At 40.5% G+C, this 72,089-nt stretch overlaps 1 protein-coding gene and 1 long non-coding RNA gene across 3 annotated transcripts; one reads left to right on the forward strand and one right to left on the reverse strand.

The window, feature by feature from the left end:
- Positions 1 to 5,516: 5,516 nt before the first annotated feature.
- LOC149787315 (uncharacterized) lies at positions 5,517 to 34,803 on the reverse strand. Its single transcript, XR_016425149.1, has 3 exons — positions 34,608 to 34,803; positions 8,953 to 9,234; positions 5,517 to 7,191 (listed from the first exon to the last, which is right to left on the reverse strand). It is a non-coding gene; the product is annotated as an uncharacterized LOC149787315 (long non-coding RNA).
- LOC149787316 (uncharacterized) lies at positions 34,066 to 57,838 on the forward strand. 2 transcript variants are annotated; one of them, XM_089977847.1, is made up of 2 exons: positions 34,066 to 34,222; positions 56,643 to 57,838. In XM_089977847.1, the coding sequence occupies exon 2, from the start codon at positions 56,649 to 56,651 to the stop codon at positions 57,612 to 57,614; it is 966 nt and encodes a 321-aa protein (XP_089833973.1). In that variant the 5' UTR covers positions 34,066 to 34,222; positions 56,643 to 56,648; the 3' UTR covers positions 57,615 to 57,838. The 2 variants fall into 2 exon arrangements, with proteins under 2 accessions (XP_089833973.1, XP_089833974.1); XM_089977848.1 differs by lacking the exon at positions 34,066 to 34,222 and adding an exon at positions 56,372 to 56,392.
- The last annotated feature ends 14,251 nt before the right edge of the window (positions 57,839 to 72,089 follow it).

The following is a 72,089-nucleotide window of genomic DNA, read 5'->3' on the forward strand; positions in this document are numbered from 1 at the left end:
TAATAATCAGAAAGCTGTACTAATGGTTATGAAGTCATGTTCTGCGCATTTCATCAGTATGAGGAGTCTATTGTTGTTGCATTTGCAAAAGCCTGGTGAGCTGTGCCAAAGTGTCCTTTTCTGCCTTTGATACTTATGCAATAAGAGACTCCAAGTCTTCATAAACTTTGTATGCCTCTTTCCAGACACCTGGAGTCTCATTTGCATTAGTCTTCTTGAGACTAGCTATTGATAGCAAACCCAACATCAGTCTGAAGTGGATCTTCTTTACTTCCGATTACTTGAACAAAATGTAGTCAACCCTTATTTCGGAGAGTTGCCCTTAACCGGTTATGCGAGTTTCAGTCAGAACGGCTCCCTGAATGTTGAACCTGGTCTGTTTTCTATAAGCTAGAGGTGTTATCATATCTGGTGCATCTGCTGATGCACTATCCATTAGTGTGCGCACATTACAAGCACCAATGTTGCATTGAATCACCTTTATCTTCTTATTAAATATTTAATCACTAAGGCGGGATGCCACAGTATGATGACCAGGGTTATGTGAAGCAGGCAATATTTATGACACTTTTCTAACACTTTCCCCATGCTACATAGGTCAACGGTGTGATCGGAAAAAGTGCCGATTTTCATTACTACTTCTGTCCAGTGAAAAGTTATCATATGTCCTGAGCCACTTGTGTACAAATCTGCAGCGTCGTGTCTCAGTGTATCCAATATGCTGTTTCGCCGCTCCCAATTCTCCACAGGCCATGAAGGTATCTGGTTGGGGGAGGGGAATAATAGAGGATTTTCCAGAGAAAGCCAGATGTAGCTGTCCACTCTGGGTCAGTAGCCCACCTGCCTATCATGTATTAATGCTGTAATGGAAGGTAGTGTAAACATATTTCATACGTTTATACAATTTGTTTTAGTCTGTTTTATTTTATGTGATTATAAGTGATTAGTGAATTATTAGGTAACTTTTGTGATTGAGTCTGAAGTACCGAAAATTCACTATAACCTAGTCATTTTTATATTCTTTCATTTAAATTGGTAGCATCTCTAGAGCTGTGGCTAAAGCTCTCTTGTTTTGGTATTTAAGTTAATTTAATATTTTAATTTAAAAAATTAATGATTGACTTTAGTGCAACTCAAGGGCTCTTCATTTTAATATAAATTAGTCATTGCCTTAAATTGTTTTTTAAAGTAATTTTAAGAGTTATAAATATCTTAAGTTTATCCTTTTAAATAGTATGTTCTTCTTATTTTTTTTGTGTGTATGAGTTTGTACTATCTAGCCTAACTGAGTATTAACCAATCTCTTATCTTTTCAAAGAACTCTCATTTTTACTGTTCTTAGAAAAATATACCTATATTTTACATATAGTGAGGCAAAGTACAAATTAACCATAAAAGCGGCAGTGAATAACATTTTTGTGAGTTAGGGGTTTTGAGAAGAAAAAAAGGAAGTTTCAAAATGGTTGGTGATCAAATCATCATCAAATAGTAGTCTTCAAAAATGTTGAAAGCATGTTTAAAGTGTTTCAGAGAGTTGTTGTTGTAGGGTTTAACGCCATTTTTCAGCACACGATAGGCTATACATGGCGGCCAGTATCAATGGTGGAGGAAGAACCCAGGAAAACCCCGGAAAGAACCACCGACCCACGAGAAGCTACTGGCAAGCTTTCTCACATACCCACATTGGCCGAATCCGAGACTCGAACCCACGCAGTCAGAGGTGAGATGGCAGTGATCCGTAACGGACAGCGCTTTAGACCACTCGGCCACTCGGGGCCCCTATTGTTTCAGAGAGTATGTATGTACATAGAAGGATTTAATTTTTCCGTATATGCAAATATAATCAAACCGTGTTGTCTCCATCACAGGATTCGTATCTTTCGATTACTGAGGTATGTAATAATCATATATTTTCATCTTTCTGTTTATCATCTGTGTTTGACAGAGTGGTTTACTTCTTTAGATGATTATTTTATTACCTTTCTATTATGTTAGTAAAATTTCATATAGAACACTGCCGTTAGGTTTAATGGTAATCCGAATGACATGATGGCATGAATTATGAATGCTGTATGTTCTTCTTGATGGGAAATTTTACAGTCTCTGTTAGTTGTATGCAATTTATTCTTGATGGAAACTGATTTCATATGTGTTGAATGGGCTACATGTAGCCATTCTGCTAGAACAGCATATAACCTCTCACTACTTCCCCTGAATTGTTGTTGTTGTTCGTATAGAAATATCTAGTGACTGCTCATGGCATCATTCGAGTACCAATCTTTAGTGCCCGGACATGCCATCATTTGAGTACCAATTTCTAGTACCTGCACAGGCCATCATTCGACTACCCATCTTTAGTGCCTGCTCATGCCATCATGCGAGCACCAATCTCTAGTACCTGCAGAGGCCATCATTCGACTATCCATCTTTTGTGCCTTCACAGGCCATCATTCGGATACCAATCTCTAGTACCTGTACAGGCCATCATTTGGGTAACAATCTCTAGTACCTGCACAGACCATCATTTGGGTAACAATCTCTAGTACATGCACAGGCCTTCATTTGGGTAACAAAATCTAGTACCTGCACAGGCCATCATTATAGTATCAATCTCTAGTGTCTACACGGGCCATCATTCGAGTACCAATCTCTAGTACCTGCGCATGCCATCATTAGAGTATCAATCTCTAATGCGTGCATAGGCCATCATTCGAGTACCAATCTCTGGTAACTGCTCATGCCATCATTCGATTACCGATCTCTAGTACCTACACATGCCATCATTCGAGTACAAATCTCTAGTACCTGCACAGGCCATCATTCGAGTACAAATCTCTAGTACCTGCACAGGCCATCATTCGAGTACTAATCTCTAGTGCCTGCACAGGCCATCATTCGAGTACCAATCTCTAGCACCTACACATGCCATCATTAGAGTACCAATCTATTATACCTGTGCAGGCCATCATTTGGGTAACAATCTCTAGTACATGCACAGGCCTTCATTTGGGTAACAAAATCTAGTACCTGCACAGGCCATCATTATAGTATCAGTCTCTAGTGTCTACACAGGCCATCATTCGAGTACCAATCTATTGTACCTGCACATGCCATCATTCGAGTACCAATCTCTAGTACCTGCAAAGACCATCACTAAGTATCAATCTCAGTGTCTGCATATGCCATCATTCGGGTAGCATTCTCTAGTGATTGCAAATGCCATCATTCGTGTACCATATATGATGACATCTACACCAGTAACTATATGCAGAACCAAGCATGAAACAGCTCCTAAAGTCTTTGACCTAAGTGACTCCGGCAATAAAATTAACACCCCTCCAGAGTGTCGGGCAATTACACGCTCCATAAATCATGACCAGAGCAGTGATGGCTTCACGGCAGTGATGGCTTAAACCATAATGATTTTTCCATGTGTGTACATCAAAAAACAATTAGGACCACGGAGGCCCAAATTGAAGAATTAAAACTACAGCTACTTGCTACTAAGTCAGCACAGGGAAGGATTAATGAGCAAGTAACCTCATGTAACATAGAAATTCAGACAGACTCTCAAATAGCAACAGTGTCAGATGCTCAGACACAGACAATCCCAATACCAGCCAAGAGAAAATGTAAAATGACCATGCAAATAAAACCTGATACCCAAAGTAATCATGCATTGCAAACAACAGTACCCCCTCTCAGTCATGTGTCAACAGCAATACGTGTACACCCATGGCCCTCAGTTCAGACACGTATGTTGCCTGCAGCAACAACTGCATTTCCCAGTGCTCAAACTAATGTGTCAATATGAGCTCGAGTAGTTCACACAACTGGAACACCTATTTTAACACCCCTTCCTCCAAGATATGTGTCTGAAATACAATCCAGAGTCCAACACATGAAATCACAAGCCAGAAAAGATAGGACTCTATTAATTGGCTCCTCAATATTGAAAAGTATAATACCAAGGAGACTTTTTAAAACAGATGTACAGACTCTAAGAGGTGCACAAATTGACAACATCACGGACAGAATAATAAAGTGACCTAACCAAATACAGCCAAATTATTATTTTAGTAGGTGGAAGTGATGCATGTGAGGGAAGGTCACTAAATCAAATCAGAACAGATTTTGAAGGTTTACTGTATGCTGCAAGGTATTGCAGCCCAAATACATGTAAAAAAAAATTATATCACGACAACCTCCTCGTGTGGAAACAAAAGGCGAAAGAAATCAATGATCTGTTAATTGACCTATATGAAGACTTCAACCGACAGTACATTCCACAATACATATCTTTCTTTCTTCAGACCCAGGATGACAACCTAGTCTCTACCAAAGAGACAAAATTCATTTAAGCAGAAAAGGAACCTCTCAACTACTGTAAAATATTAACATATATGCCCACATTTTCAGGCACTATAAGGAAGAGTACTGCCTCTACTGTGGAGAAACTGGGCACATGACACATGAATGCCATCATGGCAAACAGACTGAGTGATTCAGATGCCATAAATATGGACACAAACAAAGACTTTGTCCATCAATGTATTATACATATTAGGAAGCTGGCAAAGAGGAGAATGCGAATGCTTCATTTACAATAAATCTAAATGTACCTAGTGAGACTCTTGACTCTAACTATTCAATGGACACTATTGTAAATGCAAACGTTATCGGATTTTCATGGTTTGTATGTGACTTTGAAGATGATAATATATCTGAACATTTAAATATAGAAATAGGATGTCAGAATGATAAAAGTATTATGGAGACAATAGAGTACCCAATTGCATGATGAGATACACATAACTGATATGAAACTAAATACAAAAGGTTTTAACATAGGTCACTTAAATGTGCAAGGTATAGTAGAAAAAATAGACCAGATTAAGTTAATGTTGTCTTCCAAGGAAAATAATATACAAGTTTTAGGACCTACTGAAACCAAATTAAATGCTAACCACAATGATGATCTATTTCACTATCAAGGCTACAATAGACCATTACGCAGGGACAGAGAGACAGCAGGGGGATGTGTTGTTGTATACATTAGGGAAGATGTAAATACAGAAAGGCGACTTGACTTGGAGTCAAATGAAATTGAGAGTATCTGTGTGGAAATGTTTAAAAATAATGCAAAATCATCCCCAGTTTGTTTCATTTATAGGTCACCTTCCTCCAAAGAAATTTGGAATGATAATTTTTTGAAACAAAAGGAAAATGTTCTGGCACAGAAGAAGGAAACATATGTACTCGGAGATATAAATAAGGACCTTCTCAATACTTAAATAAGGAACAACTGGATGGAATTTATTGAATCATTAGACCTAGAGCAGCTGGTAAATGAGCCTACAAGGTTAACAGAAAAATCGAGCACTCTTATTGATCACATTTGTACCAACCTACCAGACAATGTGGCTTGTGTTTATGTACTGAATGTTGGTCTTAGTGACCACTATCCTACTTTTTTGACAAGAAAGGTTAAATACAAGAAATAAAAGAAAAATACACACTAAACGATCACTTACAGATCATTCAAATTTTTTAATGAAGAACAATTTCTCAATGACCTATATAAAGTTCCATGGAATATGATCCAAACTTTGGATGACATAGATGAAACTCTGAGGGCGTGGACTGACTTATTCATGGATGTAGTCTCTAAGCATGCACCACTGAACGTACATCGAGAAAAGACTTAAATTCAACCAAGCTGTCTTACTACTGAAATCCTAGATGCTATGAAAAAGCGAGACCAGTTCAAGGCTATGAGAAACCATGCACAATATATAGTATGGAGAAATATAATAAAAATTATGATTAAAAAAGCTTTAAAAAACTTACTCTCAATCATTGCTTGAAAACAAAAAGAGCAACACAAACTTCATTTGAAAAGTCTTCAATGAACTCACTGGAGGAACACATAAAGAGCAGACAAATAAAATTCACTCACTTGTCGTAAATGATACCATAGTCACTGATGACACTGACATTACAAATGTTTTCAATGATTTTTTTCACCAACATTACCACAAAGTTAAAAGAACCAGTGATAGAAAACAACTTTAATAAACTGAAAATGTTCTGCAGCAGCAAAATCTCTAAAGAGGTATTTTTGTCTATCCCACCTGTATAAAAAAACTTTGTTTAAAAATGTCTCAGTGAACTTGATACCAAGAAAGCTGCATGACTTGATCAGATTGGTCGACGACTAATTAAATTTTCTGCCTCTGCTATTGTAGATAGCATAACATTCATAATCAATTTAAGTATTGCAACCTCATCTGTTCCCAAAATATGGAAAACTGCAAAAGTATCTCATATTCACAAATCTGGTTATAAGGATGACGCTGATAACTACCGACCAATCTCAATACTACCAAACGTGTCAAAATTGATTGAAAAGCATGTCCATGACTCATTCATGTCATATTTACCCAAATACTTGCTGTTACACCCTAATCAATCAGGCTTTAGACAGAACCATTCCTGTGAGACTGCCTTGATCTCCCTAACTGATAAATGGCTTCAAGCACTTGACCAATAATAGGATATATATTTGTAGATTTCAGGAAAGCTTTTGACATGGTGGATTATGAAATCCTTTTGAAGAAACTGAAAATCTACCAATGTGATGAAAGAACAATTAGGTGGTTTACTTCTTACTTAAGTGAGAGAACACAACATGTTTACATAAATAATGTTCTGACTGAACCTGGAACAATTAGAAATGGAGTACCACAAGGCTCAATTCTAGGTCCATTACTATTTATTTTATTTATTAATGACCTACCACTTTTAGTAAGGGACTCAGTATCATCTACAGATCTCTATGCAGATGACACAACATTGTCAGACATCCAAAACACAAAGCATAAGCTCGAAATTTCTTTACATAATGCCCTAAACAAACTGGAAAACTGACGCACATGAAATAGCATGGTGGTAAATACTTGTAAAACTAAAATATTACTTATCTCAACGCGGTAAGAAATGGACAAATCTTGATAGTGATGACCTATGTCTGACATGGAAGGATACAAATTTGCAAATGGTCTGTCATGATAGATTACTTGGTGTTCTGGTAGATAATAACCTATCATGGACTCAACATATCAAACATATCAGTAAAAAAAATAGTCAATTCAAGTGTATGGCTTCTCAGTAGGATAAGACGTTATCTCCCTGAAAGGCAAAAGAAAACTATTTTATGACAGTTACATACAACCCTATTTAGACTACTGTAATACCGTATGGGGTAATTCAAATGATAAAAACTTAGCAAAGCTGGCACGTCTTCAAAAAAGAGCATTAGGGCTAATATCAATCCAGAAAGAAAGCAAGGAAATTATTTAACTGGTAAGTTAAAAATATTAACTATTAAAGACCGAATCTGTTTGAGAAAAGCCAAATTAATGTGCATGATATCCCATAATAGTGCTCCTGAATATTTACAATCACTATTCCAGTATAGGCTACCTGGTAATACTCCCCACCTGCGATCCATGTCTGCGAAACAGTATAAAATTCCCAAACCAAATAAGGAGTTATTTTCAAAAAAGTTTACAGTACTCTGGAACTCTGCTCTGAAATAGTATTCCAGTTGAGATTAGAAATGCCTACTCTATTTCCTTCTTCCAAATCAAATATATCCAGTGGCTTCAGAGATGCAGCGAAAATAAATAAATTCCTTCGTATGAGGGCGTCAAGGTAGATTAGTTCTTAGCTAACTGTGTTACCCCCTTTAAATAAAGGTCATTTATTATTATTATTATTACCAATCTCTAGTACCTGCACAGGCCATCATTCGACCACCTATCTCTAGTGCAGGCAGAGGCCATCATTCGACTACAAATCTTCAGTGCCTGCACAGGCCATCATTCGGGTAGCAATAGGAGTTAGTTCATGCATAGGCCATTAAGAGAAAATGTTTTGTCCAGTTAAACTGGGTAGCATGATCAAAATTTCATCTTAATGAATCCCATTTTGTAGGTATATACTATTTTGATAATGGATATTTGTCGCCTGTACTGATGAATAGACCCCATCCATGCTCTGGTTGTAATCGCAATAATCAGGAATTTACAGCAAACTTTGAATTTTTGGCAGGTTTTCTGCCAAGAAATTTTCTACGTCATTAGATTGCGTTTTCTGCCACGAATTTTAAAAAAATATGTGTGCCTTGTCCAAATTAAAATCTTTTCAAGAAGCACTGATACGCAGGGTAATTAGACTGAAGACGAATAAGAAGAAGCAGAAGATGGTAAAATTATAAATCGATCTGCTTTATTCGTTTGTATCGCATTTACTGAGCAGAGAGCGCACACACGTTGTATAATTTTGTGACAAGTTCAGTACAGTGTCTTTTGGTCCTGCTTCTCTACCTTGACCACTGAGCCACATCTGATAGATACGCACATATAATTGATTTGTTATGGGCAATTCATGTGTGATTTTTTTTATTCGATAATATGGCGTTTTTTGATACCATAAATATTACGCTTTCATGAAAAGAGATTTTTTGCGAGATAACACAAGAAAACAAGAATAAGAGGTCATAAAGATGCATGGACAAACATTTACCAATCCCATCTGTGGAATTCTGTTGCTGTATAATTTTCGCAAGATGTATGTGACACTGAAAGCAATGGCAAATTAACCGGATGACTGAACAATGCTACTGTGAACTGCACATTACATATATAGTAAATATTCCCTATGTTGGAACTAGCATTGCGTGGTTCAATCTGTAGATTATTGACTAATGCGTCTCAATGATCTGAAGAGCATTAATCAAGGTATGAGGTGTTTGATATACACTTCTGTGAATAAACCAACATCAAACTTATCATGGCCATAGCCTCGGAACAATAGATCCCAGAATCTATAGGTTTTGTAAAAGATGTGTGTGTGTGTGTGTGATTTAAATTTCTAACGTAGCTTTACCAATTTTCCAGTCTGTCGCTACGATGTCTGCAGTGTGGCAGTTTAAAGTGATGTCTAGCACTGGGGCATCGTGCCTCAGACATATAGCATGATGTCCCACCCAGTCACAATATCCTGACACCAGGCCGACCAGTTCAAACAATAGCCTGTTAATGCTGAGTACCAAGTCAGGCAGCTGTTAGTACCACTTTCAGAAGTATTTGGTATGACTCGGCCGGGGTTCGAACCCACGACCTCCCGCTTCTGGGGCGGACGCTCTGACCACTAGGCCACCGGAGCAGTCTGTAAAAGATGAAAACAAAACTATAAAAACATCATTCAAGCTGCTTGCAAATGTCATCATATCATCTACATATGGACAGAAATATGCCTCTCAATTTGAATTTGTCAACGTCAAGTTGAATTTAGATAAATATGTTAAAACGCTTCCTGGGACGGAGGGACAGATCTATAGATGGAAATGGGACAAATCGTGATGTCCCCGCTGCAAGCAACCGGAGAATTGGGGATAAAAAGGATGACTATCATCTAAATCAATCAATTATCTCTCCAATAAAGTCACAAAATATTTATATTAAAAACCAAATAAAAGTATCGCAATACCAAGAGAAACAAAAATGTGTATGTAAAATATATATGCCCATACTGCAAACACAAATATAGAATTAAAGAAATTAAAAATCTGATTAAGTTAAAAATCATATGACTAGAAACATGGCATCCAAATTTAATTTGTCTGGCTTGTTATTGTAACGAGTTTAAGTGCTACAAGTAGCAGACAAACAAGATCAACTATAAACAAATCCAGAATTTATAGTGAACTCTACAATGTCATAGGGGCCCCGAGTGGTCGAGTGGTCTAAAATGCTCTCCGTTACGGATCACTTCCATCTCACCTCTGTCTGCGTGGGTTCGAGTCTCGGATTCAGCCTATGTGGGTATGTGAGAAAGCTTGCCAGTAGCTTCTCGTGGGTCAGTGGTTCTTTCCGGGGTTTTCCCGGGTTCTTCCTCCACCATTAATACTGGCCACCATGTATAGCCTATCGTGTGCTGAAAAATGGCGTTAAACCCAACAACAACAACAACAACAACAGTGTCATAATTCCTTTCCCAAAACATTTATAAGCTTTGGATATTGTGGTTTATTCGTATTTACTTGATAACCCAAGGGTTGGCAACCTACAGCTCTTGCCACAAAGTGGAACGCGAAGAGGTTTTGTGAGGCACGCGAAGGGCACCCAAAAGTCTCTATTTTAACAGTGTTACCCTCTTATTGTTGGCACGCGCTCGTTCATTTTATAATTAATTGGGAAAAAGTGGCACGTTTTGTAAAATAGGTTGCCGACCCATGGGATAACCTATTCATGAAAACCTTGTGCGATGAAAACATGTCTCTGCTCACTAAATTTGCCCCTCGGGCTTGGTTGACCTCTGTTCCTCAACAATTGCATAACCAAAATTCCAATGGACCGGTAACCAATACAATTTAAAACTAAACACAAGCTTAGATAACCAAGTCATTTTATCTCACCTTATGCGCGGGATTCAAATGGTTTGAGCAATTGACTCGATAAGCGTAATCTTCTTACAAAATGTAGGAGTACCATCTGTTCTTTTAAGGAAGCTGACTATCATGTTCAATTCATTTGTCATTAATGTCTGCGAATGGGTATTGTATATGTGTTTCCTTACATTTTCTGTAACCAGCTTGATTTTTGGAAGTTTCATTACAGTAACGTGTATTTCGTTTGATGTTTCATTCATGTATGTTTATTTCTTTTGACATTTGTCTATTTCTCTTGTGCCTCGTTTTTATTTGAGAATCGATACTATTGTCTAAGCTTTACTATTAGCATTTTATAAACACGCTTGTTTTATTTGTTGTTCTTGGCTTTTTACTGTTACTTATTTTGTTTAATTTCATAACTTAAAATGTATATTGATCGACACTTCATCTGGAATGAATAGATCGACCACATATGTGCAACGGTCGTCAAAATAATAACTTATAAAATTATTGTCAAAATTTCTATCTGCCCAGTTCCTTGAACTTACTTTTCGGGATATCTACTATCTCTGATAGACTTCTACTATACCATATGGGGAAGCAGATCCAATTATAGTCTATCCAGAATTGACAAACTCCAGAAACTGTTTAATCGATAGAAACATACTAATTTCAACGGTAAGTGCCGAAGTAAAATTGTCATCAAGAATCCGTGAGAACTTCCTCAGGTACACATAAACCTGCTGAATATGTCCACAAGCGCTTATCTGGTAATGATACGGCTTCTGCGTATCTCGCTGTGTAATCGACTAGTATGTGGATATATCAGATCTTCGGTCTGTGACAGGAAATATGGATCCCATAATATCCATGGCCACTCTTTCAAATGGGGTATCTATCAAAGGCATTTTGCCAAACGGTAATCTGCTTATTCTTCCCTTCGACGCCGTCTTCAGGCATAAGTCACAAATGGACCGAATCGAGCAATGTCGCTATTTATGCCAGACCAATACAATTCAATTCATCCAACACCCACATTGTCTACCTAAGTGTTATGTATGTATGTATGTATGATGGTAGCAAGGTAGGTAAGTAGATATGTAGGTAGGTAGGTAGGTATGAATAACGTTAACATTTGTTATATAAACCGCTTTCTTTTTTTAAAATGTCTAAGATATTTCTCTGATAGTATATATGTTTCTCCGCCCGCACCTGTGAACTAATTTCTACGGGTTGTATAACGTGAAAACGAAAACCTGACGTGGCTGGGATTCGGTGACCCTCAACATTTCCAATTGATAAGTCATATATAGGATTATCCAGACATAGCGCTTCGACGGTTTTGGTCAGGAAAGGCGTCTTCAATTCTATTCTAGCGACTAGAACGCGACCAATCGTTTGTTCTAGGAACATATACGGAGATTTTCATCCAAGCAACTAACCAAGCAGTTCATTATCTCTAACAAGACTCCGCTTTACCACGACACCTGACCAACCGGAGTCTTGTAAGAAACAACTTCTTGACCGCTGACGGTACGACTAGCCGTCTGTACCCTCGCCTCGGCGAAAACAACGTGCCGATCGAATGAATAACATTTCGACCGATCTGTGCACCGTGGAATCGTAAAACGTAACGTACTAGAGTCATTCGCTCCCTGATTATCATGCGGAGGGTCATCATTCTTTTAGTCTTCTGACCACCGTCTGCTTTCAGTAGCAACCACTAGTATTAGCACAAACCCCGTTCGTTTTGGTCAATCGTACGAAATGTGACCCACTCTCCACATGTATAGCATTATTTATCCTTGCTATGACCGTCCTTTATAGACTGAATAATTACATCATTGTTTGCATTATTTGAGGGTGGGAGGGTCTGTGAGTGTCTAGTCTTTAGGCTTATTACCTGACTTGTTGTCGATCGAGACCACATTCTGAGCTTCGGCTAAATAGTCTGTTTGGGTAGCCATGTCAACGATATTCGTGAAGTACGTTTCTGTCATAAAAAGGTACAACTCCCTTCTACACGTGGTTAATTGGTCTCCGATAAGATGGTCAGACCTTCGAACGTTTCCCCCTCCCCTCCTTACCTTTCCTACAGACGAACTAGGTGAATGATACTTCCCTTCACTCATAGTTACTATATTTAAACTTCTTCAGGAATCACTTAATCATTTAGTTATAATCTCTCTCAGACAGTCAGAATCTACTGCATCCGTTAGTAACGCGCTGCGATGAAGCGACCAAACACCCAACGCACTACGATGGAGCGACCAAACACCCTTTCTCCACTTCTGGACAGAGGCATATCATTCGGTATAGCTATTCGTTTAATCCTTACTCTCTTTATACGGGGGTAAATTGGTTATCCGAGTTATAATCTTGACTTCCCCACCCCCAATAGCATATAATAATTCAAGTTTCCCTTTCGCTCCCTCTCCATATTAGTGTTAATTCTAACCATTTTCTCATTTTCCAACTTCCCTTTCTTTAATACAATATTTTCCTTTCCTAAACGTTTCTTTCCTTCTCTATAAGCTTTTCTAACACTATCTTCGCCTTCTTCAAAGGAATATTTCTTTTCTCAGCTTACTTCTCTTATTTTCATTTTTCGCTTTCTATCTCCCTCTCTTTTAATCTCGAATCACTCTCCCGAACCGGCTCCTCCAAAACAAATTTTTCATGGGACTTCCCCCATAACCAAACTGCATTCTCGTCTCCACAAAGTCTTTGAGGAAGATGTCCAATCCCATAGAAAACTACAGCGCAAAACGTACAACTATGAGAACAACACGCAAATTAACCGCATCTTTCATCTATGACGGCAACAAAAACCAAACAACGAACGATGTATAAAGAAGTAATAATATAAGCGAAAGATTTGCCCACTGACCTTCGTTATCCCTATTTCGATCTCAATTACGCGGAATTCTTGTAATTTGCCTGTCTTGTATAATATGTAACTAGTTTAGAGAAATGGAAGTAGACTTTTATATCATTGATTTTACAACTTGCTAGTTAATAATCCATCATTTTCATTAAGCTCAAATAGATCTTGAAACGTTTAATCTTTTCTTGTACCCATTCTCTTTGTTATTATACTTAAGATGAAACAAGTTGTATACGTAATACATCAAAATAATCTCCTACACTGGAAACTCTAATCGCCTATATTTGCTGTTTGGACTAATCATATAGGCCAGCTTATCTTGTTGAATGGGGATGAAAAAACTGAGGTAAGATAGAAAGATTGCGTGTTAATGCTGATTGTATCTCCTGCAGGAACGAGGTTAAGATTATTCCTAAAGAATTTGGAAATTTCTGTTTTCAAGATATTTGGTCCAACAAACTTGTCGACACTGTGTGCGTGCGTGTTTATGTGCTCATGAATGCAACATTGCCAACCATTGCCAGGACTATTGAACATTGCAACGGCAACGACACAGACAGGTGATATATGACTTAGGTATCCACTTCAATTGTCAAAAACCTTTGCATTAACAAAGTAAACACTTTACGTCCCAATTTTTCCCTGCCTATGGTCGTGTTCCGGATTCGTATTTTGGTAGACCTAATGGAATAATAGTTGTTATTTTAGACTAAACTGGCTAATATCCATCTTATCTCCGGGGGAGGGGGGGGGGAGGGGGGCAAGGGCCAGTTTATATGCACATCTTTAATGCCGCAATCAGCGACCGAGTTTAAAAATTCATTAAGAAAATCAAATACACAAGTGAGGTAAAATAATTTCCATATTTTTGGATACTTATATTAAAACAAAGCATACGAATATTATCAACTTGACCAGAGAAGTCAATGGCAGTTCATAGCAGAAGAATTTTATACACCCCAACCCCAAATTTATACCTGCTCACAATGCAAACACAAGCCCTTCTCCTAGATGACAATTCTGCAAAACAGTATGTACTAAAACATGATGAAGTAATTGGAAATAGTTGTCATTCAAGCCGTTTTTTTGAGATATTCTACTTGCCCCAAACCCATGCATTTACTGCTATGGAAGGCTAACTCTTCTTCCTAGCCAGCTACTGATATTTCACTATCAACATACTGCAGAGTAACTATGGAAGGTGTACATGCCTGAAATCAGTTTCAAGAAAAACACAAACCCGAAACATCTAGTTCACAAATATATCAGTAGTAAATGGGGATACCCTAGCCTCAATGGGAATTAGCATTACAGAGACCCCTGGGACACTCTAGCCTCAATGGAAATTTAACATGGAGAAAATTGCTGGGCCACTCTAGGGACAAGGGGAATTGAACATGGGGAATAGAGTTTGGGCTTGTCTAGGGACAAGGGGAATTGAACATGGGGAATAGAGTTTGGGCTTGTCTAGGGACAAGGGGAATTAACATGGGGAATAAATTGTGGGGCTTGTATAGGGACAATGGGAATAGAGTTTGGGTTTGTCTAGGGACAAGGGGAATTGAATATGGGATTTTTTTTTTTAAAAAGTTTTTTTTAAATTTAAATTTAAATTTAAATTTAAAAAAGGGTAGGCAATGGAAAGGCTATCTCTTTTCGAGAAATATGGCTGGCCCTGAAAAGGGCCTTTGGGTTTATGTTAATGTATCCATTAACATAAAGGGCACCGCATTGGTCTTCTTCTTGTCCTTAGGCTGCGTTTCACTGTAGGACCGTAAATCAGGACTCTTTTGAGGCATCCTTGTCTTTCTACGTAGATCCTACGTATCCACAGACTGGTGTTTGTCCTGTGGACAACGGTCCACTTGGATCGAACATACATGGGTATGTCCGTCCGGAACATCATGGAAGACACAAGCGTAGAAGATTGCACATCGGTCCACATCTTGAAGCGACGAGAACAAGTGAATCAATGCACTGAACTGCGCTTATTTATAGGTAGAGGTAGGATTGAAACGGATTGAGTTCATTCACCAATCCAAACACGCGTTACAAAATTCAGTCAGCTCGCATCCAATCCGAAGAGATTAGTCTGTGACGTCAGTTGGTCTATATAGATTCGCTAGCGCTTGTGTGCAGTCAATCTATGCGACAGTGATTCAACATGACGGAAATTCAGAAAACGATCCATTGGGGTGCACCAGCAGGGGGAACCGCCCAAGGGAACCCGGACTTACTTTCAGAAGAGGTACATTGGGATTTTGTCGATTTTCTTACCTCGCAAGAATTTGTTCCGGAACCTTCGTCATTACCGCAAGTGGAGAATTTTAGACAGAGACAGAAAGAAGAATTGGAGAAATTTATGCAACGACAAAAGGAAGCGGAACAAGCATTTCTCCTACAGCAACAGCAACAGCAACAAGAAGAGGTAAGAAAAAAACAACAGCAACAACAGCAAGAAGAAGTAGCAGCAAAGAAACAAGAGGGTGAAAATCAAACGGCTACGGTACTGTTGGACATTTTAGCGGAGTTAAGAAGTCTGAAACAAATGTATCAGACTTCTTTATCACGACCGAAGAGAATACGACCTTCCCGAGCTAAACACGCCAACCCTGTGACTAAGCCTGTCGTACCACCCTTAGTGATTTCAACCCAATCATCAGAAGTAGGCCTTGGCCGTGGCAAAGGCTTAAGGCAGTTAAAGTTGATTGGTTAAACTCACTCCTACACCATAAAGAAAAAAGGCCCTTTTCAGGGCCACCCACATTTCTCGAAAAGAAATACAATTTCAATTTGCCATTAACTCAAAAATAAACCCCACCCATTTTACCCTTATAGTACGTGTCTGTGTATGAGTGCGTGAGTGTAGCTTCTTATTTTAAAATCAAAACTCAAAGACACTTACCTTATATCATTCATGTATTCTTTTCTCCATTTTTTACAATCCAATTCACAATTCACCACAGAACACTTTAATTAAAAGTTCATTGACTTCTTCTTTCTCCTTGTTTAGTCTCTCTGTTTTATGAATTTCTTCACCGTTTTTTCCTCATTTTCTTCCCTTCTTCTTTTCTTCTCCTGTTTCTTTGCTTCTTTTAAATAGAATTGTCTTCTTTCTTCCTCTGAAGAATCCCTCTCTTCTTTCGAAGAATCCCTCTCTTCTTCCGAAGAATCCCTCTCTTCTTCTGAAGAATCCTTCTTTTCTTCTGACTCCTCTTGTTTCTTTTTTGGGCAATCTGGAGACCAATGTCCTTTTTCTTTACAATAATAACAGGTATCTTGACTTTTGTCTTTTTTAGCCCCTGTTTTTTTTTCTTTTTTGACGGTCTGGACACTCTGAAGACCAATGCCCTTTCTTCTGACAGATATAGCAAGTATCCTGACTTTTATCTCGAAAGGAAGGAGAGTAGTCCGTAGGCTGGTCTGAAGAGAATTTTCTAATGACCCCTCGCAAAGCTCTGACGAAACGTTCCATCTGGGTAGTCTCTTCCATCGTTGTGCTCGGTTTGAGAGTGAAATGAATAGTGAAAGGATAAGACACACACCCTTTTTATATACGCTGGTTTGCCATGACTATAAATTAGTCTATGGTGTTTGAACTTGAGTCATTTGACGTTTTTCACTCAAGATGAAACGATCCTATTCATTTGAGAAGAAAGAAGAAGAAGAAAGTAAGAGGCAGAAACGTGATCTATCGCCTCGTATCAGGGCTGAAATCTTGGCACAAATTCATGCCAGTGATTTTGAAGAGGACATGAGTGAACCAGAATTTGAAACCTCTAAACCAAGTTCACCACCCTTAGTCAATCCTGAAAAGTACTATTCCATTCGAGAGACGGAAAAGCGCTCCTCTAGAAAATTTAGAACCACGGCTTACACCTACACGGTGAAGTTTAAAGATTTCAAGTCCGAAGTACCCTTAGAGAAAGCAGAAGGGTTTATCACCGAGATGTGGGATTCTTTGCTCACCGCACTCAAGCGACAATGTCAAGCCAAAGAAGACGATCGCTTGACACTATCCATACAACACGACGGTTTGAAATCCCCTGTTTGGATCGAGTTTAGCTGACCCGCAGAACTAACCCCTTCCAAAGTCATGGACAAGATTCAACACGTACAACAATCTAATGACCAGTTTGACATCACCGATGGTAAAGCCACACTGAAAATGGCCCACGTCTCTCCTCCTCAAGGGACTGGACGCAAAAAGATGTTATTGGTGGACGACCTTCGCAACACCAAAACAAGTCTTGTTCAACTTGTCTGCGCACGTTTGTCAGCCCTACCTGTTACCAGCAACATTTGAAAACACAAGGTTCACAGAAGAAATGTGCTTGTCAACTCCTGAGATTGTGCCCTACCTGTGGACAAGGCATACGTACCAATAGTACCAAGGCACACGTATGTCGAGGAAAGAAAAAATGTCACATTTGTCACCACATCGTGGACTTGGAACACGAATGTTACGTGCAAAAATACCAACCCCCACCAGAGGAAGAGGACGGTCACAAGAAGAAAGGCAATTTCATCTTTTTCGATTTCGAATGCATGCAAGAGACCGGCATTCACATTCCTAATTTCTGCGTGGCTCGTCGAGCGTGCGAGAAGTGCATTCAAGAACCTATCTTCAGTCATTGCCCTCACTGCAGCAAGATTCCTGGAGGGTGTGAAAAAATCTTTCGGGGACCGAACATGTTAGCCGATTTTTCCCGATGGGTCTTAAACCCCATTGACAAGACGTGGAGCCAAGAGGACATCGAACGTTACGGAGATTGTCATCGTCATGCCACGGTGATGGCTCACAATTTCTCCGGATACGATGGACAGTTTCTTTTGAGGTACTATACGGAACAAGGCACCGAGCGTCCTAAAGCCACTTTGAACGGAGCTAAAATCATTTTCATGCAAGTGGGACAAGTACAGTTTAAAGATTCGATGAGCTATTTGGCCATGCCTTTGAGTCGAATGCCTAAAACGTTTGGAATGACAGAAATGGCTAAAGGGTACTTTCCACACTTTTTCAATACGGAAGCCAATCAACATGCCGTTCTACCCCATTTGCCTGAGGCTCACTATTACGACCCCGACAACATGCGTACCGAACAACGAGAAGCTTTCTACGCTTGGTACCAGGCTCACGCCTCGGACCCTTTCGACTTTCAGGAAGAAATGTTAAAGTATTGTCGTTCCGACGTGGACATTTTACGGCGTTGCTGTGGAAAATTTCGAGAACTGTTCATGGAACACGGAGGGGTCGATCCTTTGAAAGAAGGTTGCACCATTGCCAAAGCGTGTTCCTTAGTGTACCGACAACGATTCATGCCTGAAAACACCGTGGCTGTCATCAGCCCTCAAACGACCCACTATGTCAAGCGTCAATACTCGGTCAAAGCCCTACGCTGGTTACATTACTTGTGCGACAAGGAAGACAAATGGATTCAGCATGCCCGCGACGGAGGAGGCGAAAAGACCATCGGAACGTATTCGGTCGATGGCTGGGACTTAGAAAACCCCAAGATCGTGTACGAGTTTAACGGTTGCTTATTTCATGGATGTCCGGTCTGTTACCCTGACCGTGACACTAAAAATCAGTTTTTGCAACGAACCATGGAAGACTTGTACCAGGACACTTGTCAGCGACGCCTAAAGTTAGAACAGCAAGGATACCAAGTGGTGGAAATGTGGGAACACGAGTACGATCACCGTATGAAAACCGATCCCGAGTTTAAACGCCTCGTGGAAAGTTACCAGTTCATGGACCCGCTGAACCCGAGGGATAGTTTTTACGGAGGAAGAACCAATGCCACCTGTTTGCTGTACCAAGCCGACGAAGAGAAACGAGAAGAAATCAAATACTTGGACGTGTGTTCGCTGTATCCCTACGTGTGCAAATATTGTCGCTTTCCTGTAGGGCACCCGCAATTGCTGACGGAACACATCGACTTGAAAAATATTCGACAATACGAAGGCTTAATCAAGTGTAAAGTTTTGCCTCCCACGAACCTATACCATCCCGTCTTACCTCACCATTGTCAAGGCAAACTGATGTTTCCCTTGTGCCGTACTTGTGCCGAAACGTGCAACCAGGACCAACCTTGCCATCACAGCCAGGAAGAACGGGCCTTGACGGGAACCTGGGTCAGCGTGGAATTGTTCAAAGCTCTGGACATGGGATACCAACTGTTAGAAGTGTACGAAATTTACCACTTTCCCAAGACACAACAGTACCACAAGGGTGACCCTACTCAGAAAGGCATTTTCGCCGACTACGTGGATGCCTTTTTGAAACTGAAACAAGAAGCCAGCGGCTATCCTTCCTGGTGTTACACTCCCGAAGACAAAATACAATTCAAAGAGAAATACTACGAACAAGAAGGCATCTCTTTAGACCACATCGAAAAAACGAAGGCAGGCGATCGTTTGCCAAAGTGATGTTAAATTGCTTGTGGGGTAAAATGGCACAACGACCGTGTTTACCCAAGACGGAATATTTGACAGAACCTTCCCGCTACTTCCAGATGATTCACGACAAAACCAAATACATGAAACACGTGGACGTCGTTCGAGAGGATTTGATCTTGGTCAATTACGAAGAAGATCTGGACTTTGTACAAGACGACCCTTTTGGAAATGTCATCATTGCGGCTTACGTGACAGCCCATGCTCGCTTAAAATTGTACGAAGCTTTAGAACTGTTAGAAGAACGCGTCCTGTACTTTGACACGGACAGTTGCATTTACATCCATCACCCGATTCAACATCACCCTGACATCGAAGGAGACCGTTTAGGAGCCTGGACAGACGAGCATCCCGACGACAAGATTCTAAGTTTCGTCAGTGGCGGCCCCAAAAATTACGGCTACGAATACCGGGACGAACAAGGAGAAGTGCACACGACGTGCAAAGTGAAAGGACAGACTCTGAATCATCGTACCAGTCGAGTGGTCAACTTTTGGGTATTGAAAGAAGCCTTGCAATCGGGAGAGGATGGAAACTTTAAAGTGACCACCTATCAACCGAACAAGATTGTACGTTTACCCACTCACCACATCGTCAGTCGACCCTTGGAAAAAGTCTATCAAATTGTATACCAGAAGCGAGTGCGACTTCCCAATCACTTTACGTTGCCGTACGGTCACGTCGATATTGGTCTGTATATAAAAAGGAACCCTAGGCAAGATCGATAGTTCATTGTTCATTGAAGTAACTTACCATGTCGTTGACGAAGAAGAAACCAGATTGGTTTGGCTTGGACCCAAGAGGTGGCCCAGTATGCACGAGAGTTATTCAAGGAAAAAAGTTACTTTTCAACCCGTGTTAATGACGGTGCCAGAAGAACCCGTCACCCAGGACGGGACTGTCGTGGACAGGCCTGAAAGACCCTTTCGGGAGGACACTTGTGTGACCTTACCCCCTACTATAGAACTGCTTAGAACATTACCCAAAACATGTTGTACAGACACTTGTTTTTATTCCACGTTCATGGTTATCATGTGCCTTTTATCCTTGTACTTAAGCCTTTGGCTTTTATGTATTTTTGTCTTTCGTATTCATGTTTGAAAAAAAAACATTCAATAAACGTGTTCTGAAAAAGTATATAAACTCTTGTCTTGTTTGTTTTCGTGTCACAAGTGACATTTCTCACACAATGGCTACCTCTGCTGTCTCTGCTCCCTCTTCCTCTACTGTCAAAGTCATCGACGAACACTTAGATCGTGCCAGTTGGGAGGCTTTGTATCTTCGCCATCCCTTTAACATGCTCATTGCTGGACCTAGCGGTTCAGGCAAAACCGAATTCGTCAAACGTTTGATCGAACATAAACATCATTTGATCGATCGGTCACCTCAACGGATCGTGTGGTGTTACAAAGAGTGGCAATCGGCGTACAACCTCTTGCGAGAAAGTCAAGGCGATTCCATCGTGTTTGTGGAAGGCATTCCTAAAGAAGACGACGGTATCGTCTCTGACTCCCGTCAAACCCATTTGGTCATTTCCGACGACATGTTAGGAGAAGACGAAGAAGAAATTAAACTGTGGTTCACGCGCAAAGGGCATCACCGTAATGCCAGTGTCGTTTACATCACCCAAAATTTGTTTCAACAAAGTAAAGCCCATCGCACCATCAGTCCCAATGTGAATTACGTGGTCTTGTTTAAAAGCCCTCGAGATAAATCGCAAGTGCAAGTCTTAGCCAAACAGTTAGGAACGCCTTGGCTGATTCAGGCGTACGACGATGCCACTCAAACGCCACACGCCTATTTACTCGTCGATTTGAAACCTACGACCCCCGAGGATTTGCGATTTCGTACCCACTTGTTTCACCACTGGTGCCAAGACGGAGGGCCTGTCCTGTACACGTCTCCATCCTCGACTTCATTTCACTCCCCATCAAAAAATCTATAAAAACCTCAAACCCTTTTTCGTCTGTCTCACACAGTGTGAACATGACGTCTCTTCAGTCGCATCTTCCCGTCAAATTGATTCGTGCCTTGTATGGCATCAGTCGAGAAAAAAATCCACAAACACGAGCTCGTGTCTTAGAAGCTAGTCTCAAAGAAGTCTTACGATGGTTCACGGTGACGGCACGTCAATTACTCCAAGGAATCATTCAGATTCCTCATCAAACCAAACGCTTTTTCGATCGAAAAAAAGTCGCTTTGGTCCAATTGGCCGATCCCCGCATCGACACTCAAACTAAAAAACAAATCATTTTGAAACCTGGAGGGAGCGGTACTCTAGGAGGGGTCATCATTCGCTCACTCTTAAGATGGGATCCTAATGCCCCCAAAGTTATACCCAAGACAAAAGTCCAACGAAGCCCCAAGAAGAAAAAGACCAGGTCCCCAAGGAGAACTTCTCCAGTGGCAGGACCCTCCTCTTACCAGACACCACCACCACCCCGGAAAAAGAAAAGAAGCCCCCAGAAAAAGAAACAAAAAAAGTCCCCAGAAAAAGAAAAGTCCACAGAAGAAAACTAGTCGCAAGAGAGGCACTTCGGCCAGGACGCAACCTTACACTCGCAAACCACGATCTGCCACGGCAGTGACTGCGTGTCCGGCATCCTCACGTTTGTCCACTTCTCCGTTAATGACACCAAGAACTGAAGAGTACTTGGAGACGTTGATCACACCAAGAACTTCTCCGTTGATGACCCCCAAAAGAACTTCCCCAGTGGCAGGACCCTCCAATTTAGTGGCAGTGGCTGGTGCTCACAAAGTACCTTCTCCCAAAATCAAAGTCCATGAAAGATCGGGCATGTTACAAAGTTTACTGGATTTGTCCAAGCAAGAACTGGCTCGATTTAGTCCGTTACGTACCCCTGCACGACGTGTCATGCCTGTCCTCAAACTGATACGACGTCAAGACAATTAGTGGCGACGCGTTCCAGTATAAAAAAGGCCTGTGACCGAGTAGGGTATCAGTGTTTTTTTTGGTGCTCCTGAAGATTCAAAGATGTCACCCTCCAGAAAACCCCAAGGAAAGAAAAGGAAAGGACTGCCACCACGTTTAGCCAAACATGGGGACCTGTTATCTGTCCTGTCCAAAGCTTCTCCACCCCTACGAAAAAAACTCATTCAAACGGCCTCCAAAGAGGTCATCGATACCGTGTGCGAATGTTGTTTGAACGTTTTGAAAGGCACGATCCCTTTGTCCAAACACCAGAAACAATGCTTAAGCAAACATCGTCACGTTCTTCGCTAAATGGTTCGAAAGAAAATTCCCATTCGTCAAAAAAAGAAGATGTTGGTCCAACGTGGAGGCATTTTGCCTCTCTTGTTAGGCCCCATACTGAAAGGAGTCTTGGGAACCATGTTGGGAGGACTGGTGGGAGCAAGATAAAAAGGCCTTCGGAAGTCACAAGATCTCAGAATCGACCCCTGACAACCCCATGGAAGTACGAAAACTAGCTTTAGTGCCTTACAAACGATGGATGGAATACCATCGGTGGCAAGAACAACGCACCCCGCATTTACCTCCCAATCCCCATTTGAGCGAAATGTCCCAGTTACAACACGAATTGCAGTCCTTGATGGATCGCCAAGATTTCTCCGAAATAGAAAAATCGCAAAAGTACGGTCAACTCTTGCAACGACTGCAACTCTTTCACCAGAAAGCTTTAGACGAAACAGCTCATCCCACTCTAAACGATTTTAAGACCTTGATGAAAAGTTCAGCACCATCACCAGTACCAGTACCAGTACCAGTACCACCAGTACCAGTGACCAAGACAGAAAAAGGAGAAGAAGAAGAATGGTTTCAAACTCCACCCGAAAAAGTACGCAAGTTAACAACACCACCTACCTCCAGAATTGGATGGATTAAAAAGATGATGGCCACCCCTTCTTCATCGCAAGAGAAAAAGAAAGTGAAGACAGAAGTGAAGACAGAAGTGAAACAAGAACCGATATCCCCCGCTCAGACATCCTCCTCTTCAACACCTATTGCCGGCCGCACACGCAAAGCATTGCAATCCAAGAAAGTACCCCAAGAGAAAAAGAGTTGCATCCTCCAAGAGTGGGTGTCTTATTAACACACCAACCAACACAAAAAAAATGGAAAAAGTCTTAGGCAGCATTTACTACGATCCCTCCCATCCTGCAGGTTACGCAGGAGTTCAAAAATTGTATCGTGCTGCCAAAACTCGACTGAAAAGTCTCCGTTTACCTCAAGTGCAACGATAGTTACAAGAACAAGCTACCTACACTTTACACAAATCCATTCGACGCAAGTTTGCCAGAAGTCGCACCCGAGTGGAAAGCATCGATCATCAATGGCAAGCCGATTTAGCCGATGTCTCTCATTTGGCCAGCTACAATCGTGGCTACAAATATTTGTTTTGTGTCATCGATGTCTTTTCCAAATTTGCCTGGGTCGTACCCTTGACTTCCAAATCGAGCAGCGAGTTAGTGCGAGCCCTGCAACGAGTGTTGAAACAAAGCGGTCGTCACCCTCTTCGATGGCAAACGGACAAAGGTACCGAATTTCTGAACCAAGCTTTCCAAAAAGAATTAAAGAAATGTGACATTCATTTTTTTACCACCGAGAATCCCGAAACCAAAGCCAGCATCGTGGAACGTTTTCAACGCACTTTGAAAGAACGCATGTGGAAATATTTTACGCATCACCACACTCTGAAGTACATCGACATCTTACCGCACCTGGTGCAAGCGTACAACCAATCTTACCATCGAAGCATTGGACGTGCCCCGCAAGAAGTGACTCCCGAGAACGAAGTGTTGGTGTTTGAGCACCTGTTTGGTACGTCCCCGACGAGGGCTGTCCCCAAGAAAAGTGGAGAGTTGGCCGTAGGAGATTGGGTGCGCATTGGCAAAACCAAACGCACTTTCGACAAAGGTTACTTACCTAACTGGACGACCGAATTGTTTCGCGTCACTGGACGAGTGCATGGCCGTCATCCTGCCGTCTATAAATTGGAAGACATGAACGGAGAAGTGCTCAAAGGAACGTTTTATTTGCCCGAGTTACAACGTGTCACCAAAAAAGAAGACGACGTGTACGACATCGAAAGCATTCTCGAACGCAGAACCCGTAAAGTGGGCAAACGACGTGTCAAAGAAGTCAAAGTACGTTGGGAAGGATATCAACCCAGTTTTGATTCTTGGATCGACGCTTCGCAAGTCATCGACTATAAAAAGAAGTGACCATCATGCCCTTTCACACATCAGACGCAGCTACGTCGACCACTCCTCCTTCACCTAGTTCTTCTGTGCAAGATTTACAAAAACAACCCTTGTGGGTGTGGTGTGGAGAACGTGTGCCTAAAACGCAAATCGTCTTTTTCTGCCAAATCTTCGTGGTGTATTGTGTCATCGGGGCAGCCATCGCCAATTTGAGTTTGCAACAAGGAGACAAACAATTGTGGACCATTTTGTTGAGCAGTTGCATCGGTTACCTGCTTCCTAATCCCTCCCTGAAATTCACCTCGAACGGGAACCCCGGGAACCTCGTGTCCAGTGCCAGTGCCAGTCACCACTTCAATCACAACCAGAACCCCATTTTAGACGGAGACACGCCTCTGACGTCCACTAACCCCTCGGACAGCCACAGAACTCTGGAATTATGAGTCACCAAAACCAATTTTACTTAACTTTACCCAGTGACAGTTCCATGGAGGTGTTTCCCAAGAACACATTGTGCTGTTACACGGCCAAATTACCTCAGGCCATCCAGTTAGATCACGAAGCCCATTGGGAAGTGGCTTTAGTAGAAATGATTCACCCGACCCAAGTCCTCAATGTCCTTCCCAATCAAAATTTTTTTGATGTGGAAGTTCATGACGAGCAAATGCAACAGTGGATGGATAGCAATGTCAAATATGACAAGAAAACCCGTACACAAAAGTACACCACCTATCACTTGTTCATTCCCCCAGGCTATCATTTTAGTGGTCAACATTTGGTCAGCACCATAACCTCCAGGTTTAATGTCGTGTTTCTGAAAGCTTTGGAGCATGTCAACAAAAATGTCACCATGGAGTACCACAAAGCAGCTCGTCGCTTCTTGATGAAATTTGAACGGAGTAAAATCGTGTCCATTTTATTTTGTCCTGAATTGTTTGACATGTTGGGCGGAGACATGGACATGAGAAAGGCCATGCTCAAGAAAAACGAATTACCCATCGTTTACGACAACGAGTCTTTTAGCAAGTTATTTCGTGCCCCGGTAGAACTGAACCAAGGACTGAATTTGATGTTCGTGTATTCCGATGTGGTGGAGTACAACGTGGTGGGACACACCTCCGTACCGTTACTGCGTGTCATTCCTTTCAAAGTAGATTCTGCCACGGGCGCTGACGAGGAAGGTGGAAACACTTACCACGTCCACCGCGAATTTGTCCATCCTCACTATTTGCCTGTCAGCAAGTCGTATTTGGACACGGTCAACATTGCTATAAAAGGAGATCTGGGACAAAATATTCCATTCACCAAAGGAAAAGTCACGGTGAAACTCCATTTTCGAAAACGGTTCTCTCACGACTCGTAAGTAAGTCATGTATCCAGTATACCGAGGGGTTGCTCGACAGCGAGGACACGGCTTAGGAGACATGTTAAAATCGGCCTTTCGTTCGGCGGCCCCAGTGTTCAAACCGATGGTGACACGCGGATTGCACGCCTTGAAAGATGCGGCACTGACGCAAGGCAAAGAATTTCTCCAAAATGTCATCATCGACAAACAAAACCCTAAAGAAGCCTTCATGAGGGCAGGCAAAAATGTCTTGCTGCAAACGGGCAAAGACATTTTAGGCCAACGAGAGACACCTATAAATGCCCTGCACGCTGCCGAGTCAGGCATTCAGCAAGGACAAGGCAGAAAGAGACGACGAAGAAAACACCCTTTCACCAGACTTCAAGCGAGAAAGGCCAAGAAAAGAAGAACCGTTCGAGACTTAGACGTTTTCGATTATTGAGAAAAGAGACAAAAAAAAAATGATGCACCGAGAATCTTGCGCTTGTTCCAAGACGGAACTGGACCTGTTTGCCATGCCCCCCACGATGATGACGATGCAAGAATCACAATGGGTGGAATTTCACCCCGTCTCCTCACTGACCGATTCCGCTCCCATCGAGTTTGAAATCAAAGGACAGCCCGAAGATTACATCGATCTGAATAGCAGTTACTTGTACCTGAAAGTCAAAATTCTAGATAAGACTGGAGGTCCTATAGACGATGAAGCAGTAGCTCCCGTCAACAATTTCATGCATTCCTTGTTCAGTGGAGTGGACTTGTACTTGAATAACAAACTGGTCAATAGCAGCATGGATACTTACCCTTATCGTGCCTACCTGGAAAATCTCTTGACGTACGGAATAGATGCCAAGAACACTCATCTCAATGCCTGTGTGGTATGGGAAGCTGACGAACCTACCAAGTTTGAAATATTGGAAACTGATGAAAAGAAAGACAACAATGATGGATTTGTAGAACGAAGAAAGAGAATCACGGGAGCCGACACAAGTTTAGAACTGATGGATCGTTTGCATTTGGACATGTGGTTGCAAGAAAAGTATTTGCTGAACGGGGTGGATGTCCGCCTGAGACTGAATCGTATCAGTGCCGCTTTCCATTTGATGGCTGATAGTGACGGTTACAAAACCAAAATCCAAGAAGCCAGACTCTACGTACGCCGTGTGGAAGTGTTACCTAAAGTGGGAAACGACATCAGTCAGACGTTGAGCAGAACGACCGCCAGGTATCCCATACGACGCGTGGAAGTGAAAACCTTCACCATTCCCAAGGGACAGCGATCCATGATCGAAGATCATCTGTTCCAAGGACAGTTACCCAAACGTTTGATCGTTGGTATCGTCGAGAATACAGCCTTCAACGGAGCTGCCGAAAAAAATCCTTTCTACTTTCAACACTTTGGCGTGTCCAAAATCGAAGTCAGTCGCGATGGCAAAACCTTGTGTACCCGACCGTTTGAACCTGACTTTACCAAGAAGAATTACTTGAGATCGTACTTGTCCCTGTACGAAGCCACCGGACAGTTAGGAACCAATACCAGTCACGGTATTACGTACGAGGATTATGCAGGAGGCTACGCTTTGTGGGCTTTCGATTTCACTCCAGACCAAGGCAGCGACGAGGGACATTTCCACCCTATAAAATCCGGCCAGATTCGTGTGGAAATTCAGTTTAAAGACCGAGACCCTGATGAAACGGTGAACGTCATCCTGTATGCTGAATTCGATAATACCATAGAAATCAACAGTTTGAGAGAAGTCATCCTAGATTACTAGAAACCATGGAAGACTGTTATCCCTCTTTACCTAGTGGAGAAACTTTTAGTGTTGGATTATTGTTAAAAAATGTTAGAGTTGTTGTTGTTTAGTGTTAAGTGATTTTTGAATAAAAAATGTTGTGTTTTGAAAAAATTGTTTGATGTTATATTGTTGGATTATTGTTAAAAATGTTAGAGTTGTTGTTTAGTGTTAAGTGATTTTTGAATAAAAAATGTTGTGTTTTGAAAAAAATGCCTTTGTGGTTTGTTTAGCTATAAGAATGTTGGACTGATGCTCTTTCATTTCTTACTATCCCTCTCATGACACTCACTAAACGTTGCGACTCAAAAAACCGTGTGGGGGATGTTTTCCTTCACGTCCGCGCTTTGACTTTAATAACCGGGGTTGTTTCCAGTCTAACCATCCATTGTCGACTCATCCTCCTACGAAGATGTGCTCCAAACTAGCTAAGCTCAACGAAGCCTACGTGAATTTGCATAGGGTCAGACACAGTCTGATACCGAAGCCAGAAGAAATAGAGAATGTGAGAATGTTAAAAATCACTGAAGACCTGATAGAAGAGCTCTTCAGAGAAGAAATGAACAGGGAAAAAGAAGAATGGACAGAGAAGTACAGACTTCAGCGACAGCAGCAACAGCAGCAATAACAACAACAGCAGCAGCAACCTGAAGCTGACAGAGGCTTTGTCGATTGTCGTATCGACACCAAAGAGTTCTTCTTCTCTTTTCGAAGAAGCAGACCTATCGCCAGAAAGTCTATCCTCAGAGGACATCGCATTCTTAGAAACTAAAAAAGAATGCCATAGCAAACAAAAAAACAGCCCTTTTCAGGGCTACCCAATACTCTAGAAAAGAAATAACAATCCATTTGCCAATGTGTGTAGGTAGAGTAGTGTGAAAATAAACACTAACTCTTTTTTAAAAAAATGTGAGGGTATGTGTTTGTGTTTGTAAGTGGTTAAGTAAGTTGTTATGGATAGTAGATTAAAATGATGTCTTTTTTTGGTGTTTGAGGTGTAAATTTGGGGTTAGATTGGATTGCTTTGCGTATGTGGATAGTCTATTGAAGTGATTTATAAAAAAATTTTAAAATAGTGATGGGTAGCATAGAAAAGTGAGTGAGTGTTTCTTTTAGGTCCGCGCGTTGTTGTTTTTTGGTTATGATCTAGGTAAGATCAATTTTATGTTTTAGGGGGATGTTTTCCATCACGTCCGCGCTTTCACTATAAATTGAAACTCGCTGGGCAGTCTAGCTACCCTTGTTGATTGATCAACACAAGAATGAATAGCAGAATAAGCAAACTTCTTGAACTCCAGATACAACTGGAATATGTCAGGCGCCTGTTAAATGACAATATTAATCTAACATTCAAAAATATCATAAGTTTTATACACGAATCCAATCTACTCAAAAAAATCTAAGAAAGTAAATCAAAGACCAGTTAAAAATATAACAAATCACTGTTTGGGAATTATGACGGCCGGCTCGGTCTCGTGGGTTCACAGACTGACACAGCCGTTCATAGCCCGAATAATAAAAACCAGTTAAGGACGAATATTACAAAATCACTGTTTGGGAATTATGACGGCCTGCTAGGTCTCGTAGGTTCACAAACTGACACAGCCGTTCATACCCCGAATAATAAAAACCAATTAAGGCCACAAAAAATTAAAATAGGAAAATAGGAATTAATTAAAACATGACTCCATAATAACATACAAACAACCATAAAACAAGTTTTCATTCCAAACCAATAAGATAGGGAATCAAAATAAATAAGGAATTCATGAATAAAAAAAAAAAAGAAAACAAAAAAAAAAAAAAAAAAAAAAAAAAAAAAAAAAAAATACTCCTAACCGTCTCCTTGTCTCTTAAACAACATCTGGCTGAACTTTTAAATCAAGCTTCCACAGCTATTTCTACTAACATACTCAGCCAAATCCAGGCAATGTTGGCAGACGACACTGAAGAATTTGAAACTTCCACGCTGGCAGCGGCCCTGGAAGTATCATCATCCAGCGGCGATGAAGCTGATGAACCTGCACCACCTAAACAGAGTGGAAAAAAGGAAGGCTCTGTCTACCGGAATATCGGACTGGGAAAGGCAATTGATGATATCAAAAAAGCGGGCCACTTCGTCAATGCCACAAGACCAGGTGTCCTAATGTGACGTCATCGCTGCCGACCAATCGTGGCGGGAGTCACATACTGCTTGATTTGACACCTGGGGCATTTCAATCCAACTAAGAAACACGAGTGTGTGGTGTGACTATTCCCACTCATGTCTATTAGCCTTTCAGTCAGGTTGTTAAGGACTAGTTAGTCCTACACCTGAGTGGCTAAATTAAAAAGTACTCTTTGAGTACATAAAAGCCTGGGGGATGAGGCTCCTTTTCCTTCCCCCAGGAGTAATTAAAAATCACGCAGTGCGTGAATAAAAAAGTGGTACATGTTCAAAAGAACGAAAACCACTATAATCCAACTAACTAACTAACTGTTAAATGAACTGGCCGCGGAGGCTATAGTAGAAGAGGAAAGAATGAAGAACGAAGAGGAGGAGAGAAGACAGAGGGAAGAGGAGGAAAAGAAACTAGAAGAGAGGATGTCGTACAATATTCCCGAGACAGAGGATTGGGGTGTTGAAGCGAATCATCCTCCCTCTGCGCTCCCCAGAAGAAAGGTGAAAGGAGACTGGGGAAGAAGATGCGTGTGTGGCGCCAGGCCAGGAAGGTGCAACCATTAGATAGGTGCATCTGGAGTTCAAAAAAAAAACAGCCCTTTTAAGGGCTACCCAATGCTCTAGAAAAGAAATAACTATCGATTTGCCAATGTGTGTGTGTGTGTGTGTGTGTGTGTGTGTGTGTGTGTAGGTAGAGTAGTGTGATTATAAACACTAACTCTTTTTTCATAGTGCGAGGGTATGTGTTTGTGTGTTTGTGTTTGTAACTGCTCACGTACGATTGTGTGGATAGTAGATTATGGATTTTGTTTATTGTTTCTTAGCGTATGTGGAGAGTATAGTTTGGGTTTTGTAACCGCTCACGTACGATTGTGTGGATAGTAGATTATGGATTTTGTTTATTGTTTCTTAGCGTATGTGGAGAGTATAGTTTGGGTTTTGTAACCGCTCACGTACGATTGTGTGGATAGTAGATTATGGATTTTGTTTATTGTTTCTTAGCGTATGTGGAGAGTATAGTTTGGGTTTTGTAACCGCTCACGTACGATAGTGTGGATAGTAGATTATGGATTTTGTTTATTGTTTCTTAGCGTATGTGGAGAGTATAGTTTGGGTTTTGTAACCGCTCACGTACGATTGTGTGGATAGTAGATTATGGATTTTGTTTATTGTTTCTTAGCGTATGTGGAGAGTATAGTTTGGGTTTTGTAACCGCTCACGTACGATAGTGTGGATAGTAGATTATGGATTTTGTTTATTGTTTCTTAGCGTATGTGGAGAGTATAGTTTGGGTTTTGTAACCGCTCACGTACGATTGTGTGGATAGTAGATTATGGATTTTGTTTATTGTTTCTTAGCGTATGTGGAGAGTATAGTTTGGGTTTTGTAACCGCTCACGTACGATTGTGTGGATAGTAGATTATGGATTTTGTTTATTGTTTCTTAACGTATGTGGAGAGTATAGTTTGGGTTTTGCAACCGCTCACGTACGATTGTGTGGATAGTACATTATGGATTTTGTTTATTGTTTCTTAGCGTATGTGGAGAGTATAGTTTGGGTTTTGTAACCGCTCACGTACGATTGTGTGGATAGTAGATTATGGATTTTGTTTATTGTTTCTTAGCGTATGTGGAGAGTATAGTTTGGGTTTTGTAACCGCTCACGTACGATTGTGTGGATAGTAGATTATGGATTTTGTTTATTGTTTCTTAACGTATGTGGAGAGTATAGTTTGGGTTTTGCAACCGCTCACGTACGATTGTGTGGATAGTACATTATGGATTTTGTTTATTGTTTCTTAGCGTATGTGGAGAGTATAGTTTGGGTTTTGTAACCGCTCACGTACGATTGTGTGGATAGTAGATTATGGATTTTGTTTATTGTTTCTTAGCGTATGTGGAGAGTATAGTTTGGGTTTTATTATATGAAATGAGAAAAGTAGAGGGATGTTTTCCTTCACGTCCGCGCGTTGCTGTTTCTTTGGTCATGATCTAGGTAAGATCAATTTTATGTTTTAAGGGGATGTTTTCCATCACGTCCGCGCTTTCACTATAAGAACCCACAGTATTCGTCGTTCAAACCATTCTACAAAGAAGATGGCTTCGAACCAAATGGACAAGATGCAAACATTGCAAGACGTTTTAGACAATTTAGGAATGATGGAGCAGATGTTAATAAGACTCGTTGAAGACCACTATTCCTATAGTCCCCATCGTGTAAAGATGGAAATTAATAACTTGAGAAAGGTAAAGGACAAGATAAGTGGTGTAATGAAAGAGATAAAGGAGGAGAAGGAGGATGAAGAGGAAAGGATAAGGATGAGAGCATGGAATGAAAAAATTGAAAAAGAAGAAGAAAATGAAAAGAGGAAGAAAGAAGAGGAGGAAGAGAAGAAGAAAGAAGAGGAGGAGAAAAAAGAAAGAAAAGAAGAGAAAGAGTGTTGGAGATAAAATAAGAAGTTGGTGGAGAAAAAGAAGAAATTAGAAGCAGAAGAAGAAGAAAACCCAAAGGCCCTTTTCAGGGCCAGCCATATTTCTCGAAAAGAGATAGCCTTTCCATTGCCTACCCTTTTTTAAATTTAAATTTAAATTTAAATTTAAAAAAACTTTTTTTAAAAAAAAAAAAAATCCCATATTCAATTCCCCTTGTCCCTAGACAAACCCAATCTCTATTCCCATTGTCCCTATACAAGCCCCACAATTTATTCCCCATGTTAATTCCCCTTGTCCCTAGACAAGCCCAAACTCTATTCCCCATGTTCAATTCCCCTTGTCCCTAGACAAGCCCAAACTCTATTCCCCATGTTCAATTCCCCTTGTCCCTAGAGTGGCCCAGCAATTTTCTCCATGTTAAATTTCCATTGAGGCTAGAGTGTCCCAGGGGTCTCTGTAATGCTAATTCCCATTGAGGCTAGGGTATCCCCATTTACTACTTATATCCATATCTTTAAATAGTAAACAATAATAGCTGAAAAAGTCACTCGATAGCCTTAAGTTAAGAAATTTGCCAGGGGCCAATGTACAAAACTGGACCCTGCCACCTCAGCTTGTTAAAGTTCGTTACAAAACCTAAACACATAACCTGTTTGTTTTTAAAAATATTTTACTGTCCCTTTGTCTCTGTCTTACTTATGATATATTTAAGATTGACGTATATACCATACATATTATAGTCTTCACTGTATCTCAACCTTTCATTAGTAACTGTGGAAATTTGATTATGTCCTAGAGTCTCTTTATGGAGTTGTTTAACCAAATAATAGTTTGACACATAAATTCTGTAGTTTAAAAAATGTTTCTGCGTGCATTGAATGTACTATCTTTGAATGACTTGTTAACGCCTTATCTGTATGAATCATGTACAGTACTGAACACAAAAAAAATGTAAAACCCCCATCTCTCTCTGTCTCTCTTTCTCTTATGCACTGATAGATTGATTTCCACACTACTGCATAAAATTCTGATTGCAGAGGCGTAGCGGGGGGGGGGGGGGGCAGGGGGGTACATATGTCCCCGGGCGCCAAGGTACAGGGGCGCCAAAATGAGGCTTACAACGTTACATTATAATAAGTAAACAAGGGTAATATTCAAAAATGTGATTAAACGGGGAGGGGGCTGGGGTACCAATTTTATAGTTCATCCCCGGGCGCAAAATATCATAGCTACGCCTCTGTCTGATTGTCTTTATGAATACGCCACGCACCAGCTAACGGTCTGAAAAACATTCAAAGAATAAGGTAGTATCATGTTCTGTCACGTGACAATCTAGAACTGAACACGTTCCACTGAATAATCACCGTTATCAACGAGGCATCTCCAACACAAAACCCGACCCATTCGGTCTGTGTCAAGTAAACATACGGAACACATGCTATGAATCAACAGTTCGAAACAAGGCTTCATGTTTACCTGCCGATTTTAACGCATACAGGTATGTTGAATGTAAATGAGTGTCTTCTGATTATGTCGTAAAAACTTTGAGTTTTAGCAATATTTGCTGACATGTTTGAACATTTTTGATGAAATGTGTTGATTAGCTAATATTCATTGATTTCATTTACATATCTGTCTGCCTGTTTCTGTCTCTGTCTGTCTGTGTCTGTCTGTCTGTCTGTCTGTCTCCAGCCGCATCAGTTTCAACACACACACACTTACAGGCACATTTAAATTATTAATACATTTTAAACAAGTGTATATTAGGCTAGTTTACTAGCATATGAAAAGGTAGTTCATACAGCGTCTAAAATACACCACTCGAGTCAACGCGAGTACTCGTATATAATAGGTAGAATATAGTACAAGAGTAACCACGTTACCTGGCTTGGGTGTTTTACGGCACTGCAAAACGAGTAGAGGCTATTTAGGGAGGAGTCAATTATCGTCAGGTGCCTTGCTAAGGACACACGATGGCAGCCGACCAGAGCAGATCCATTAGTTGTCTATTACGAAATGCAGAAGAGTGTAATTGGGCATATTCCACATCCTCTAACCCAGGGGTGGACAAAAATACGCCCCGCGGGCCTTACGTGACCTGTTTTTATCCGTTAATTTATATAATGAAGTATGGCTTTAAAAAATCATTTATCAGTTAGGGGTTAGAATACACTGGTCTGTTTAGATCAGTAGTGTGACCACCCATTGCATAATAACTCGGTTACTAGAAAACTCTCTCTCACACAAAAACACACACACAAATAGATAAAAATATTTAATATTTACAGAGTGAGGATATTCTACATGGACGGCCATTACAACATTGGGTTTTCACTGACACACTATTTATGATGTCTGCTGGGTTGTAAATGAAAATAATGCCGAGCTGATTTCCAATATGGCGGCCACATCAACCATCTAGTAAATCATTATATCGGCACTCGGAAAGTCACACTGACATTGGCGTTTCATAAAAAATCTTTTGAGGTGTTTCGAAATGAAATGGTGCTGATCTGGTGTCTAATATGGCTACCACAGTGGTCAGCTTCAAACTCTTGTTATCACAACGTCTCCTGAATGGATGGTCATCTCATTACTTAAGACTTCTCATTGTGTTTTTAGGATCATAAATTAAAATGGTGCTGATCTGACGTGCAATGTGTGGCCATCTTGAAAATCAAATCTTAATGTGAAAGTTATTTTGACATGGGATTTTCATCAGAGGAGTTATCATGTTGACTTGATCCTAAAAGAAAATGCCTAACTCTCTGTATGACCATATTGTGGCTATCTTGAAAATTTGGTTATCTCTACTCCCAAATGGACGGCTAAATCGCAATGTGATTTCCTCTGACAGAGTTCGTATAATACCTAGATGGTCCTAAACGAAAATGGTGCCAGACGTATACCCAGTATGGCCGCCATGATGGCTGTCGTGGACATTTTGTTGTCACTACTCCTTCGAAAGGATGACGATTATGACAAGGAGCTTTTAAAAAAATTCTGATGATGACTACTCCGTCCTAAAGAAATTAGTGCCAATCTGACCTCTACTATGTCCACCACAGCAGCTATCTGAAAATATTGTTATCGGTGAAGAATATCAGAGACGGTTTCAACACTCAACAGTTATTGGAGAAAAACGGTCTTATATTGAATTCTTCTCACCCAGTAGAGTGTCGGTCGCTTCACAGGTCTCTTGTTAACTTTGTCATGAAGTCATCCATCACTTTATCGCAATAGTCATTTATTGTTGCAACTTACTGCAACACCAAGAGTCAAATGTTCTTTTCTGTAGGAGGAACCGTGGTGGCTGGGATGTTAGTGTGCCAGATTCACGACCGAAAGGAGCGGATTCGAATCCTACCAAAGGACCAGCTTGATTTGCAACCGCCGTGTGTCTTTGGGCAACGCACATTAATGGAACTAAATAACATACTTGTATTGCTGCGCCGTAAATCAAGAAATCAAACCGAATCCTCTTTGCATCTCCCCCTGTTTTTGCTAATTTATTGAGCCCAGGTTGGCTATTTCTGCGAGACAAACATATGCTTCAGTTCTTTGTCGGTTCAGCGATTTACAAAAAGAAATCATACATTTTGTTCACCTGAAATTTCTTTGAAAAATGAAAAAATCTAAAATAAGATTGATTCTTACACAACTTTGATTTCAATCCTTGTTCAGTAAATAGCCGATCCGGATGAAAGTAATTCATATGCATTCGATTTATGATCCGAAAGATCGACTTCAAAACAGCCAATGTGCTAAGCCTGCTAAAAACGGAAGACACTTCGTTTATTTCGACAACGGTAGGTGTGTGTGTGATTTGGATTTTTAACGTAGATTTAACCATTTTCAGTCACATCGCTACGATGTCTGCAGTGTGACAGTTTATAGTGATATCTAGCAGTGGGGCATCATGCCGCAGACATGTAGCATGATGTCCTACTCAGTCACATTATCCTGACACCAGGCCGGCCAGTCCTAACACTAACCTCTTAATGCTCAGCGCCAAGCGAGGCAGCTGTTAGTACCATTTTTGTTAGTCTTGGTATGACTGGGCCGGGGTTCGAACCCACGACCTCCCGCATCCGAGGCGGACGCTCTAATCACTAGGCCACCGGAGCGGTCGACAACGGTGGGCGACAAAACTCAGAATCATCATGCAATCACGCCAGAAATGCAAAAGCTGTCAATGTATATACACGCACATTTTTTTTTATAAATCTATGAAGGGTACTTAATTATCAGGAGGGGGGCCCCGAGTGGCCGAGTGGTCTAAAGCGCTCTTCGTTACGGATCACTGCCATCTCACCTCTATCTGCGGCGGTTCGAGTCTAAGATTCAGCCAATGTGGGCATGTGAGAAAGCTTGCCAGTAGCTTCTCGTGGGTCGGTGGTTCTTTCCGGGGTTTTCCGGGTTCTTCCTCCACCATTAATACTGGCCGCCATGTATAGCCTATCGTGCTGAAAAATGGCGTTAAACCCCACAACAACACAACAACAATAATTATCAGGAGTGAGATGGATGACCTGGGGTGAAAAGCCAAGGGTAGAAGTTAACCTGATTCCAAGTAACGGTCACTTGAGGGTCAGTCTATTTTATAAGAATACCAGTGCTCAAATGTGGAAATTTACCGGAGAGAGTCATTCTTTAAATTTAATCATTAGATTAAACATACACGATATTCGTTTCTTAAGAATGCGTGAGAAATCTCAAAAGGTGTTTGAGTGTGATTTGTGTACAAAACGCGTGTTTGGTATCACGGGTGTGTGTTTACCAAATGAGAACGTAGGAGCGACTCAACTGATATGGCAGAGATGACATTTTTTGCTTAACATTACCAAGTTTCTTTTCAAGCCGACATCATATGTTTTTACTGAATTTGTACAAGCAATTCATGAAAGGTAACCTAAAGCAGCGGGGGGGGGGGCGAATCGGACATTTTGTCCAATCGTCATTTGGCTTAATTAATACTTTCTGCACTCAGCGGATCCGGTGTCGTCAGCGCCCGGTAAAAAAAAACGACGTCGTCGTCGGGGGTTCGTCCAATCGTCATTTGGTTTAATTAATACTTTCTGCGCGACGATCCCAGCGTCGTCAGCGTCCGGTAAAAAAGCGCGACGACCGCGTCGATGTCATTGCCCCCCCTGCTGCTAAGAAGTTATCTACAATGAAAATTATTTACAACTAACCGAATATTTGGTCAAGTCCGATACGATATCGTGTCCGAGGATCATGTAAATTTATCGTTACAAATCCATGTGGGGTCGACTGAGCATGACTAAAAAAGTTTCGAAAACCATTAAAGTCCATGTCACCGCCGCACCATGTCTGCCAAATATTTCGTAGCGTGTGTGTATCAACGCCGTTGAATACAGCAAGAATATTACAGTTGTCTCTGATTACTTTTGGAATCTGAGTGTATCGTTGAGTGACATATATCACGTCGGTGTTTTTATGCCTTCCTCTGGAAAATATCCTAGCTGGGTTTTTTTGATTGTCTAACATAACATCATCGTACACGACTAGATTGTTAACGTCGCCATCAATATCATCAATACCTGGTGCATCATTGATATCTGTAATAAACTCAATAACATTTTTTTCAGCGATCGCTGATGCATTCTCGTTAAAATCTTTCAATACCTCGTAGCATCGTTGATCATCCACGCTAGGGGCGATTAAATACAACTTATCCCACTTCATCCATCTCATTATTAAATTGAGTAACAATTGCGTCTTGCCGGATCCAGATGGTCCGATGATAATCATCCGGATCGAGTTTGGTAACGCTGCAACATGCTTAACTGGTTCTCTTGTTTTAGTCGCCGAAAAATCAATTATATTCATATCTCTATACATAAATTATGGATTTATATTGTGTGAAGTGTAGAGTGCGTACTGGCACAAATGATATGACAACCGTTACAACAAGAAATAACAGATCGGCACTTACTGGTAAGTGTGCACGATGCGGTACAAAGAAATTTAGACTTATTTCTATTAGACCCGGGGATGCTTTAAAAAAAAGCGAGGAGGTGATATTGCAGCCAAGTTATCAAAACTCCCCGGAACACCGTGGGCAAAGTATCCAGGAGAAAAGCACCTCCCAGGATATAGCTACTGTGGCCCCGGAACACGATTAGATATCAGACTCGATGATCAAAATCAGCCCAAACCCGGTGAGTATCCAATAAACGCTATCGATAAGGCGTGTCATGCTCATGATGTTGCTTACTACAAAAGTAGCGATCTGCAACAGCGTCATATCGCGGATGTAAAATTAATTCACGCGTTAAATGCTATTCCTGATAAATCATTCAAAGAAAAATTGGCTTCATGGTTGGTAAAATCGGCTATGAAAGGTAAATTAATGATTGGAAGCGGAGCTTCTCGCGCTGGTAATTGAAAACGCTAGCGTTTATAATAACAACATGGAATCCATCTATTATTCTCCGAGAGGATACTGGAAGGGGAAGGCCGCAATTGGTAAACTCGCAAGCGCTGCAAAGGTAACAAAGGCCGTTGCGGCTAATTGGTTATCCAAACAGGCTATATGGCAAATCTATCTACCACCACCTAAACAAATCAACTTCTCACACTTTGATGTTACCGTACCCAATGAAGTTCATCAAGCTGATATACTATTTCTGCCGCATGACAACGGTTACAAATACGCGCTAACTGTAGTTGATGTTGCGAGTCGATACAAACAAGCGGAGCCGTTAAAAACAAAGTCAGCAACTGAAGTAGCCGATGCGTTTGAGCGGATTTACCGAAGGGGTCCTCTGCGCTGGCCAAATCTATTACAAGTTGATCCTGGCAATGAATTTCGCGGCGCTGTTTTATCAACGCTGAAACATCATAACGTCGCGATATGACGAGGTCATACTGCGCTACATCGTGATCAGGCAATTGTTGAACGATTCAATCGGACTCTTGCTGAACGGTTATTTGGATATCAATACGCGAAAGAATTCATCCAGGAAAAACGATCTCGTGAATGGGTTAAAAGATTACCAGGCGTAATTGCAGCGTTAAATAACGAGATTACCCGAGCAATCAACATGAAGCCCAGCGACGCGATTAAAAAAAAGTATATACCCGGAAGATCAAAAATAGATAGCGTTTCCAAGCCGATTCTCGGCGATGTCACTGTTAGATATCTGTATGAACCAGGAGAGCTTGAAGGCGGTAAAAAAAGAGCTACTGATCCTATTTGGAGTGTTACCACACATAACATATCAACGATAACACGATCAACTGGTAGACCACCGATCTATAGACTGGATTTAACTGCCCCACAGCGGGGGTTTACACGCGAGCAACTACAAGTGATACCTGACGATACTCAATTGCCCCCGCGTGGTCTTAACTAGCGCCGTTGCGTCTATTGCACTCAAGACAGGTCAACCTCACATTGTTTTTGACATGACCGAGACTGTTATCGATCCTGTCCACGGTAAATTGGCGAGCGTCTTTATCCGAATAACGCCAGCGCATTACACAATTGCAACTCGCGCAGTGATTATTCTGTTGTTGTCGTAACGCAATTATTAATTCGGCATCAATATCAAAACGCCGCTGTTTTTTTTTTATCCTGTTGGCGGTAACCCGAGAGTTTTCTATCAATGACGCTTGCATCGATGATGTCATCGTTGTCACTGGCTTCGTCAATAACAATTCTTCGAAGCTGATTTATCCTCCGTACTCGGGACACTGCAAGATAGACTAGATTTGACCATTCGATGCGATTATCAACCATCCAAACAATTGTGTCCGTGATGGTTAATCCCTGCGAGGAATGTATTGTCGTTGCGTATCCTAGCGTCCACGGGGATTTATCAGCACGTAGCGCGTCCTCGACGACGCTGATATCAACGAGCACGATATCATTCAGCACGAGAACTTGTTTTTTTGTCCCTGACGCTGTCGGGCCCGGGATTTCAACTTCAATGTTCTGCCGCCGTGTGTCAGCGGGTCTATAACACAACGGCACTGGACGCGTTGGAAACTTTTCCTTATGCAACGCAAACAACTTCCGCTGAAGTGTGTCTCTGACTATCTTTCTACTCGCTACAATCAAATCGTTTGGTCTCCATGTTTCCCAGAATTCATTTAACGGCGTTTCCGGAATCACCTCGCGGATTATTTCACATTGAACTCTATCCGGCTGTAATCTGATTAATTTTTTAACCTCGCGCAGTTGTTCATCAAGTGCTCGGTAATCAGTGTCGGTTTCTTCATAATAGTCCACAAAACCCTTTAACCAATCATGTGGACCCTCGCCGACAAATGGTGGTGGTTGGCCATGATCTCCGCACATTATCACCGCTGTATTCGCGCGCAGCAACCACTCAAGAAACATTTGTAAAACATCTAACGAAACAGTACATATCTCATCCCAGATGATAACCTCAGGAATAAATTTTTCCCCCATTCGATCAGGAGTCCACTCACCGCCGCTGTATCGAGAAAAGCTGTGATAAGTAACGGCGTCAACATTTCGTTGTTTTATCTCTCGCGCTAGTCTATGGGTCGGTGTAAGCACGATTATACTTGCCCGCGTTCGAAATAATTCAATTGCCCGAGTCGTCTTTCCTGACCCGCCACAGCCGCTTAAATAAACTGTTTTATATCTACAAATTGGATCAGAACACGGTGGTGCATTAGACCATTCTGATAGATTATCACCGCGTAAGTAATTATTTTCAACGGTGACATCTGCTGACGGGGAATAATCGCGTCGTATTTCATTTTTAATTCTCTATATACCCCAACTCTCGTCCGGACTAGTAAACTCGGCTATGTTTCCCTTATACTTTACGTCTATGTAAAATGAATCAATCGCAACTCTAACCGCGGTGTCGGGAAATCTATTTATCATCGAGAATAAATTGATAGCGGCGTAACCCAGCATAGACGCCCTCAAATGTGGATATGCCGGGCTGTCTCCATCGCTGTAGGTAACAACTGTACCCAACCTTGTTCCATTGGACAAGAAAGCTGTTTTGCAGTTCACGTATCTATTTTTTGCCACTGCGTCCTTGATTACGAAATCATATTCTGCGTCATCTATAATCAGCCGTGAGCAATATCGTTTGTAGTCGCAGTTTTTTCCACCTTGTGTGAACTTACCAATTATTCTTCTACCGAGATCTTTTGCCTCGCGGTTTCGTTGGTTGAATATCTTTTTGGACCATTTGATGATATATTCCTCGTCGGCATCAATGTGTTTTCTGGATTCGTCAATTATGCTATCTAGACGCTCTGGTTCTGGTAACCAGACTTCCGTCTGCGCCCGATATGATATTATTGCGTCGCTGACAATCAACGATACAAGCATGCTACAATCAATCATAAACCTTAGCAGCGCTATTGGAAGCCATCTCTTTTCAGCCATGTGTCTACCGATCCAAATATAACAACAGCGATGAAGTCCTGCTGCGATTTCAAATGATACTATGCGAGCGAATCCGGTTAAATCAAAATCAGGCAGTGGTCCATTAATAGCAACACGAGTCATTTCATGTCTGGGGTGTCCAAATCGTTTAAAGTACTCAGCGGCGGATCCATACCCGAGAAAACTCGCTGGATAACAGGCAACCATATCAACGGAAATCATAGCGTCGCGGTTGTATTCAGTGTTCCATAGTCCACCGTGATAGTATTCCAAACAACTGGATTGTACATCCGGTAGAAATTCCTTGCGCGTTGGTCTCCACGCATTTTTCCTTGCTGCAACATGAGCCGCAACCGATGGAATCGTAAAACAATTTGTTAGCAGTTGTTCATCATGCTCTTCAAATTCTATGGCGGTTTTTTTCATCTTGTTGTGAAACGCTTCAGTGCGATATAATTCACCGTTTGGTCTTACAAACTGATCAAAGGTATCCACATCGTTTTCAGCGCTGCGAAGTAACCACACTGATACAGGGTCGTTTTTACACAAGCAGGCAATAGCATCAAATAGTTTCCTCTCCGCGAGAAAACCATCCTCTCCCAGGAATTCCCCCGGGATATACTTTACTGTTCTATCCCGTGGAAATATTGTGACCGCGGGCGTCCACGCGTGTTCGTTATGATCAATAATTTTGATTGGGGCTCCCTTTGATTTATACTTTGATTCGTATAATACTTCACCGGTTATTGTTGTAACGGTTATTGGAAATCTCAACGACGTTTCTAATCTTGCTATGTCGCTGATGGTTGCTCCTCGCTCGCGCACTGTCTCCTCCCATTGGTTTATTTTGCTACGTCGTAAATCGGTCAGTTTATTTCCTCGACACGCATTTGTAAAATGCTCTATTACTCGTTCTGCTACACAATTTATCCCCGTTGACTGTTTCATCGGCGCTAGTTTTCCGATATCAGGTTTCTTATTTAACGGGTATATTCCATAGACAACTGCTGTTTCAGGATACGCTCGTTCATAGTATGGTCTGTCAATTCCGGTTAACAGCCCTGGCTTGGAGTCGCGGCTAACAATAACTGTTTTCTTGTCGCTGAGAACTGGTTCAAATTTATCACGTATGATCCAATTACCTGATTCCACCCGGACAATGAATTTTACTCTGAAGAAATACTTTTTACCGTCAAGTTGTGATATTATCGTTGCTGCGCGGTTGTCGTTCATGGTAGCATCAACAACACCATCAATTCGAAATGTTGACCAACTATGAGATGCACCATCACGCTTGAATTCATTGATACAATCGCGTATTTTATTCAACAGGGTTCTATCGTTTATTAACGCTTTTGGTGCGTCCTTGAGGGCTCTATCGAGATTGAACTTAATATTTTTCCAGGGCTTAATTGCTGCTAATCTCTCGAACTCCTCCATATAATTAAAACAAGTATTTAAATAAAAGAATATAGTATAATGAATCACTGCAAATGGTTGATGATTGGGTCGACAACCCCGTGCAATAAATCATGTAGAGGTGAATTCTGCGGGTATCATTTACAAAGCGTTCGTAATGGTTCAAATGGCCCCCTCCCGTGCTTGGTTTGCCACGTTGGTGTAAGAGGAAAATCACAATTATGTATCAATTGTTGCGGCAAACGATACAGGGAACTAAAACGCTATTATGACAAGCGAATAAAAAACGCCGTCATTGACTCCGTCAAGGACAAAATCATCAAAACTCCTCAGGACTACATTGCAAGGTTTATAATTAAACCAAATAATGAATTAGACAAGTAGTATTATTATACAAATGAACCAAGAATTTCAGCCGCATCCTGTGCTCGTTAATTACGAGGCATCTCGCGACGGCGTTGTTAGAAACCGCAGACTGAAGAAGCCGGTTGGTACCGTAAATAATCAGGGGTATTTGATGTTTGGTGCCGGGAAAAAAGCTATTACGTTCATAGAATAATCTATGAAGCGTTTAACGGATTGATCAACGACGGTCTTGTTATTGATCACATTGATGGATGTCCTCAAAATAACAGACTGTGTAATCTGCAAGCCATCTCTCAGAGTCAAAATAATAAAAAAGGCCAAACTGGTAAGTTCTCAAAGCAAGCAAGGGGGGTCAAATCGTTTGATACATCAACGCACGAGGAAAAAATATTTCAGTCGATGAATGAGGCAGGAAAATATTTCGATATTTGTAGAGCCTCAGTACGAAAAGTAGCAGAACGAGTATATCAAACAGCGATCTCAAAAAAGACGGGTCACAGAATTCGATTTTCATATATAACATCAAAGGGAGATAACTCGTTTTGTGATAGCGTCGCATGACAAGAGTTACGTCCCTTGAAGTCCAATTAATGTTACGATTAATTATTCATTTTACGATGAAAACTAATGAAATACACGCTGTTATCTAACAGCTGTATTCTTTTTTGTAATGTTTTATTCAAATATTTGGTTTCATTTAAATGCTGTGAAACACCATTAATAAGTATTCAAGGATTTAACGATTCAAGGGAATTCAAATTAACACACACCTTGTGACTGACGCGGTTGTATTAGTCACCTTATATATAAGACGACTCGTTATAAGCCTGGGGCTTTCTAAAGCCGATTCGATCAATCAAAACTAACCCACGCACTTGACCCGGGCGTGTGGTTGTCTTTTATTCACAATCATGCAACCGGGTTAATTTAATTGGGTTGCTTTTGATTGGTCGAATCGGCCGTAGAGTTCCGCCCCGCCGTTTTATGTTTGTGCTGTCCCATCATTTCATTGTAAATATATCCGTACGTCCCCCCAAGCATATCTTCTGGGCGGTCTACGATGACGTTTGTCACCCTAGGCCTCCTTCCCGGAGATGTATGTTTCGGGGTTCCCTTGGGCTCAGATGGATGCGAAGGCACCCAAGGGGTTCCAAGATGTGAATGTCCTTAATTAAGTAACCGATGGGCCTCTCTGACGTCATAGGGCGCCAGCGGGGTTGCCAAACGGGTGTGCCGTCCAATCATAATACTCTCTGTTAACACGAAGATGCGGTGGCAACTTCATGTTATAGGAGTCCATAATCACGCACATATTTCTCTAGGCAGTAAAGATGTTAACGTGCCTGGAGTTCATTTTTTTTTATTTAAAAATAAGATGTTTTATAAGAATATGAATATCGAAGACATCAATAATATATTAACCGAGATTTCAAAATTAAAAAATCAAGGAATTGAATTATCTGATGGTCTCAACAGCGAAAGAATATTATCCGATTATGAAATTATTAACGAACAATCGAAACGGGGGCGTTTTACCCTGGCCCGCGAGTACGCTTTTATAAAACGATTGCAACATACGATTAATGAAAACCTGTACCACAATGACGTAAATGCATTCATTGGACTATTCACTGCCGTTGAGACAGTACGAAAAAAACTCGGACGTGTTTATGAACGACGCCGGGAGATTTCTAGTAAGATTAAAAACATTAGAAAGATTATAGACGAAAACTCCGTGGAGTCCCCAATTTAATGGCATACCTGTTCACGTAGCGTACGGAAGTGAATTTTTACGTTGTATACATTTTTTTTTCCCGATAGGTCGTGGTAATGTGCGTCTGACGCTGCCACAGGGAAATTAGAAATTGCGGAGCAATTTGCAATAATGGTGGGCGAATCACTTACTACTCGGCTAGCCAGAGAGCGGCTAGCAGCGCTTAAAAAGTTCATACCGTTACGAGACAGGGTCCGAAAACAACTTCAAACGCGGCAACAACTACAAGCTGATTTTGCTGTTGGAAGCGAACAACTCTTTGCCCCGGTAAAAAGCGCAACTGTGCCCTTTCCTCGGTGCGCTTGAAAAGATAGCGGCTCAGACCGAGCAAACAAAAGAGTCTCTGGAAACACTTCCTGCGAAAATAGCGGTTGCTACAACACACCAACGGAGGGAGAGGCCGCCACCACTCGCTATAACGGACCCACAAGAACCTTATGTTACAATGGCCGATGAAGAAGAACTAGGTGCCACCGCAAGAGAACCAGAAGAAGAAATACAGGAAGAAATACAGAAAGAAATACAAGAACAGGAGGAGATAAAGGAGAATATACCCTCTAAAGTACTTACAAAGTCCGCAATAGATAAAATTAGAGCCTTCGACAGCTACGAAGGATTAGTTAATTTTACTGCCATAAATTTTGATAAGGATTCACGAGAGATGTATATCAATAGCGATTACGAGAAAAATATAAAGTCGTTAAAGGATTGGACAAGAATAGTGTATTTGGCAAGTAAATATAAAAATGTATTACCACCGCGTGATAATAATTATATAATATTCCACGAGAAAGTAAAAAGTAAAAGACCAAAGCACGGAAAAGGATACTCCGTTGGAAACTCTTCTGGTTTCAACGCTAGCGTTTCATGTCCTGGTAATGTTCTCAGTGATATATCACGGCTGGAGGTATTAATCGGAGGAAAACGAGCCGGAAATAACTCTCCGGAAATAATCAATGAGGCCGCTGATATTTGCAGGCGGTTATTTGCCGGTGGTATCATGGACATTAATGTATATCGAACGCTCATAGACGAACTCGTGGACGGTTTTGATGACCACGGTCATTACAGCGATTGACCAATCACTAATTGGAAAACACTGGTGTTTTTATAATAAAGATGATTATACACTACAACCATGATAAACCAGTCAGCGTCTACGTGGTAAACTCACGATTGCCTGTATACCGCGCGTGGTACGGAGACGGTCTCGGTAGCACCATTGCGGGGTTATTTACAAGAATGGCTCCAAAAGTGGCGCCGTTAGCTAAACAATTATCTATGAAGGCCATTGATGTTATTCGTGATAAGGGAATCGATGTTGCCGGAAAGGCGTTTTCTGCAGCAAAGGACAAACTAATGTCGTTGGTGAGAAGAAAAAAACAAACGCCGCTGCGTTCTACAACAGTGATGCCTGCAAATGTCAGTAAAGTAATAAATAACGCGGTGGAAAAAAAACTAGCGTCGATGGCTTCGCCATTGGCTTCGCCGTCCACTGATGCAACAACCAACGCGCTCATGAACGCGATAGCGGGAAGTGGTCTTAAACAGGATTCAAAGAATTTACGACGAAAACGACGTTGATGAATTGCAATTGAAAACATCAACATGATAAATAATAAAATGTTTGCGCGAACCGCTGATCCCGCGTTTGATATGGACGCCCCAGTGCGCAGGGATGATTCTGTCCGTGATTATCAATTTTATTCCTATCAACCACCACAAGCCGACCTACGATCGCGAATTGAACTTCAAGTCGAAGATACCAGTAAATACTTTTTGCCGTGTGAAGCGTTTATCGAAATTGAGGGAGAACTTGTAACAAATGCTGCCGATAATGCACCATACGCAAATGACGGTCGTGTTCGAGTTGGTTTTGTCAACAACGGTATCATGGCGTTATTTGAGAGTGCCAGATATCTTATTGACGGGCGAGAAATTGAATCAATAGAACGCGAGGTTGATGTTGCAACGACGATAATTGGGCTAGCAAGATACTCAGATGATTATACAAGATCGGCGGGCCCATCTATGATGTTCGCAAAGGATACCACTAATAACGCTGATCATATTCAGTACATTAACGTGCTGACACCACAAGATACTTCAGTTGCTAATCAAGCTGAAGCAGCCAACCCAGACCGCAGGGCAAGACCAGGCGCTGATGTTTCTATTATAAAAAGTACTAACGATAATTTTAATCTAGGGTTTGCAACACGAGTAGCAACATTGCAAGGACAACGCCGACAGTTTTCATGCGCGATTCCACTCCATCACATATTCGGATTTTGTAGAAATGTCAGAAAAGTTATCTATGGGGCTAAGCATACAATTGCGCTAACGCGAAGGGGCGATGATAACAATGCAATATGGCGTGCTGCTGGCGTCAGTAACGGTAAAGTCGTTTTAACTAAAATAGCATTGTGGATGCCGGTGTTGACTCCATCAGTTACCACGGAAGCACGATTGTTATCATTTATGGAACAGGGAGGGAAATCGTTGTTGAGTTGGCTAGCGGTAACAACTGATGCTAAAGAGGATAATGTCGCTGATACATTTACATGGCACCTGGCATCAAAACAAGGCGTTTCAGCCCCGCGTCATATATTTATAGCGCTACAGAATAGGGATCGATTGGGTAATCAAGAACGCAGCCATATGATATTTGATCGATTAGGAGTCAGGGAGGTTTCGCTGAGAATAAACGGACAACAGGAACCATCCGAGGATATACAGCTTAATTACGACAACAACCATGTCGCACGTCGTGTGTACCATCGATTGCTGTCATATATGGGTCGTGATCAAAACGTTGACACCGGTTTGCAAATATCACAACTTGATTTTAAAAACCTGTATCCGATTTATTACTTTTCGCTGGAACATCTTGATTTAACGAGACAGTCCGTCGTTGATATACACTTCCGAGCTCGTATAGCCCCGGGTGGTGTTGATTATAGAGCGGTTGCTGTCATTCTCAGCGATAAATCAATGCTGTTGGAAGGTGTTGGTGGACGAATGAGAATCGTTGATGCACCAGTGGAAAACATGTAATTGAAAACATAAACGCGTTTACAATAAAAATGTCGTATAGTGTTGTCGGTGTAGAGTTGACCGATGGTCAAGTCAAGAAATTACGATCAAAGTCGGCTAAACAATGTGGAACCACAATAACGCTGAAGCCGTCACAGATGGCAGGTGGTAATCATAAGATATCGTTGACGGCGCGTCAAATAAAACATTTCAATGATGAAATGAAGAATAAAAAGGGTGTTCAAATAGATTTTTCGGCCGCAGCGATTAAAAACATGGAAAAGACCGGTGGGATATTTCCGCTGTTAGCTGCGATTCCAGCGTTGATTGCCGCGGCGGCCCCAGCAGTGGCGAAGGCGGTGGCGTTAGGAGCCGTTGGTATCGCGGCGGGAATGGCATTGAAGAAGGCAACCGGGAAAGGCTATAAAAAAAAGAAACGAGGACGACCCGTAGCCGGAAAGGGTCTAAGACTACCGGGAACCCCGTATTCATGGTACTCGGGGAAGGGTCTAAGACTACCGGGAACCGTTTATTAACGCAAGAGTCAATGACTCCTATGTCTAATTTTGATTTAATAGATGCCGCAAACGCGTTAGCGATAAAAAACTTCAGAGGTGTTTTTATGAGGGATCAATTACCAACGAAACCAAGGAATATTGAAACCGGTATAATTAACCTCGATAAATCCTCCGGAGCGGGAACTCATTGGGTACGCAATTGATCCGCGTGCGATCGTCTATTTTGATTCATACGGGCTAGCCCCGCCGAACGAGTTCATGCGGTATATCCGGGCGTGTTCAGCCCCGGTTTTTTATTCCACGCTGCCAACACAACAATTAAGTGACCCACCGATATGCGGCCGTGAGGTATTGAACGTACTCGCGGAGATTTCATCATCGCGGAAACCACCTCATGTGGTTGTAAACGAATACACTAGTGGGGTCGTAGAGGCCCGGCGGGTTAATTAAAAACACTGTTTTTTTTTACAATAATAATGATTGATATCTGGGGACGACCGGTTTCGGCGCTGAAAGAATCCACGGAAACGCTCGCCACCGATGACATAAAAAAACTAATCGAGGATGAAATCGCTGATACGTTAAATCTAACCAGTGTTGACCCGGGCGAAATAGTTGTATTTCAAGACCGCCAGGGTAAATTGAAATCCAGTAATGTGTCGCTGGATGACGTTTTAACACGACAGCGTGATGCCGCCGAGAACACTATCGCGTTGTATACCGGCGACGGACGACTTAAATCAGGTGAATCCATCTTGACGATAAATGGAAAAATAAATACACTGGGCGACAATTATATATCCATGTCGAATTCGTTAAAAAATTTCTATGATAAATTTAACGCGCAAGCAAATCAGTTCGAGGGGATACAAAAGTCTGTCACCGGTATACAACTCACTACTGCTAGTTTTTTTGGGACCCCGACGGTGACCGAACCAAATCTTGCAGTGATAAAAAATAGTATTTTGGAGTTTACAATGCTGTCGGGCCAATTTACCTCGTTACGAAAAAATATTAACAGGGTTGATGACGCCGTTGATAAATTCGTTGGTAGAAAAAATGTCAAACCGGATGAAATTACAATAACTATAAATGATATCACTGCGTATGGACAGGAAATAGGAACAATCAAAACTGATGTTGCAGCGAACAATGTGAATGTAGTCGCGCATAAACGGGAAATAGAAATAATCGGCGCTAGTGTTGCAACGATCATAAATAATGCAGACGTGCATGAACGGGAAATAAAAATAATCGGCGCTAGTGTTGCATCGATCAGGACTAGTATAGACGTGAATGGACGGATAATATAAACAATCAAAACTGATATTGCAGCGATTAAGGGGAATATAGACGCGCATACACAGAGAATAGGAACAATCAGAGCTGATATTATAGATATCAAAGACAGACTACCGAGAATGATAGTGCAATTTGAAAAAATAAAAATCCCTCATGAGAACACCATCAACACAGTATACACGATTCGGCATGGATCATTCACTTGGACTCCTACACAGAATATAGTAAATATTACCGCAACTGTTAAGGGCATTTATCGATTGACACTGGTTTCAATGATGCAGTTTAATATATTATCGTCGAGTTCATTCGGGTTTAACAATACAATATCAACAATTATAGACAAGGACACAACTGAACCGTTTACAATTAGAGCCGTTGATAGAAATTTAACCAGGGCAAACATTACATGGTATGTGGAATTTGTAGCGGATCTAAGTAATTAAAAACACTAGCTCTTTTAAAATAAAAATGACCACCAAGGTAATTGAATCAGAGGTATCACCGACGTCACATCAATATCGATTCAATACCGTAAAAGAATTCTCCTCGAACTTGAAAACGCTTTCCGAACAATACCGTGTAAAAATAAAAAAATACCGCCGAAAAATAACCGCCATCGACGCGGCCGTGTACTCGGTGTCAGGTATAGTAGCTGGTAGCGGTGTCATTTTATCCACGGTGACCATGATGGCCCCGATCGCTGTTCCAATCGCTATCTCCGCGGCGACAACAATTGCTGGAGTCGCCAACGCAATCACTAGAAAGATATCATCGTGTTCTCAGAAAAAACTCAACGAGTATACAGTAAAACATCAAATAGTATCCGACGCGTACTCGAAATTATCCGGGTTGATCTCGTTGGCGATAGATAATTCGTTTATATCCGATGTTGAATTCTCCACGATGGTCCAGTTGTATAACTCCGCGATGTCAAAAATCGAGGATTTTCAACTGGAAGCTGGAAACCACGTCGCTGAAACCACTTCAATGGGCTTAAAACATTCTCCTGAAAACAAGCAGGTTGTTAATATTCGGTGTTGAAATTGAACACTAGAAACAGCGAATAATAATAATGTCGCTGAACCCCGAAGGGTTTCAATTACTTCAACGGATCGCGGAGAACACCACTCCGGTACAAACAAGTATGATATCGATAACATCAACGAAGCCAGAATTCAGTGTAAACTTCCCTTCTCCGATTCCAGTGAAGGAAATAGCGCTGGCAAAATTGCGAGTATATCACAGTTGGCCTAATATCCGAGCGGAAGCATTTAACGGACAACAACCTAATAACTCGCTGGTTTTTGCATGGACAAATAAACCCAATGGGACCCCAGACTGGAAGGAGGTTACAATACCAACTGGGTCATACCAAGTAGAACAAATCAATAAAGAATTTCAACGCAGAATAAAATCGATCACAGGAAAAGAATCAAAAATCGCTATTACGGTTCATGAACCGACGTTATCGTCGACGATTGAAATAAGCACACCGGGGTATATGGTTGATATTTATAACAGTTCAATAAGAACCATACTAGGTTGGCTCAAGAATCCACCTCATGAAATCCCCGCGGACTTGCACACAATCGCGCAATCGTATCATGAAATTAATCCCAGTTATCGAGATGATTTGTCTATTATAAAAAACGCGTTATTACCCAGCAGGTTTATATTTCAAGACAGGAATACCATGCAATGGTATTTTCCGTATAAGGAAACTCCTGAATCGTCCGCCGTGGTCACAGTTAATTTAAATGATATCATTGGTGCTTTTATCGAAATTAATCGTAATTACCAATTGCAACTAGAACAACTACGGAAAACAAAAGCACGAAAACACGTTGAGGTGTTAAATCAACTTATATCAGACATGGAATATATTAATGAGCGAATCGTTAAAACAATATCCGCTAACAGCGATGATAATAAACAAAAATTCCTAACCGAGTATAATATCATAGAAGCCAATTTACCCGATTTCAAGTTTCCAGGATACAACGCGCCAGAACTAAGAAAGTCTCTTAATGATTTTCTCGATCCATCAACTGTCCTCAGACACGATAACGGAGATGGTGGTAGGCATATTGCTCCATACAACGTAAATATCGCATCGGTGATAGCAATCAATCTAGTGTGTGATGTTATCGAAGGGAGTTACCAGGTAGATACCAAGCAATCAAATCAAGCTCAACAGGGGTATATCCTTTATTCATTTTCACCAACAGCCCCTCCCGGATTCTTAATCGTTGAGAGCCCGATTAATCCGGTCTATATGCGATGCCATAATCGGTTTTTAACGAGAATTAATTTCAGACTTACCGATGAGTCAAATAACCTAATTGATCTACAAGAGGAGGAGTTAGTGATCACTCTGTTTGTAAGATCATTGTAAATAACTTCTTAGCAGCGGGGGGGGGGGGGGGGCAATGACATCGACGCGGTCGTCGCGCTTTTTTACCGGACGCTGACGACGCTGGGATCGGCGCGCAGAAAGTATTAATTAAACCAAATGACGATTGGACGACCCCCCGACGACGACGTCGTATTTTTTTTTACCGGGCGCTGACGACACCGGATCCGCTGAGTGCAGAAAGTATTAATTAAGCCAAATGACGATTGGACAAAATGTCCGATTCGCCCCCCTGCTGCTCCTAATGTGTTTGGATGTACTTTGCCTAGTGGCGAATTTCAATTTCCCCTGTTCAAGCTGTACAACTAACTCGAAAGCATATCCGGAACGTAATGTGGTAGTAAAATTACTGAGATTTTAGAATGAGATAGATGAAAGTATGAAGTATTTGAAACTTAATGAATTTTTAGAATGGGATAGATGGTGAAAAGAATAGTGCATGAGAAAATGCAAGTATTAAGACATGCACGGCATCACGAAATCAGAGTGGAAAAGGTAAATAAAAAAACATTAAATAACAAAACGATACACGTGAAAAATGTGAATGGGCGAGTATACAATGTATACGTTGCCATAGAAGGGTAATGAATGAAAATATGGAAGGAATGAAAAGAGATAACAATCAAACCGATAAATGTGACTGCAACTATATCTCGACAAATGTAACAAATGCAGCATTAAAGACAACAAACCCGCCAATAAGATTTGAAAATAATAAAAGGTTATGAAAATCAAATGTGAGCAACATATACTAATTTTGGTACAATCACATTCTCTGGCATCTCCTCGGTTCTTCAAATGTGAAAATGAATTAAATGAATTACACACAGAACTTTAGGTACAAAACACCTTCCAAATAAATCTACACGTGAAGTACACCAAGATAAAAGTATAAAAGATACACAAAATAAAAGATGGACTCTCAGGTTTATGTATGGACCTTTTTTTACCACGACATTACTTGACTGTATGCATGTATACGAGTTAACGGCATATCACATTACTTGAAGGTATGCATGTATACAAGTTAACGGCATATCACATTACTTGAAGGTATGCATGTATACGAATTAATGGCATATCACATGACTTGAAGGTATGCATGTATACCAGTTAACGGCATATCACATGACTTGAAGATATGCATGTATACAAGTTAACGGCATATCACATTATTTGAATGTATGCATGTATACGAGTTAACGGCATATCACATGACTTGAAGGTATGCATGTATACGAGTTAACGGCATATCACATTATTTGAATGTATGCATGTATACAAGTTAACGACATATCACATTATTTGACTGTATGCATGTATACGAGTTAACGGCATATCACATTATTGAAGGTATGCATGTATACGAGTTAACGGCATATCAGATCAATCCTGGCTATATGGTGGCTTTAGTTTGATCTGTGTAGATATAAGGGCCCAGGGCATATCAGCACAATCCTGGCTATATGGTGGCTTTAGTTTAATCTGTGTAGATATAAGGACCAAGGGCATATCAGCACAATCCTGAATATATGGTGGATTTTGTTTAATATGTGTAGATATAAGGGCCAAAGGCACATCAGTACATATCTGAATATATGGTGGCTTTAGTTTGATCTGTGTAGATATAAGGGCCCAGGGCATATCAGCACAATCCTGGCTATATGGTGGATTTTGTTTAATTTGTGTAGATTATAAGGGCCCAGGGCACATCAGTACAATCCTGAATATATGGTGGCTTTTGTTTAATCTGTGTAGATATAAGGGCCCAGGGCATATCAGCACAATCCTGGCTATATGGTGGCTTTAGTTTTATCTGTGTAGATATAAGGGCCCAGGGCACATCAGTGCAATCCTGGCTATATGGTGGCTTTAGTTTGATCTGTGTAGATATAAGGGCCCAGGGCACATCGGTACAATCCTGAATATATGGTGGCTTTGTTTGAGCTGTGTAGATATAAGGGCCCAGGGCACATCGGTACAATCCTGGCTATATGGTGGCTTTTGTTTGATCTGTGTAGATATAAGGGCCCAGGGTACATCAGCACAATCCTGGCTATATTGTATTATCACTTGAATGAGGGTATATATATCACTTTAACGGGATATCGACGCATCCTGGCTATATAATAGCTTCAGATGAAGTGCATAGATACAAAGTTTGATGGCACATTAATACAGTCTTTGGCATGCATTAACTTTTGGTTGAATATGTGCATGTACAGAGTTATGGACCTTGACACAACCCGGGTATATAATAACATCAGCTGAGTGTCTCTAGGTATTGAGTTTTAGGGCACATCTATGCAATCTTGGATATGTTGTAACATTAGTGTGTTATGTGATTTGGGGATTTTTTACGTAGCTTTAACAATTTGAATCATATTATATTTACCTGACTTCATTTGATCTGTCAGTCTTGAGTATAGGCAGTACATGTTGGTAAGATTTTGTGACATTTTTCATGATAGTTCCCTTACACGTAGGTTATTATTTTTCGCGAAAAATTTGACATCTTCATGAAAATAAATGGCCTATTTCATGATAAAGAGGACCCATGAAAACTTCAATAATTCCGTCATATTGTGTCTCGATGCACAATATGTATTAGAAAAATGATAACTGTCTAGTTTCTGTTGAATTTGTTAACTGTACTAGCTAAACCAGGTTTCGCGAAGAAAAACGTTTCTTTGCCAAAATCATTTTACACGAAAAAGGTACCACAATTCATGAAAAATGTTCTACGCCAAGAAACCAAAAACCAAAACAAACCATAACTCTAAGCCTTAATCACACGAACACCCATTATTAGTTCCCATATGGGATTGATTAAAATTGATTATTAGTCCCCATGTGCGATTGATTAAAATGCTCGATGCCAATTGAAAATAAAAGTGTTAACTCCAGTCACACGAATAGGTAATTTACTGCTTGAAGATTAGCACAGAGTACAACATACGTGCATACCTTCATTACGTGATTTATCACACGAACACAAATATGTGTATGTAAGTATATGTGTGCATAAAGACAGTCTTGCAACTATTATAAAATATTATTATTAAAAGAGTTCGTTTTCGACACAAAAAAGTGCCTTAACAGTATGCGTATATGAGCGACTCGTATTTTGAACAGACTTCAGTTTAATACTTAATAATTCATAGCTCGTTTCTTCTGACAGAAGGTTGTAAGGTTAATTCTTCTTATACGGTGGAGCAAATGAATACCACAACATCTTTATAGTTAATGCACAGGAAGATTAATCACAACTCATTAAAATCCATATCATCAATAATTTTGTAAAGGGTGAGTCAAAATAAAGATTTATCGTACTTTATTCATGTTGAAGTACAAGGGGGGAAGCTAAACATGAGTTTGTCAATGCGTCAGAAAGAAGCTGTTGAAGAGTTTTGTCAGCATTATTTAGGTCCCAGGTATAATCTCTGATTCTCTCAATTTTTTAGTGATTCATAAACTCTAGTCCATGCTTATTACTTTACTTTGAATACTATGTTTACGAAGAGAAATAGGAATATTGTTTATCGTCTTCAACGCCATAACTAATGTTATGACCCGAACCTGTTAACGGTTGCCTTGGACTGTAAAAGCCTATATGTTAACGACAGTGTTCTGAAATTACTTATATTTATTATATTCTTTAACAATACATATTCCTCTTTTTAGACAAAGATGAACGAAGGTGCTGAAGGAACAAGTAGCACTAAGAAGGTCCTGGTGACCGGAGGAGCGGGATATTTGGGGTCCACTTTGGTCCCTTTGCTGCTGAATGAAGGTTATGACGTCACAATCTATGATATCTTCCTCTGGGGAGTGACTCCAATAATACATTTTTCAGATCAACCCAATCTGCACGTGATTCGTGGGGACATCCGGGATAAATCTCATCTTGCAGAGATCATGAGTGATAAAGATGTCATCGTTCATTTGGCCGCCATCGTAGGTTACCCAGCATGTGACAAAGACCCACAGCTTGCAATTGAAACAAACATTCAAGGCACGAGCAACATCACCGAATTGAAGCGTCCTGATCAGATCTTGGTTTATGCCAGCACGGGCTCCTGCTACGGGGCTGTAGATGGCATCTGCACGGAGGAAACAACCATCAGCCCACTGACCTTATATGGAAGTAGCAAAGCCGAGAGCGAGAAATTAGTCCGTGAAGCTGGGGGTATTGCACTTCGTTTGGCCACAGTGTTTGGACTATCAGCCCGTTTGCGCTTAGACCTTCTGATTAACGATCTTACATACAAAGCTCTGACGCTAAAAGAGTTCGATCTGTATGAAGGAAACTTCCGCCGCACCTTCTTGCACGTGAAAGATGCTGCACGTGCATTTTTGTTTGCGATCCAGAACGCTGATGTTATGAAGGGCCAAGCCTACAATGTGGGCGATGAGAAGATGAATATGACGAAATCTCAGGTTGCCAAAACCATTCAAGCCAATGTTAAAGGATGCTTCATTACGGAATCTGGCTCAGGGGAGGACAAAGACAAACGAGACTATGAAGTGTCTTACGAAAAGATCAGAAAGCTTGGCTACAATTCAACAATCAGTGTGGAGGAGGGCATTCTGAACATGTTAAAAGTGCTACCCTTCCTTCCACCCTCTGAAATCAGCAAGTGCAAAAATGCTTAAAAACTAAATTTTTCGGTTATCAAACTTTACGATATCGTGCTCACTTTTAATCTTAAAATTCCACTGTGCAAGTTCCAAAAATACAGACGAATTTTTCTTTACAAGAATAAGTGATCTCATTTTAATTTCCAAGTTATATAGCCTTATATTTGGTGAACATATTTTATAGGAAATATTATTTTCACTCTTTATCCTAAAATGGGAATAAATCTCTATACCTTGTATTCTATCGACGTGTAACTTTTATTACCCGCCATGACACGCCTGGATAATTGGACAAACTTACGGAACAAGACATTGGAGATGGATCCACTGTTTCAGTCACTTAATAATTCATAATACTTATATATATATATATATATATATATATATATATATATATATATATATATATATATATATATTCAAGAAGAGTTACATTGTTTAACAAATTACTGTATGTGTAATATGTACAAATTACTGTATGTGTAATATGTACAAAATACTGTATGTGTAATATGTACAAAATACTGTATATGTAATTTCATTGACCATAACTCCGTTGAATAATTCACAGTAGTCCAAGAACAATATTTTTTATCCAATTAGCACATTGTAATTTACTGAAGGGTCCTAATAAAGGTTTACTCTCAAATAATATCTAAACACATCATTAAATACATATGCATAGCAATATTACAGGAAGAACATAAGAAATAAGAATGAACGAAAGAGTCCAGCGGTACCTATCATATACAAGCATAAGTGGCGAATACGCACTTTGCCCCTGCTCGTTACGTGACATTTTGCAAATATCTCACTTCGTAAAAGAACCCACCTGACCCACCCCATCCAGTGGAAAATACGTTAATTCTTCTAAGAACCCACCTGACCCAACCAGTCAATGATAAATTATCTCAAACTTGTCAACAGGCTTTGTTATAAATAGTGTTATTAATGATCGCAAACATCAATGTAAACACCTATTTATAGACCCTACACAATCTAGCTTGATGTCTAAAAATAGAGTTTTATGCCCGTGTACAAAACATTTAGCTATCTAATATCTTGATTATAACTCAGTACAATTACAGTCATGAACAAAAATTACATATAATCTAGATACAGTTATGTACCTAGTTGCAGAAATATGGATGAAAGCAGCAGGGAAGTTGTACAGACCAGTGGTTCCAGACCAAATAAGCCTTCCTACGAGAACTTTCTCCGTAGAAGCCTCAGTTTTCAAAAATAAGCCTTCCTACGAAAATTAATTTGCGTAAATTCACTCCCGACTGCAATTTTTTGTGTGCAAATTCAATGATTCTAGACAAGTAAAAAAAGGGGGGGGGGGAATTTATTCCGTCGATGAATTTTGCGAAGTTTGGCTGCAAATTTATGAATAAATTTTATCGAGACTGATTCGATATCTACTAAGCGGATCATGAAGATTAATCGTGATAAAACCATGCGGTGTTGCCTGGGCGCGGCTGAAGAAATTTTTGAATTTGTTTATGTCCATATCGCCGTTGCACCAAGTCTGATGAATATTTCTCAGCGTGTGAGTATCAACGCCATTGAAAACTGATAAGATGTTACAATTGTCCCTAATTACTTTTGGAATTTGCGTATATCGCTGCGTCACATAAATAACATCGGTGTTCTTGTGTCGGCCACGCGAGAATATCCTAGCCGGATTAGTTTGCTTATCCAGCATAACATCATCGAAAACAACGAGATTATTAACATCGCCATCTAAATTTTCCACGGATGGGGTATCATTGATGTCTGTGATGAATTCTATCGTGCCTTCGTCGGTATTGTCGCTGAATTCTTTTAGTACCTGATAGCAACGCTGATCATCAACGGACGGTGCAACCAAATACAATTTGTCCCATTTTAGCCATCGCATTATCAAATTTAGCAACAATTGCGTCTTTCCAGAACCAGACGGGCCAATAATTATCATCCTTATCGAATTTGGTAACGCCGCGTTGTGTTTCACCTGCTCGCGTCGCTTCGTGGCTGAAAAATCAATTACATTCATGTTACTAGAATACATGGATCTATATTGTGTTAAGTGTCGCACTCACACAGCTACGATAAATCCAACCGAAATCGTCACACGCAATAACAGGAACGCAATTGCAGGAGAATGCGAAGTTTGTAATACACGCAAATTCAGATTTGTAAAAAAAAAAATAGAAGAACCGGAGGAGACATTGCCGCCTCCTTGAAAAATCTACCCGGGTTGCCCTGGGCGAAATATCCCGGAGAAAAACATCTGCCAGGATACAATTACTGCGGACCCGGCACAAGGCTTGATATAAGACTCAACGATAATAATCAACCAAATCCCGGCGAAGATCCAGTAAACGCCATCGATAACGCGTGCTACTATCACGATCTTGCGTATCGTAGCGGGGATTTACAACAAAGACATCTCGCTGATATTAGGCTAATTCATGCAATAGACGCGATTCCTGATAAAAGTTTCAAAGAAAAATTGGCAACTTGGTTGATAAAAGGCGCAATGAAAGGTAAATTAGTATTCGGTGCTGGTAAATAATAATGGAGCAGATATATTATTCTCCGCGAGGATTCTGGCGAGGAAAATCAGCAATTGCCAAACTCGCCAAGGCAGCAAAAGTAAAACAATCCGTTGCTGAATCGTGGCTATCGAAACAGGCAGTCTGGCAAATTTATCTTCCTCCACCTAAGAAAATATCATATGCGAGTTTCTCTGTCAGCGTCCCTAATGAAGTCCATCAGGCTGATTTAATGTTTCTTCTTTACGATACCGTCGACGGAGTCACATACAAATATGTCCTGACGGTTGTTGATATCGCAAGCAGATACAAGGAAGCCGAGCCGTTATCGAATAAAACAGCAACGGAGATCGCTAAGGCGTTTAGCGAAATTTATTCACGATCTCCATTAACATGGCCGAAGCTTCTCCAGGTTGATCCAGGTCGAGAATTTCTTGGTGCGGTTACTTCATTGATGAAAAAGAATAATGTTAAAATCCGTCGCGGTATTGTAGGTGTTCATCACAATCAAGCTATCGTTGAGAGATTCAATAAAACGCTTGCAGAACGATTATTCGGATACCAGTACGCGCGTGAATTTATTCAGGATAATCGATCTCATGATTGGGTATCGAGGTTGCCTCATGTGATTAACGCACTAAATAACGAGACAACGAGAACAATAGCAATGAAACCCGCAATTGCGATTACAAAACCGAATATACCCCTAAAGCGAGGTTCCACAATTCCGCCTGTGCTAGGTAGCGTCACGGTCCGGTATTTATATAAAGAAGGCGAGGCCGAAGGAGGAAGAAAAAGAGCAACTGATCCAAATTGGAGCGTTACAACACACAAAATATCAGCCGTAACAAGATCATCGGGAAGACCAGCAATTTATTTCCTAGATTCGCTAGCGCCACAACGCGGATTTACCAAGGAGGAATTACAAATAATACCGAAAGATACTCAACTACCGCCAGCGTCATTAATGTGAAACCGAATTCTACCTAACTGAGATAATTTTCTTACTCTCGACACGGCCAGATACACTAAATTTGACCAGGAAATTCTATCATCGACGATCCAAACTTGGCCATCCACGGTTAATCCCTGCGATGAATGTATCGTTGTTGCGTAGCCTAGTTTCCATGGTGATCTTTCTGCGTTTATCGCGTCATTGACAAGATTAATATCAACAAGAATAATATCATTCAGTACCAAGATCTTTTCCTCTCCGCATGGTAAAGTAACACTAATATTTTGTTTCCTGGTATCAGCGGGTCTGTAACACAACGGCACCTGTAATGTTGGAAATTTCTCGCAATGAAGCTTGAATAACATTTCCTGAATAACATCGCGAACAATTTTCCTACTAGCAACAATCAGATGATCGGGACGCCACAAATTTAGAAAAATATCCATTGGAGTCTCGTCGATTATTTTTCTCATCACATCGCATTGAAACTTATTCGGTTGTAATCGAATTAATTTTTTGAATTCAGTCAGTAAAATATCATCGGATCTATAATCAGCGTCGATTTCCTCATAATAGTCAACGAAATTCCTGAGCCATTCGTGAGGAGATTCTCCATCAATAGGATCAGGCTGGCCATGATCGCCGCACATTATCACGACTGTATTTTTCTCCTCCAGCCAGATCAGGAAAGATTTTAATACAACTAAATTTACTGTGCAAATTTCATCAAATATTATAATTTTGTTGATATATTTATTTCCCATACGAGCCGAATCCCACAATCCACCGCTGTATTTGAAATAACTATGATAAGTACCAGAATCAACGCCGCGTTGTCTTATTTCTCGCGCTAATCTGTGAGTTGGAGTCAGCACTATCATATCAGATTTCGCAAATAAATTTATCGCTCGTGTTGTTTTACCACTACCACCAGGACCATTCATGTAAACGAATTTGTTACGTGAAATCGGGTCAAATGTGGATGCAGCCGTCGATATTTCCTCAAATTTATCTCGATGAAATTTATCGCAATCTTCGACATCGGCGTCCTCACAGTAATCTAGGATATCTTCGTTTTTTATCCTCCAAGTGCCCCAAGAGCCATCGGAGATTAAATTCTCCAGCCTATACTGATATTTCTTATCGAGATAAAACGAATCCGTTGCGACCCTTACCGCGATATCAGAAAATTTATTTATCATCGACAGTAAATTTATGCTCACATAAGCGAGCATCGATGATCTCAAATGCGTATACTGCGCTGATTCTCCGTCAAGGTAACTAATTACGGTACCTAACTTTACTCCGTCAATGATAATATTCTCTCTGTTGCAGAATATTCCTCGCGATACCGTATCGGCAATAATAAAATCCATTTCGGCATCGTTGATAAACAACCTAGCGTGTCGGTGTTTATGATCAACGGATCCTCCTTGAGTAAATTTGCCAATTATTTTTCTTCCGATATCTTTCGCGTTTTCACAATCCGTCGGTAGCCACACCTTAGTTTGTTTCCTGTATGATATAATCGCCTCGCTCACCGTCAATGATACTAACATTGACGAATCTAGCATATATCTCAATAACACTATAGGGACCCATCTGCGTTGAGAGAAATGCCGACCGAACGAAATATAACAAATTTTATGTAAATTTTCAGCAAACTCGAATGAAGTTACATAAGCGAATCCGGTCATGACAAAATTAGGCAACGGCCCGTTAATTGCTACTCTCGTCATCTCGCTGGTGGGATGGCCAAATTTAGCAAAATAATCCGCACAATCGCCATATCCAAGGAAACTTCCAGGATAGCACGCGCTCATATCAACGGATATCATATCTTCGAAATAATATTTGGTATTCCACAATCCGCCATGGCCGTACTCGATACAACTAAGTTGAATATCAGCGAGGTATTCGTTTCTCGTAGGTTTCCACGAATTTCTTTCTCTGGCAGCGTGAGCAGCAACAGACGGAACAGTAAAACAATTTGTCAGTAACTGATCAGGATTTGACGAATATTTCACCGCGATATTTTTCATAGATTCATGTAATTTTTCATCTCGATAAATATCCCCTCGAGGCAAGATAAACTGATCATACCTTTCTTCGCTCGAGAATAACCAAACCGATATCGGATCAGATGCGGCTAATATTTTGATATATCGGAACATGGCATCGGAATTATCCTTTGCGCCTTCCACGGGATAAAATTTAACAGCACGATTTCGCGGGAATATCATTACCGACTGCGACCACGCATGTGAATTATGATCAACAATCTCGATTGGTACTCCTCGAGATCTATATGGCGACGAATATAATATTTCTCCCGATAGCGTTTTCACCGTGATAGGAAATTTAAGTTTCTTGCTCAACACAGCAACATCGTCAATCGATGCGCCATCAACAACAGTCTTCGCCCACGCGTTAATTTTATCCAACCTCAATTGTGTCAATCCAGATCCACGACGAGCGTTTTTCATATGCTCGATAACGCGCTCGGCAACGCAGTTTATCATCGGTGATTCTTTCATCGCAGGTAGATTTTTCATGTCAGGATTATTATTTAGCCGATAAATTCCATAAACAACAGCGCTAGATGGATACGCCCTAGCATAATAAGGACCGTCAATTCCCAATAATAATCCTGGCTTCGAATTTTTATCAAGAACGACGTTTTTCTTACCGCCACGCACGGGATCTCGTTTATCGCGAATAATCCAAGTGTCGTCAGGCATTTGTGCGATGAATTTTATTCCGAAGATAAATCGCTCTTCCTTGTGTTCGAATTTTATATGCTCGATTATCTTCTTGGCCCGTTCCAGATTCATCGTAGCATCAACAGAGTTAGTTTTCCATGTCGACCAAACATGAATCCCCCCATCATCAAGGAATTCTCTCTTGGCACGATCAACCTCAGGAATGATATATTCTGCCTCATCAAGATCAAAAATATCCATTATTATATTTTAGACAAATATTTAAATTATAATATGCAGTGCAAATGGATACCAATCGGATCAACAAAATCATGCGACAAATCCTGCAGAGGCGATTATTGTGGCGCTCACATATATGCGATTCGACGAGGCAGTAAAGGACCACAGCGGTGCTTAGTTTGTCAAGTTGGCACTCGAGGAAAGACTCGATTGTGTTTATCCTGCGGAGGGAAAAATTATCGGGAATTGCTCAGATATTACAAAAAGAAATCTTCCTCGGTGATAACATGCGAAGAAGATTATATTAATCGATTCAAAGCAAATTATGATTTAGACAGATAATTATTATATAATGGAAATGAAATCAACGATTCCTGCAATGAAAATCACACACGAGTATAAATCTCATCCTACGATCATGGGATACGAGGCATCATCGGATGGTGTTGTCAGAAACATCAAAACGAAGAATCTTGTTGGTAGAGTTGATAACAGTGGATATCTTAAATTTTCAGTCGGCGAGAATAAAAAAATGAGAAAAATGAGTTATTACAATCACAGGTTTGTATACGAGTGCTATCACGGACCAATAGAGATTGGCCTTGTTATCGATCACATCGACGGAAACAAACTCAATAATAAACTATCCAATCTACGCGCAGTGTCTCAGAGTGAAAATTTAAGATCCGGCAATACCGGCGGCGCACGATCAGCTAAGGCCGTCAAATCGATAAATCAGGAAACAGGTGAGGAGATGATATTCGAATCGATGAGCGCCGCTGCGAAATATTATAAAATTAATTCAGCATCGGTACGACATGCAGCAGAAAAAAAATACAGGGCGACATTTTCATATAATCTCGGTGAATGGATCGAATTTTCTTATATTCCAATAATATTTGATTCGGAGAGCGACGAAAAATAATTGAATATTAACAGAATTAATATAACATGAACGAACAAACCATAAGCAACATCATCGAAGCTATCGATGACCTGAGAAAAAAAAATATAAATCTTCCCTCGGAGTTGGACACAAATAAAATCCGATCCGAATTCGAAACAATCATTCAAGGAAAACTCGAATACAAATACACGCTGCCGTCAGAGTACAAATTAATAAAGAAAATCCAAATCGCGATGTACCAATCGCTTGCAACAGTCAGCGATGATCGCGTCGAGGATTTTGTTAAATTATCGACGCTGGTAGAAAAAGCTAGATTGATTTTATCCGACGAATATGAATCAAAAAAAATTACAAGTTCACGCATCAGACAGCTGAAAAAACTTGTCGATGAGAACAAAACCAAGGAAATATCCTCCTGAAAAATTCCACAAATAACAAAAAAAAACAAAAATTATTAATTTTGAAAATTTCCCTGGATTTTATTTATTTTTTTGTAATTTTGACGGGTATTTACCCCAGCAGATTCACGAAATTATATAAATTACATAATTTTGACGGGTATTTACCCCAGCAAATTCACGAAATTATATAAATTGCTCGATTTGACGGGTATTTACCCCATAAAAAACATAAAATTACGCAAATTTCCTATTTTTTCTGATTTTTATTTATTTTTTTTTTGTTATTTACCAAATAATTTTATTTACTGAAATTATCCAATTTTCTTTATTTTTACGGGTATTTACCCCATCAAAAACATAAAATTATACAAATTTCACAATTTGACGGGTAATTTACCCGGCAGATTCACGAAATTATATAAATTACTCGATTTGACGGGTATTTACCCCATCAAAAAAAAACAAAAATTACTAATTTTGAAAATTTCCCTGGATTTTATTTATTTTTCCCTGGTGTACAGATTTACGATTTGAAAATCTATGATTTCACCAGCAGATTGATACTAACAGTTTCCCCGCGGATATCAAGCAAATTTCCTTTCTGATCCGTTAGTTTGAAATTTATCTTCGACAATAATCGATTATGACATCGCAGATAAAATGGATTCACCGGCTCCTTTATTATCAAATAACCCGGAGAAGCGCTAGGTGAAAACGAATACAAGATAAAACCCTGCTGCGCTTGATTTGACTCTGACGAATCAACATTGTAACTGCCCTCGACAACATCCGCGTGAAGATAAATCGCGATAACTTCCGTTATATTAACGATACCTGGCGAGATATGCCGACCTTGCCCGGCGGGATCGTTATTGTGTTTGAGAATCGATTCTAATTGTATTTTTTTAGTCCACGCGGCATGTAACTTCGGAAATAAATCATCGATGGTATCAGTAACAGATTTTCTCATTTTATCAACATCATAATCGGGAAATTTGAAATTTGGTAGCGTTTCCTCGGTTAATCCAAATACTCTCATGAATTTTTGTTTTTCTCCTGAATTTCTGATCAACTCGAATTTGCTAATAGGAAGAACATAATCGGCAATTGATATATCGTCGACTATCGCCTGAATAAACATTCCATGATAATATTCAACATCATTCGCGAGTTGATTTAAAATTTTCACGCGTTTGATAATTTCGCTACATGAGTCTGATTTATTTAGGATGCATTCATGAAAGGATTCCCGCAATAAATTTAATTGTATTGTATGTTCTTGAATAAATTCGTCGAGGGTTCTTCTTACCAAGATACCATCTATGGGGGCTATTATCCTGTAAATGTGGGTAGCGTCGAAGATTTTCACACCGGGGGGAATTTTAGGAAGAGGCAACCACGAGAGAATTCTTTCGTTAATAAAAGTAAAAGCGAATATTACCAGGTTAATTTTGTGGTTATTCATGAGGTTGATGGCGCTATCGATCAGAGGTTTGTGTTTGATATCTCCATACCATCCTTCGTCGGTGGTAAAATCTTCTTTTTTTGGTTCCGGTAGCTCTGGAGGAGCTTCCTCGTACCAACCTGGAATAATAAAATCTGATTTTTTTGGTTTTGCTAGAGGTGCGATTTCAGGCCAACCTAATATGGTCCTAATCGATGATTGGTAAATATCTACCATGTACGGCGATTTCACCTCTATCATCGATGATAGCGTTGGTTCGTGCGCAGATATTTTTATTCCCGGAGTAGCATCGCCGGTTATATTTGATATTCTACTGGTAAATTCCTTATCCAGCTGATCAATTTCGTAACTGCCTGTTGGTATGCCAACGACGATCCAATCAGGTGTTCCATCGGATTTGTTTTTGTTGGCAAAAACAAGCGAATTATTTGACAATAATTTACCGAATGACGTCGATCTAACATTAGGCCAACTGTTGTAGACACGCAATTGTGTTAACGCAATTTCTTTGACGCTGATTGGTGTTGGAAAATTGATGCTAAATTCAGGCTTGGTTGAGCTTAATGATATTAGTGTTGTTGTCGGCGGTGTCGTGTTTGTCACGATCTGAGCTAGTTCGGACATTATTAATATTCATTTGTTCAATCTCCGAGTAAATACTGATCATTGCCGAAAATTCTAGATCGGAGATAACGCCATCGTTGAGACTCTCCGAAAGCAGCGATGATAATCTCGAATACGCGTCGTTGACCTTGGATAGTTTATTCTTGTACAACGATAATTTCTCACTCGTGCACGAGGATATCTTTTTCGCTACGATATTGAGAACACCTGCGATTGTCGTTGTTGACGAGATTATTATCGTTGCAACGATTGGCGCTATCGTTGTTACCGCGGATAAAATTATTCCAGCACCGGCGACTACCGCAGATACCGTGTACACGGCGACATCAATGATAACTAATCTACGCTGGTATTTTTTTATTTTTGTTTGATATTCGTCTAGTAGTTTTTTTATCGAATCCTGCCATGATCGCGCTTGATTATAACGGTAGTCAGATGCGGTCATTTATTAGTTAATTTACCTGACTAATTGTAGTCTATCAGATGTAAATATTCGAATATTACAAAATATTGCACTGGTCCCATGGTGGTTCTATCTGGTGGTTTTAGTGTGAAATTTGCGATGGTACCTTCATTTAACGAAATAATGAAAAATCCAGGATAATATTCATGAATTTCATAATTCGAATTTACATTGAATTTTATCCTGGATATAACATAAACTCGATATACACCCGGAAATGGCGCGGTAAAGTTAAAAGAATCATTCTCGGGTGTCCAAATGAGAGATAATCTTTTAACGACAAATGTCACACTACAGGATATATTCGCTGTTATAAACTGATCAGGTACCGAAATACGCGTTAATATTGGAATATCCAACGGTAATATTTCTGCTTTAATATCGTTAATTTTTGTTGTTGCGTCGAGAAGTTTCTCGTTGATTTCTTGAATTTTTCCATCATACACTAATGTATCGACCTTTTGACGCGCTAATTCACGTACCGTGTTAATTTCATCGTTAATTTTAATAATATTCTCGTCGATTTTTCTTGTTTTCTCATCTGTCGATTCACGTATCGCGTTAAACCCCTTGGTAAATTCGGGAACAACAAGATCGTTGAGTTTATTAATTTCCTCGCTGATTTTTTTGTTGAGATCGTCGATTGTTGTTCTCTGACCCATCGAGATATTTACTTCGTTAATTTTGCCAAGAATATTAATAATTTCATCGTTGATTTTTTTTATTTTCTCGCTGAGATCGTCGATTGATGTTTTATCGCTTTTCTGACCCATCGCGGTATTTATTTTGGTAATATCGGCGAGAATTTCAGTGATATTCTCGTTGATTTTTCTTATTCTCTCGCTGAGATCGTCATGCGATGATTGATCGGCTTTTTTCTTTGCTAGTTCGTTTGCGGCGGAGGAAGTATCGCTGGATGTTTTTATGTCCTCGTCAAATTTTTTGCTAAATTTAGCTAAGGCATCGTCGAGTTTTTTAAGGTCGTTATTTAGCCTGTTAAGTCTTTTTGTCATTCTGTCCTGAAGATCGTCGTGTAATGCTTTATCGGCCTTCAGAAGCATCGCCGCTGATAGCTCTTTGTCGGATTTTTCCACATCCGCGATATTGGCCTTCAGGGGTAACTTCGCTATAATATCGGCGATATCAGCAATAGATTTTAATACCATCTCCGATTGACGAGTAAATTGACTAATATGATCGCGGTATTCGTCTCGCTTGATTATATCAGTTATTTTGACGTTGCTGGTTTGTAATCTTCCTTCGGTATTTTGATAAACAGCAACTTCGCCAGGGTCCACCTCTGACAGCGATAGAAGATTGTTAATATCGCTCTTGGTTGCGAACTTTGATAGATCGACGTTAGTCACTTCTGCCTTTTCCTTCCTGTAGATAAATCTACCATAAATATCAACCATGATATTTATCTACGGTGTATTCAAATACAATTTTGTGATAAGGGCCGGATGATTTTGAAATTGCGTCAAGAACATTAATTGACTCTGGACCGCATATTGGTGGATCCGCTAATGTTTGTGTTGGAAGAGTCGAATACCAAATCGGAAGATTTAGTTTTGACACATAGCTGATAAATTCATTTGGCGGTGCTAATCCGTACGAATCAAAATAAACGACTTCGCGAGGATTAATCGCGTATGCAACCCAGTGCGTGCCAGGGCCGGTATTTTTATCGAGATTAATTATTCCTGTCTCGGTAGAGTTTGGTTTGTCTGGTAGTTGATCTCGCATAAATACGCCTCTGAAAAATTTTTTTTTTTTTTTCTTTACTTCGTTGATTAGATCTAAATTTGAATAGGCCGTGCTAATCTTAGGCCGGATCCGTATGGGGGGCGTCTTAGATAAAGGCCGTTCCCCTTTTTTTTACCGTATCTCCCTCCCATCACTTTTTCTCCTAATTTGGAACCTATGCCCGAGAGCGCGCCTAATCCTATTGCCTTTCCAATCATCGGAAGGGCCATTTTTATCAGAGGAAGAAAAGGAAGGAATCCGCCCGTTTTGACCATGTCTCTGATTGCGCCTATTGAGAGATTCACATGAACGCCAGAATTTGCTGATTTGGCCTTGGAAAATCGTTCACGCTGACCTCTAGTTAGCGATAGTTTGTTAGGTCCACCGTGAATCTGATCGTTTTTCAGTGTTAATTTCATACCGCATCGCTTTGATATCGCTGATTGGAGCTTTTTTATCTGACCGGGGGTCAGAGTTACACTGACGTGTTCGTATGGCATATTAATAATCGCTTAATCTAAATTTAGAATTTGTTACATTCTTTCGACAGGAGCATCGATGACTCTCATTCTGCCGCTGATGCCTTCCAAGATCATTGTTCTATCGCTGAGGATTACCGCGATGGCTCTATATAAATTATTTCCTGTGCGAATTCTAGCTTTGAAATGAATATCAACAACGGATTGCTTTATCAGGTCGAGATGCTCCAGGGAAAAGTAATAGATAGGATAAAATTTATTAAAATCTAGCTGTGATATTTGCAATCCGGTATCGATATTTTGATCGCGACCCATAAAACTTAGCAATCGATAATACGCGCGAGCTGTCGAATAATTTTCAAAATTAATTGATATTTCCTCTGATGGTTCTTGTTGGCCATTTACTCTCAGTGACACGTTTGTTGCGTTGATACTATCGAATATCATATGGCTGTATAATTGATGATATCTTCGCGTGTGCAAAAAAGCGATAAAGATATGCCTAGGTGCAGAGGTACCTTGCTGCGATGCAATACGCCAAGTAAAATCACCATCAATATCGGTAGTTATAGAATCTGTTGTTGTTGTTAGCCATGACATGATAGATTTACCGCCTTGGTTCATAAATGACAATAATTTTTCTTCTTCGATTATTGATGGAGTTATCGCTGGCATCCACAAGGTAAATTTGAGTAATTTTACCTGGCCGGCATTTCCCGCATCGAGAGCATTTATCACGTTAGTAGCGTAATCGATATTACCTTCTCGCCAGATAGCATCATCGCTATTTCCTTTTCTAATAAGTGTTATGGTATGTTTCGCTCCGTAAATAATTTTTCTGAAATGCCTGCAAAATCCGAATATATGGGATAACGGAATAGCACAAGAGAATCTTCTGTGAAGTCCTTGCAGCATAGATTTTCGCGTGGCAAATCCGAGATTATAATCATTATTAACGCCAACAGGAAGATCTTGGATACCTGCAAGGCCTGGATTGGGAGCGGCGCGATCGTTGGGTTGTCTGATGTCAAGCGGCCTACTATCGGGACGATCAGAATTATCTTTGGCAAACATCATACTAGGACCAGCTGATCTAGTAAAATCATCCGAGTATCTAGCTAGGCCTATTATCGTCGTTGCTAAGTCAACATCTTTAGTAATTGACTCAATTTCTCTTCCATCAATCATGTAAGTGGCGCTCTTGAATAACGCCATAATACCGTTGTTAACAAATCCGACTCTAAAATTTGCTCCATAGAGGGTATTATCTGTTTTAATAATTTCCCCGATAACTTCGATATATGCCTCAGATGGAAGAAAATATCTTGTTGTATCGTGAACTTGAATTTCCAAGCGATTAGGTGTATTTGGTTCAACTGCATCGTACGAGAAATACTGGAAATCTCGCACGGATGTGTCTCTTCCTACGGGCTCGTCCATGTGGAACACTTCATTTGACACTTGTGCGAACATTTATTATTAAGAATATCATCTAAAACGAAGACCACTGCCTGAAATAAAACTTGTATTAGCAACTTCATTTGCGAGATTTGTCTTAGCAACTTCCTTTGCGAGATCATTTATTTTTTTATTTGCTGCGTCGTTTATGGCTTTACTGACTTCGGGTGGCATTTCTCTGGTGATGGGTAATTTGACGGGTTGTTTTTTGCGCACTAAATTTAATATTTTACTTTTGACAGCATTGAAGCCTTTACTGGCCAAATTACCGATACCAGAAATGGCAGTCTCGCCGATTTTTCCTATTGCTTTTGACGCGAATTGTTTGATCGTGGGTCCGATTTTAGGTATTACTCGCGTAACGAGACTTCCAATGATATCACCGAATCCATTGCCGTGGATATATTTGTACACGGGCAATCTAGAGTTTACTATGCGGACCTGTTTGGGTCTGCGCTGATGTTTGTGAACAATCATGTTATTTCAATTGTGTTGTTTTAATCGATGAGC

The sequence above is a fragment of the Sinohyriopsis cumingii genome, chromosome 12 (genome assembly GCF_028554795.1).
Source record: "Sinohyriopsis cumingii isolate HCF-2022 chromosome 12, ASM2855479v2, whole genome shotgun sequence".
Lineage (NCBI taxonomy): Eukaryota > Metazoa > Mollusca > Bivalvia > Unionida > Unionidae > Sinohyriopsis > Sinohyriopsis cumingii.

Coding starts and splice junctions, on each gene's coding strand:
- LOC149787316 (XM_089977847.1), top strand. CDS start 56,649: ATGAACGAAGGTGCTGAAGGAACAAGTAGCACTAAGAAGGTCCTGGTG.